The sequence below is a fragment of the Micromesistius poutassou genome, assembly GCF_964030765.1.
Source record: "Micromesistius poutassou genome assembly, chromosome: 17".
NCBI classification, from domain to species: Eukaryota; Metazoa; Chordata; class Actinopteri; order Gadiformes; family Gadidae; genus Micromesistius; species Micromesistius poutassou.
In genome coordinates, this window is record NC_140287.1 from 7,825,262 (window position 1) to 7,896,876 (window position 71,615).

At 45.0% G+C, this 71,615-nt stretch overlaps 5 protein-coding genes across 5 annotated transcripts in view; 1 reads left to right on the forward strand and 4 right to left on the reverse strand.

The window, feature by feature from the left end:
* Positions 1 to 2,610, forward strand: part of marcksl1a (MARCKS-like 1a) — a 2,721-nt gene extending 111 nt beyond the window's left edge. The window contains exons 2-3 of the mRNA XM_084482486.1: positions 58 to 155; positions 1,214 to 2,610. Of these exons, the coding sequence (XP_084338612.1) occupies positions 72 to 155; positions 1,214 to 1,756 (627 nt within the window). The 5' untranslated portion in view covers positions 58 to 71 and the 3' untranslated portion in view covers positions 1,757 to 2,610. The remainder of the gene's footprint in view (positions 1 to 57; positions 156 to 1,213) is intronic.
* A 12,596-nt stretch (positions 2,611 to 15,206) lies between these two features.
* Positions 15,207 to 28,534, reverse strand: LOC311362608 (cytosolic 5'-nucleotidase 1A-like). The gene is made up of 7 exons (XM_084482484.1): positions 28,343 to 28,534; positions 20,441 to 20,601; positions 19,580 to 19,744; positions 18,803 to 18,926; positions 17,214 to 17,336; positions 16,665 to 16,849; positions 15,207 to 15,855 (listed from the first exon to the last, which is right to left on the reverse strand). The coding sequence occupies exons 2-7, from the start codon at positions 20,558 to 20,560 to the stop codon at positions 15,475 to 15,477; spliced, it is 1,098 nt and encodes a 365-aa protein (XP_084338610.1). The 5' UTR covers positions 20,561 to 20,601; positions 28,343 to 28,534; the 3' UTR covers positions 15,207 to 15,474.
* A 6,581-nt stretch (positions 28,535 to 35,115) lies between these two features.
* LOC311362611 (interferon alpha-inducible protein 27-like protein 1) lies at positions 35,116 to 36,724 on the reverse strand. The gene is made up of 4 exons (XM_084482487.1): positions 36,603 to 36,724; positions 36,438 to 36,470; positions 36,143 to 36,304; positions 35,116 to 35,451 (listed from the first exon to the last, which is right to left on the reverse strand). Exons 1-4 carry the CDS (start codon positions 36,610 to 36,612, stop codon positions 35,366 to 35,368), a joined length of 291 nt encoding a protein of 96 aa, XP_084338613.1. The 5' UTR covers positions 36,613 to 36,724; the 3' UTR covers positions 35,116 to 35,365.
* Positions 36,725 to 41,318: 4,594 nt separating this feature from the next.
* Positions 41,319 to 52,392, reverse strand: LOC311361911 (cytosolic 5'-nucleotidase 1A-like; the record flags this gene model as incomplete). Its single annotated transcript, XM_084481708.1, has 6 exons — positions 41,319 to 41,693; positions 42,365 to 42,549; positions 42,935 to 43,057; positions 50,584 to 50,713; positions 51,124 to 51,291; positions 52,273 to 52,392. 6 exons carry the CDS (start codon positions 52,390 to 52,392, stop codon positions 41,319 to 41,321), a joined length of 1,101 nt encoding a protein of 366 aa, XP_084337834.1.
* An 11,826-nt stretch (positions 52,393 to 64,218) lies between these two features.
* LOC311362606 (protein L-Myc-1b-like) lies at positions 64,219 to 66,920 on the reverse strand. The gene is made up of 3 exons (XM_084482483.1): positions 66,748 to 66,920; positions 65,458 to 66,115; positions 64,219 to 64,870 (listed from the first exon to the last, which is right to left on the reverse strand). Exons 2-3 carry the CDS (start codon positions 66,002 to 66,004, stop codon positions 64,233 to 64,235), a joined length of 1,185 nt encoding a protein of 394 aa, XP_084338609.1. The 5' UTR covers positions 66,005 to 66,115; positions 66,748 to 66,920; the 3' UTR covers positions 64,219 to 64,232.
* Between the last annotated feature and the right edge of the window lie 4,695 nt (positions 66,921 to 71,615).

Below are 71,615 nucleotides of genomic sequence, written 5' to 3' on the forward strand. Positions count from 1 at the left end.
AAATTGAACCGCCATTGTGGTTTTTCATTTTCGATTTTCTTTTTGTTAAAAAAAAAGAACCTTAAAGGAAAATGGGAGGCCAGTTGTCCAAGGGTGGAGTAGCTGTGGAGGGTAAAGTCGTCGCGGACCCCGCTGCGGCCAAGACTAATGGCCAGGTGAGTAATCTATGGTTAATGTTTGCTCCATTCACATGGAGCCCCACGCCCACATACCGGGTCCGCTGTTCATCTCTCGCCGAAATGGGTCAGGCGATAAACATCAAGTGGTTTATTTCAACATGTGTGCAAACCCACCAAAAACACCTGTTTGTTGGAAAATGTGGTTAGGCTAATTGTTTCCGACAATTAGGCTAGAATCCGCAAAACCTCCAATGTCTCAACAATGGCACGTATTCACCAGTAACGGGGTCGATTATTTGTATACTTATACTATACATTTATGTTACATGACTGGAGAATCGTAATGCGAGGCAATTCATGCATATTCTTCCATGCATCGCGCAGTCGTAGCTCTCTTTCGTTGAACAAAGGTGGTGCAAATGCGGTGCATGCTTTGGAAGCATTTTGCTGAGCTGCAAACAAAGCGCGCACGAACCACTGCTCTGTGAAATCCTCTTTCTTTAAACTTCTAAGAGATCCATTACGTTTCACAGTGTAGGAGCCTACGATCTCCTTATAATTGGACAAATTAGTCTCGTTTCTATCAAAATCCTTAGACGATAGCCCACGGTCTTAATTTATGTTCGACCATAAACTTTGTATCGTCGTCTGATTTGCAGATATATTTAAGTAATAGGCCTAACGCTTGAACCCGTAAGTGCAGTTTCCACATTCAAGTCGTTTAATCTGTTAACTGTAGTTGTTGGGTACGACAGTGTAAAAATGAAGCCCAGTAGACTACTGCTGTAGCCCAGAGAATAACATGCAGGTTTTAGGGCATCTCTTTGTTTTAAAACTGCCTGCTGTGGTGTCGCTTTCACGCGCCATGACTGCCCCCATGTGTTAGAAAACAGTATTGCAATCAGCTGTTGAACTCTGCTGTCGAAACTGTTGCATTCTTGGCTTAACTAACGCCGACCACAACCGCTCAGCAGATAATGACACAAAGGCGTCATTAGAAAATAAAGTAACTACACCACACACCACCATTTCACACTTGACCAGTAATTATATTGTTATATGTTCATATATTAAACATCTCTTTATATTCCCAGGAGAACGGCCACGTGAAGACCAATGGCGAGGTCTCAGCCAAGCCCGGCGAAGCGGCGGCGGACGGCAACGGGACGGCCGAGCCGGCGGCGGATGGCGAGGCGGTGAGTGCCGGCGACGCCATCGAGCCGGCTCCGGCGGCGGAGGAGGGCGAGGCGGCCAAGACGGAGGGAGAGGCGGCCAAGGAGGGCAAGAAGAAGAAGAAGTTCTCCCTGAAGAACTCCTTCAAGTTCAAGGGCATCTCACTGAAGAAGACCAAGAAGAGCAGCGAGGAGGCCAAGGAGGAGGCCGCTGCCCCCGCCGCGGAGGACAAGCCGGAGGAGAACGGCCACGCGGCCAAGGAGACCAAAGAAGAGACGCCGGCAGCCGAGGCCAAGGGCGAAGAGGCGGCGTCACCCGAGGCAGAGGCCAAGGCCGGGGATGAGGCCCCGCCCACGGAGGCGGCACCAGCCGCCGCCGTCGTGGAGGAGGAGGCGGCCGCCGCCGTCGCCGCCCCCCCTGCCGCCGAGGTCACGACACCTGAGGGAGAGGCCAAGGCTGAGTGACCGCGCCCGTCCACGGCACCACCACTGACTTTCCAAGATAAAAAATATATAAATATATATATGAGAGACTCGTGCCACGTTCTTAACAAGTTATAAACAAAACTACAGAAGAAGACGACAAAGGATATAACACGTTTGCTGATTCAACCACCAGTTCACTGCCTTTTATTAGTTCTTCGACAAACGGGATCTCACGGGCCCTCTCATGACGAAAGTGATGGCTTGTGTCGCCCCCTACTGGTACACACATGAACTGGCGTATGGGGAAGGTAATGGATTGGATGTGTGATCAGGATTACTGACTTATTTTCCCCAATTCATGGAGAAGCATCCTTCTTAAAGCGTGGCAGCCCTATAGCATTTTTCTTTTTGAGATAAACCTTTTTGACAACGGTTATGGAGTAGGGCAGACCATCTCCTTTACTCGAAATGACTGTCACACGGACACATAAACCTTTCAAATGATCTTATTAATTTTTAGAATTCAACATTCCTATGTTTTACCCCAAATTTTGCAAGTATTTTGTGCTGTATAGAAAAGTGAAAACAAGGAGGGGGAGTTGGATACAGCTATGTCTCGTTCGTGCATTTTACATTTTTAAATTTTGGTTCTTTTCAGGCTAAAAAGCATTGGAGCTTCAGGCCTGGAACACATTCTAGCTTCCTGCAGTGTTCACATTTCAGAGTTTATGATGACGGGGCAAGGGTTGTATACAAGATGGGAGCTTTTTATCTGCAATTTGTCTCTGTAAATATGTTTTGGCCAATATTTTTGGTTTTCTTTCATTTAGCTATTGTTGAAGATGTCAATGGTTTTATTGTAACTTTTAATAAGGGTAAATAAATGCTTGATCCCCTCAGTCTGTGTTATGCCTCATGATTTCCACTTTCAGAAACAATATTATATAATAGTATGCATTGACTTAACAGTTTTAGTTTACGTGCAAGTCTGTCTATAATTGGCTTTGATAGGGCTGAGCAATATTTAAATATCACTGTTTATCTTTCGGTATCTTAGTCATGCCAAGGATATTGAACTATTGCAGGTAGGCATTAAACTTGCTACAAGAGTAGGACAAATAAGATCAAGAAGAGGATGGGTCCAAATTTTTCTAACCAAGTTTCAGCGGTAGACCTAACTCCAAAGCCAAATAATCCAGTTGTTTCAACCGGGGTCTATAGAGAATAGCCACTAGACTTTGAGAGGCCTGTGGGAATATTTATACAAAAATATCTAATATTAGCTATAAATAATGTTGAAGATGTCTGGCTCTCTTCTGATCGATCCCAAACAGCCGCATAAGCATCCTTGAGCAGTTGCCTAACCTTTAACTGTATTTCTTGCAAGTAGCTTTCGATAAAGCACCCATCTAAAAATATCAAATGTTTGGTTTAAAGAAAAACACTTATCCAGAGACTTTCTGGATATATAGACTATATGTAACTATATATAAGTTACATATGTAACTATATGTGACTATATATAAGGACATATAGACTATATGTCCTATCTAAGATGAGAGAAATTGTATTACTTAATTTGGGTTGCACGGCAGGATGGGTAAAGGAAACAAAAATATAAATAAAAGATACAAAATTAATTAAGGACAGGCAAATAACTACAATAAATATTAAAGTGATACATATCTATGTGGCGGTAGAATTAAAATGTACTTACAGAATGCCTTAAGGGGGTTGGCCGTCGACAACTATTGATCTATCAATTATCTGTACAATTCTTCAAAAGCCAATGACTTCACTGTGATGTATTAACTGACTCAAATTGGGATTGGTACCTTTCAGCATAGCAACAGAAAATGCAGTCTCTGGTACCGCCAAGCGTTGGAAAGAGTGCCTTTGTTTTTGAACCCATGTTTTGTTTCTTTTGGCCTTTTGTGGTATGAAGAAAACCCATACAAGGAACAGGGTTTCTTTATTTCTATAGACATACTATAAGACAAAATTACAGAGATATTCAATTCTCATTGACATTTGGATCTTTCTGAGATATTGTGTATAATGCACTCTTTGTTTTGAGGTGATGAACATGAAATACAAATGCTTCACATCTCGACAACAAAATATGTCATTAGAGAACATCTGCAAATTAAAAAAAAAAAACTTGAATTAAAGAATACATAGAATACAAGAATACATGTGCAATTATAGGTAATTGCTGGTGCATTTGCATATTTTACTTGTTTTAAAGGAATTCTCTGCTTGTAAGCAAGGCAAAAAAAGTTTAAAACCAATTTACTTGGTCATTTTACAAGTTTATTGTACACTGACCTTTCAAAGTTTTCCATTTTAATAGTAGGTCATATGAAGTTCTATTAGTTTTTGGGGCTATTTATGAATTGTCCTGCAATGCCCTCTGGTGTTAATCTGCAATGGCAGATCCTGATTAGTAAAGAAACCTGAGTGTATGGTTTCATTACCAAATACTCTCCAATCCTTCAGAATGAGTTCACACCTATTTGATAGCCGACTGCAGATAAAAACAAGCAAAGTGTTTTGTGTCTGCCATTTAACCAAATGCCCCCATTCCTATATGACATGAACAACCATGGACAACTGCTGTGTGGTTGTCGAGTTTGTGTCCAAAATTGATGGGAACGCTTGTAAGTAAGCTATACTTTATGTGACAACCCAGACGGCCATTAAAGGACAACGAAAAATTAGGTGTCCACAATAAAACTGTATGGCGTGACAGCCATATTGCAAAGCCTCTTCTCTGACATCCAATTGGAAGAGGGTGGATGCTTGGAGAAGATGTTACGGTACAATGGTGCCTTTCAGTGGGCTTGACCTGCACTGAATTTTGTGCTCACCAAATGTGTTACATTTAGAAATTAAGGATAATGTGGAGTGAGTGAGTGAGCAAATCTGCTCCCAAAAGTCCATATATACAACTTTCAAGCCTGTCAAGTCTCAAGTCACTGTGTGTGTGACATAAGTATGACTCGAATCCAGTCCAAGACGCAAACTCGAGTCTGCATCTCTGGTGAAGATTCTAGAGTAGACGGTTACTTTCCATAGCTTGAAGGCACTGACAGTAAACCTTCAAGAGAGCCTAGTTTTAACAGATCAGAGTGAAGCAAAGTAAACACAAAAACATTCTTCATAATTACCAGACATGTGAGTGATGTGACGTCCATGCACAGTGTTTTGTACAGAAGTAGAGAATGCCGTAACAAGGACCTTGATGACTTACATGAGGGGACATGGCAACTCCCAACAGAGCCCATCATCCGCCTGATTTTATTTACTATCTACTAATAAATTTACATTCTATGTCATGCCCTTGCGATTGATTTAAACAGATTAGTCATTCCAGACTGCTCCTCCATGGGACCAGGTTGCTTTGCATTGGTTATATATAGAAAATAGGTACAGTTCATTCCAATTATTCATCTTTCCACTGTCTGCACAAGCACACAATGTTGTGCTTATAGTCCCTGTATTATTTGAAACTCTACCATGTAAGAATCTACTTGAAACTGATTTTTATTATAGCCGTATAAAGACTATTGATCAGACCTTAAGAAATATACTAAATACATCAACATTCCCAGCAACCTGTATGCATTCTTTACCTTCATGTCTAAGCATAGACAGGTTTAAGGTTGTGTAATGAAGTAAAAAAGGACACACAAGTGTCACTGTTCTATTTCCTCGTCGCACCTTTAAATGGGAGAAACGAGAGCTGCATATCCAATGACCACCCGATGGCGCCAGAGTAGAGCGCTTTGCTGTCCTGTGCTCCTACATCGCAAACAGGCGCTTAATGCATGTACAAATACATATATTTCGTGTCTTAGAAATAAATAAATATATATATATATATATATATATATATATATATTCGATTTTCTAGCTAAATGCGTTTGATTATTCGAATGCATGTTTTTTTGTGGTTTTCAGTCACTGCATTCCAATACAAGGCATGAGTGATAGCCATTAGCCCTCTCCTGTGACATGGTGCCATCACAAGTGGGAGTGTCCACCTAGATGCATGATGGGCATGGCTAGGTAATCTTACCAGTTGGTACAGTCCACTGGGTAGGCTGGTAGACTGATCTACCCAGCATACATCTGGGTGGACACTTCCACTTGTGATGTCACAGACTCACAGGTAAGGGCAGACCAGCAGACTTTAATTAGCCTTTGGTGCACTATTTCACCTGACAATCCTGCCTCTCTCTCTCTCTGGCCATTGGCCAACCCATTAGGTCAGGAAGACCACAGGCATAGAGGGAGAGATTGTCACAAAGTTCAGACCAAACTAGCCGCAGTGCATTTTACCATTGCGTGATCTTTTTGATAATACGTAACACATAAATGAGCCGACAATGCAAACAAGTTGTTTTGTGGTGTATTTTTATAATTATTGTCATGTCTTGCTTTGTTGTAGGCGGGGTCGATAATGCAACTGGCTGAGAAACGGGACTTTACACAATTAAAACCTAATGTAATTTATGTACCCATTATTTAACTTTGTACAGTATATGAATTGATGTATCAATGTAAACTAAAGATGGGCTGGTAATTGATTTAATAATGACTTAACTTTAATAATAACTAGATTCAACCACATAAACCTCAATCATTCTGTGGAAAATATTGCACAATCCTTAACAATGTCCGAATCCTCTTCTGTGAAAGAGTGACACAAACAGAGTTCACACAAACAGCTGTTCAAGGGATATTTATTTCCTTCTTATCTTCTGAAGAAACCAAAAAACAACCACTATCATTAAAGAATGAACATGGATCATCAGTAGTGAAGCAATGTGTGTTGAGTATATGGTTCATGTATGTTGAGGTGAGGTCAAGCTAATCACAGCTCTGACTGAAGGTAGGGTCCCAGTAGACACCAAATTTCTCTTTTGGGTATTGAGGTGAAAAGGTTTGGGAGCCCCTGGACTAGAGTTACTTTCCACAGCTTGAGAACGTCCACTGAGAGAAAACCTTCAAGACATTTCAGGGTAAACAAATCAGAGCAAAGCCAAATAAACACAAGTAAACAGCAGAGTGGAAATTTACCTTGCATGCACACGGTTAAAAAAAACAATGCATAGTTAACACTTAACTAAACTCCCATGAAAGACAAAAACATTTTTGATCATAACAATCACGCATAGCAATGCATGTTACTCCCACAATAAGAATGTGAGTGACAACGTTGATAAGTTACAACTCCCAACAGAACCCAGCATCCGCCTGATTATATTTACTTTATACTAAGAAAGTCTCAACATTGCATGTGTTAATATATAGTATTTATATTTTGTCATTATTTTATTTCATGCCCTTGCGATTGATTTAAACAGATTATAGTTATTCCAGGCGAGTTTAGACTGTTCCTCCATGGGACCATGCTGTGCATTGGTTCTATATAAAAAAGATAGTGACGGTTCACTCCAATTATTCATCTTTCCTGTCTGCACAAGCACACAGTGATGTGCTTATAGTCCCTGTATTATTTGAAATGCTACCATGTAAGAATCTACTTGAAACCGATTTTTATTTTTGATATATTAATGCAATTGATCAGACAAGTTATTATCTAATCACACCAACATTCTCAGCCACCTGTAAGCATTCTTTAGCTTTATGTCTCTGTAGTCATGTTATGTGGTTTTAGGCATAGACAGGGTTTAAGGTTGTGCAGTCACACAAGACAAACACACAAGTGGTTCTGCTCTATTTCCTCATGGTACCTTTAAATGGCAAGAGATTCGTTTCTCGAGAAACGAAAGCTATATAATGAACGACCGCCAGGCAGCAGTCCCTTTTTCATTTCACTGTATACGTGTGACAAATAAAACTCCTGAATCTTCCAAGTACTAACGGCTGCGGCCTGCGGGAAGGCGGAGTCAGGGCAGTTGCTAGGAATTCTGGGCCCCCTGAAAGAATATCGGTGTGGGCCCCTCTCCCCCATTCATTGCCACCTTAAATGTTCTTGTTTTTCAGTGTTCTTGACGGTGCCTGGTGTAATACACCCAATTTGTTTCCCTTTTTACATTTAACGACTTAACAAGTCAGAGTATTATTATGTAAATTATGTAATATTAATTGTCTTATTCTGATTTCCCTGATTTGCAACACGTTATTACACCTCTGATTGCAAATACATTTTCAATTAATCACTCAACAAATAGGTGTGGGTATTTTATTGTATTTAACAATCAGGCACTGATATGCAAAAAACAAAGTGTCCTGGCTCAAGATAGTCCACAGGTAAATATGTAGCATTTAACTTAAATGTGCAAGTGAAACAAAGAGCACATGGAATACGTTGTTGTAAAACAAATATCAAAAACAACAACAAGCCTAATCTAATCTCAACTAAAGTTTAAATTGGCTTGTTTGTTCACTGTAAGTCTCATCGCTCACTCACTTCCGATGAGGAAGAACCATGGGAAGAACCAGGCACGTGCACATTTTTGCCTCGTATTAAAAGAGTGTTCTTCAACAATCGCGCCCGCAATAGCGCTCGTCCGCGATCCAACCCCCCGTTAACAATAGCGCTCGTCCGCGATCCAACCCCCTCCCCCCGTCAACAATCGCGCCCGCAATAGCGCTCGTCCGCGATCCAACCCCCCGTTAACAATAGCGCTCGTCCGCGATCCACCCTCAACAATCGCGCCCGCAATAGCGCTCGTCCGCGATCCAACCCCCTCCCCCCCCCCCCCCCCCCCCCACGTCAACAATTCGGCACCTGCCCCTCAAAACTCCTGAGTGTGCACGTCCCTGGGAAGAACGAACCGCGGTGTGGACCAAACCATTTTTTAAGAAGGGGCCAAGGGGATTATTGAAATTATTAAAATTTGAATATTGTATGATTTGTGGCTTTGTTTTAATTCGGATTCATTCGTATGAATATATATTAGTTCAGTGTATACATAATCATTTTGTCATAGAGGCTACTGGGGGCTGTGTGTGGGCCCTAGCGGGCTGTGGGCCCTTATAATTGTCATAACCTTTCCCCCCTATACGACGGCGCTGGGCGGAGTTGGTCGTCCAACCCCGTCCACATCCGTATTGGACGGTTCAGCCCCGCCCACATCCAGTACCTTTATTGTGCTTCATTTTTATTAACTCTGCCTTTCTAAAATGTTTTTTTTTAACTTTGCCTTTATTTTCTATCTATTTGACTTTTTACTTATCTATTATTTTATTTTATTGTATGACAATGTTTATATGTGAAGCACTTTGAGTCTGCCTTGTGTATGAAAAGTGCTATATAAATAAAGTTGCCTTGCCTTGCCTTGCCTTCATTCAGGACGAAACTTGCTGCATTTACGAGATCTGCGAACTGTAGGATCATAATTTTCTTTTCAACGTACATAAATGTTGTCATAAAACGAACTGGAAAATCTATATAGAAGTCGCGGTTCAATCTGGACTTCAGAGAGTCAAAGCCAAAGTTTCTTCCCCCAATTCCTTCTCCACCAATACACGGGTCTTATTTTACAAACCCGCACCCGTCCGTACCTGCAATACTTAAAACGCATTCCGACCCACCCGCTATAAATTGATACCGACGCCCAACCCTCACCAGAAGGAAAATTAGACACATTAGATGGAACGCCGGGGAATTACACTATCTGGTGTTTGGCGTGGTGCTTTAGATTGCTGTGCAAAAAAAGCACATCATCCACTGTGGACGGTTTTAGTTGACTCCTCCGCTCCTGAATAACATGTCCAGCACCGGAGAAGTCTCGCTCGCAAACGTGAAACCTGCGACCAACCCGCTCTGTTCAGGCGTCCGACCGAATCCGCACCCGTGTCCGACACAGTACCTACATTATTTTTCACACGTTTCATCCAAATTGTCTGGGTCACCCGTCGGGTACCCGAACCCGTGCAGGACTCTGGCCGAGATAACCCCCACTACGAGTCTTTACTTGTGGAAGTAACAGAGACGTCCGAGAACCCGACGCATTCTTTAATTCATAATATCATCCGGAGGCGCACACAGCTTTTGGCCGTGATATTATATTATTATATTATATAGATACCTATATATTATATTATATTATATTATTTAGATATAGAGCTCCGGGAGTCCGCAAACTCATTTTCCTCCTGCTGCGATTCTCTCTGGACTGCAGGGAGTGAACACTGATTGGCTGTTATGTTACGTCCCTCAGGGAGTGAATGCTGATTGGCATTGGAGTTGTCGTCTTCAATCCACAAGCGCCAAAAAGTCACTGTCTGCCTTTTCTCGTCAAGAAGGCACCAAATTAGAAATTGATGTTACTATTCGACTACATATATGACCCACTTTCAATACAGATTCATGTCTCCACCGTTGAAATGCTCCTTTAAAGAATGAACGTTGGTCATCAGAAGTGAAGCAATGGGTGTGTAGAGTATATGGTGCATGCGTGTCCAGGTGAGGTCAAACTACCAACAGCTTTGACTGAAGGTAACCTGGAACGGAGGGTAGCTTAAACCAACAGGAGAGTATTGCCGTTTCTCAATTTGCGTTCTTTTCTGTACTTGTATACTTGCATTCTTGTGAAACGTCATCAGTCGTCGTAGCCCAAGTACTGTTCCAATTCAAAGTTTGCATCAAGTCAAGTACAGTCGAACGACCCGGAAGTGTTCTGGATATGTTCTGATGCTGCTATCCATTTGGCCTTTTGTGCTGGTACTGCTGACGTAATGACCTTAAAAGTGTTCCAATAGTCTTTTGTGTGCGACGAGTGGGAGAATGATGGACGCCTGGAGGTAGCAGCAGTAGTAGCAGGCTAGTCATTGTTGTTAGCAACATTAGGCTCTTTAGCAAACCAGCTCAAAAACAAAACTTTACATTGTATTGCACACACAGCAAGACCGTGCAATGCATACATTGGTGACCGGATTAAAGCAGCAATGTGTGTAAGAGCAGTGTACATCGACATTAAAGACACCAACGTGGAACAAAGAGAAAGAAAATACATCTCAATTTTATTAACTACGGGCGCAGCCATCTTCGTTCGTCACAGGGATCTTTCGCGACTCTGTGTACTCATCAGAAGCCCCAGTGGGAGCTTGATATCCCTAAAGAAAAGGAGGCATGCCCTGAATGCCGCAATGCATCAATGCCGCAAGAAAGCTGGGAGATCCGACTGGGATGGTGGGCGTACCAAACAAATGGATTGCACCATTAAACTGGCCATTCCATCGAGGATGCATCGGAGGTGACTTGTGTGGAATATCCTAGAATGCATTCCTCAGCATAGTATCAGAGTGTACTATGGTGGAGGCGGACAAGATTCACTCGTTCGTAATTCTTATAGCAATACTCTCCAACAATAACGCCTACAATCTTTTTTTCTTTTTTTCACTGACTTTTTATATGTAGGGTACAGATGTGCGTTCCATGTGTATAGCTCATACACACGACACGCACGACATCTGTCAAAAACATACCTAGTATACCGTATACATATGGAGGCCTATTTTTTAAAATATATTAAGTAAGCTATAATAATAAGCTATATAGGAACATTTTAAAAATATAACAAAAATGTAGGCCTATTAATTAAAAATATTTGCATACTATTTTAAAATGAAAGAGGCTGGGGTTTTGTTTTATAGAATTTGTTTATATCGTTCAGTAGTATATGCCCCATGAGGCCATAGCACAGATAACAGACGAGTTGAGGTGGTGACGTCATCGAGTTCGCTGCTGTTCCAATTGCAGGTGAGCCCTCCCGTCGTCTGAAGTTTGTACTTGGAAGTTCGAACTTGCCAAGTTTAAACTTCCAAGTCTGCAAGTCTGAACTCTGCGTACTTGGTATTGAGAAACGGCCCATGAGTGACAAACCAGCAGACTTTAAAGGTGCCATGACATGCCACCAGGTGTGGTGTGATTAGCTGATCTGGGAGCAGCTGCTACTGCTGCAACTGCTAGTGTGGTGGGGCCAGCTGCACTGGCTCTGAAAGCAGCTGTACGGGTCATAAAATCAGCTGCAACTTAATTGATATGCTCTCACCTTGTCAAACAGATTTGTTGGGGAGCGTACCTATGTTCCCCGGGTCCTATGTTCCCCGGTCGCGACTGTTTTTCGTAGGCGGAATCCGGAAAAAGTTCTGCCTCAAGTGCTAGGATTGGACAGGCAGCCTGTCAGGCAAACTCACACGCTGACTCCTAACCCTAAACCTAACCCTAATCATAACCCTCACCCTGATGTCTCGTGCACACTACCTCCGTCAACCTCCGTATCTCATTAGCTGTTTCTCAATTCGCGTTCTCGTCTGTACTCGTTCTCGTGAAACGTCATGGTAGCCCAAGTACTGTTCCAATTCCAAGTACGCGAGTACTGTCTGTTATGATATTTTAGTCCAGGAAAGGCCGCCGAGACAGAATCGCTTTTAACTCACTTTATTTGGTTAAGGTTTTGGTCTATTGTCTATCGTCTATGAAACAAAAGGAGAGGAATGGTATATAACACGCGCGGAGCGTCTCTAAGCTTGGCATCTAGGATACGCCACCGAGAGATTCTGATTCTAAGATGGCGGAGTCCGAGTTAAATAGGCAGGTAGAGGTGGGCGTGTTCTGTGGCTTTAAAAGCCCGCCCCCTTCATCTATGTATGATCAGCTGCCGCCCCCTTGTGGCTATGCGCAAGTGTTACAGCTTATTAGTTATAGTACTCGGTACTGTGGCTATGGGAGAATATTATGGCTGAAATGTGTTACATGTCGTAAAACCCGGAAGTGTTCTCGATGCGTTCTCAATGAGGCCGTTCTACCGAGGATGCATCGGAGGTGACTCGTGTAGACTTGGGACCGTTAAATATCCCAGGATGCATTTCGCTTTCCCATGTTTTAAAATATTAGTATGTAAGCTATAATAATAGGCTATATATAGGAACATTTTACATATATAATGCAAATGTAAGGCCTATTCATTCAAAATATTGACATACTATTTTAAAATGAAAGAGGCTGGGGTTTTGTTTTATATAATTTGTTTATATTGTATACGTTGCTGAAACCCATCGCAACGGCAAAGAAAATCCCGGTCGGATCCATCCGATCGTGTGTGTGTGTTTTTCTATTCTAATCTGTGTAATTTCTCGCTCATTCGTTGTTATTATTATTATTTGTTATAATAGCCTACTTTCCAACTACATAGGCAGTTAGGCACGCGCATCTGTACCCTACATATAAAAAGTTGTGTGTATATAAATACACATGACAAGCATATCTTTTCATTTATATTAATTCAAAATATTAACATACTATTTTAAAATGAAAGAGGCTTGGGTTTAGTTTTATATAATTTGTTTATATTGTTCAGTATGCCTACATGAGGCCGTAAAGCAGTTAACAGAGCTGAGGTGGTGACGTCATCGAGTCCGCTGGTGCGTACTCGCGTTCTCGGAAGTCTGTACTTCGAAGTCCGGACTTGCCAAGTACGTACTTCCAAGTCCGCGTACTTGGTATTGAGAAACGACGTGGGTCCGTCCGTCAAGTCGGCTCCATGGCCTGCGTCAAAAACTTTCCGGGAAGCGACGGGTCTGTCAGCCAATCAGATCGCGGTTATGCAAATACATTAGTGTGCCGCTACTTGGACTCTGTCCAATGAAATGGTCTTTGTGATACAACCCGCCGTGGAAATGTCAAAAAGCCGGCCGGCAGCGGGGGATTTAAGAATGGATTTAATGGATTTAAGAATTGGACGACTGCTGTACACGTACAGGGGCAACACTGTCCTTGCGACTACAGGATCCATTTAGCAATAACAACAACAAGCAGGAAAAAGCCGGCTTTATAACGCCTGGTGCAAGGAGAGTGCAAGGAGCGTGTTGCCCCTGTTGCAGGCTGCGTCCACAAAGACTACTCCCCCATATGTCAGACCCGGGGAACATAGGGATGACCCCCTTTTTTGCATTAGGCTAAACAGAATTTACATTTTTTGGTGAATTGTGAATTGTGAAAGTAATTTATCAGTTTATCAGTTTCCCCATGTGCATTTACAATCCTTGATAACATAATGGGGCTAGTGACTATCATTGTAAGTGTCAGTTGACCTTGTTAAACAAGATTGCTTTATGCTAACAATGTAGCCATCTAAACTAAATCCCATTAAAAAAATGCATATACTGTACATCATCTTGGCTCATTTATTCAGTATTTAAGAAGAGCAACAATGCTTTAAAACTAGTGCTGTCACGTGTTATTGACGGCGTTAACGCAAACCCATTTTAACGGCGTCAAATTTTTTTTTGCGCGAGATTAACGTTCTTTTTGGCCTAGCAAACTTTGTAGTTTTTTCACATGCTGTTGCAACAACTAGTAACACACGCCGCACACACTTGTTTGGGCTTGCGGGCCGGCCAAAGAGTAGGCTAACGTTACATTTTGAGTGGATGGCGAGCGCAAGACGCCGAAATGGATGCCAATAAGATTCTGGGCTCATTCTGGGCATGCTGGCTCCCTCTGATTTTAATTCAACCATCGTGGTTAAAATGTCCTCATAGTGATCAATGACAGAAGACATATGCCGCTTTTCCACCGACAGTATCAGCTCGACTCGACTCAACTCGCCTCGACTCGACTCGGTTCCAGGCACGTTTCCATCTAAAAAAGTACCTCTTCAATGTGGGCGGGTCGTAGAAAAGAACCTCTCTACCATGGTCGGGTCGTCATTTGGTTTTAATCACAGGAGACGCGATTCCCAGGAAATCTGAATCTGATCAAGACTATTTCCTGATTCCTGGGAAAGGTTATGATGGGAAATAAAATAAAATAAAAAGCGGAAAGGAGCGACACACACACGGCGAAACGCTGATCAGTGTCCCGCTCGGGAGCGGGTTCGTGGACTCCAACCACGCCGGACACAACTTAACTTTGAGTGATTATTCCCATTTACAGCCCAGTACTGGGTACCAGGTACTTTTTTTGCCAATGGAAACGCAAAAAAGGCGTGGCGAGTCGAGTCGAGCTGGTACTGGCGGTGGAAAAGCGGCAATACTGTAGCACATGAATCATGCTGAGACCAGTGGGTGTCGGCAAATTTCTGCAGGCGTTTTTGTTGTGATTGTTTGCCATAAAGCACTGTAGGCACTTTGGTGAGGCTGTGATGAAGTTCACTATTTATTGGACTGTTTAGACAGTTACGAACATCCCTGACCTTAGTGGAGTGCACAAACGCGTGGTTTCTGCAGTGAACATAGACTGCTGCAGGAAACTGTGCTGCAATGCATGCCTTTTACATTGCCCGCACCATCATACCCCTGCCCAACAATATGGGCAGGATCTAGACCAGCAACAGCCATGTCAATGCCTCTGCGTTTGAATGATAATGAATGAATGGAACATTGCATTTTTTATGTTTATACCAAAGATTATAGACTAGAGAGTGCAATGAAACCCTATGCGGAATCAGAGAATGTCTGCTCTCTTTGCTGCGCAAAGCATGTTTCAGAAATCAGCACACAGTTGTCACACAGACACAAGCAATTTTTTATTTTTGTAATATGGAATTATTTCAGGGGGGAAAATGCTGTGAAAAAATGTACGCACGGTGCATTCAGGATTAGGACTGATACAGCATATGTCGGCCTAGGCTTAATCAATTGTGTTTTAATATTTGTAGCATTCATATTAGTCTATTCTTTTCGTAGGCTACTCTGCTGTTGGCCTTGACGGGGAGATATTTTTTTGCTGCCACAAAATATAGTTTAATCTAACAACATTCTTGTGTCTCCCACTCCTACAGGTTAGAGGAAGCCACTCGCTTTCTGCCACCCGGAAGATTTTGTTTGTCTACAAAAATTTGGAAATGATTATATGGCACGTGACATGCAACTGTCCCCAGCTGCACTGCTCCCTCCACGTGGAACATCTGATCATCAAAAAAGATGTGGGGCCGAATTTTCTCCAGCACCGGCCCTTTTGGGGCCCCGTCCAGGAAATAAGCCTCGTTGGTCTCCAGGCCCCACGATCGAAGAGTGTTTAGAGCCCGGGTCCCTGAACTGTCTCCACCACGAGCAGTCACCAAGTAAGTGCGAATAGGACACTTCATCCGCTGGCCTTTGGCATAGAACTTCTTCTGCAGCTTCCCCAAAGCCTCCAGGAATCCCTTCAACGGCCCCTGGGAAAAGCAGAGAAAAAGTTCGCTTCTGAAACCATAATTCTGGGATCAATGTATATTTGTTGTACATATATATTTAATATGCTAAAATATTTTATTCAAAATTAGCCTTTAACTGAACCACCTCTAACGTTATACTTTTACTAAACCATCTCCAACTTACTACCTAAACTTAACCATCTCTAACCTAAAAGATACACTTAACCATTTTTAAATGTAGACCTTAACCTAAATATTGTTTGTAACAAACTGCAGTGGAAAAAGTGGTGGGAATCTAACCAAAATCGTACGCGCTATAGAGTGCTCCATTTAAGTGGTTATCAACAGCAGTGTCAACATTTTCATTAACTTGGATTAAACCAGTGAGGGTTCGTGTCGAATGTTTTCAAGAATGATTCATGAGATGCACTACCGTCCGAGGGAAACTTTGCTCAAGCGACAATATGCGCACTAAAGACATTTTATTATGTACACTAACTTCAAGGCTCTAGGAGACTAGGTTCATTGTTCGAGGTTCAACAGCGTTGAGGAATCTCATGTTAATTCTTAAATTTGATTTAATTTGGGTGAGTGGGTGAGGCTCAGAGAGAGTATGAGCCAGCTTGAAACCGCAAATCTGGGAAACTTTACCTTTTTTCAAAGTTACATGATTAGACTATTAATATTTCAGTGTTCATATCGAATAATACTGACGATAATCATTAAAAAAAAAATCTAATCAATTCTGCTTTGTGATTATTTGTGCCCATGACATGCAGCACATGTTCAGGATTAATAAAATAGGTACTGAATATATCTCTCGGCCATACATGTCCCATTAACTCTGTTTCATGGGCCTTCTCGTGCTCCAAAAACTTGTCGAGTCCCTGGGCCGTGTAGACCTTGTGGGACTCGTCGGAGAAGAGGACTGCGTCGCCGTCAAAGGCCACGCGCAGCTGGGCCTCCGACACCTCCGTCATGTTGTCCGGCGCCAACATGGTGGCCGCAGCGATCCCTGGTGGAGAGGCGCGGAACAATCACACATAGATTTGTCTAATTGATCAAATCAACTCTTTGCTAAAAAGCCAATTGCGACCAAAAACTGCACAGGGGAATGAAAATGTATGAATGAAAATCTGAAACATTGATTAGATCATTGTACTAAATTACTTTTAAGTCCACGTGTTGTGTAATGAAAATGGGCGTTGTAGCTTATGCATACAAATATTTGGAAGGTACCACTTGGGGCCATCTGCTGGCGATATTATGCATTACAATTAAAAGTCCAGCTAAGAGAACTACATATCAACAACACTAACTTGAATTGTCAATAACTGTCCATGTTGAACACCCCACACAGTTCATTCATAGCAACGTACCTTCTTCCAGTGCCTCTCCAACTTTGGTTGAGTCGGCAGACAGGTAAAGGTTGGTGTGATCGGCCTTTAGGTAGTCAATAGGACTTTTTCCTCCAGTCATGAACAAGGGCTCAATGACCAACTCTAAAAAAAGAAGAAGAAACCAAAGTGAACAACTACAATGTCGAAATATATTACATAAACGGCCGGACTCGGAGAGAAACTCATTCAAGTGTAACAAGATTGAGGTTTCAGAAGATGATTTTAACAAATGTATTCATACAGTGGCCAGTCTACTACCCAGGTTTGATTTGAAACTTTGACAGACACTTTGTTCAAGCACGCTGGTGTCCGGACAGGACGTTTTAGCGCGTCTACCCACCGGCTACAGGAATAATTTTGTTTGCGTGTACGTTGGGATGTTTTATCAGACCTCCGATTCAATTGGCTGGGGCAGCACCAAGACGACAGCATTTTAGACGAGTCTGGCCATGAGTACAAACCGCCTTGGTACAGTCACTTATGCCCACAGGTCCCCCAACACGAGAGTAGTCTGGTTTTGCGTCCGTGTGAATGCCTAGTATTTTTGTCTAGTTTTCATTTTTGTCCCTACCAATCGATGGTCAGCCATATTACGTTTGCAGTTGTTCTGCCTCTCAGGTCGTTTCCAATACAGACAGATTGCACCCTCAGATCCTCGACCCAAGCAACAAGATTGGGTCTAAACACATAGTGAAACAACCGGTCACACAGATCTAGATCTAGAGCTCACATGCCATCAGATTGATTCATCAATTGATTTAACATACTACTTAGTAACTTATTAACCAATACCAACACTGAAAGTGCATGAGGAGTGGTTGTCAACTATCCTTTCACTCTTATTTCTATGGTCTATAGCGCCCCTGGTGTTCGCTTCACTTCAATGCAGAAGTGGCTTGACTCATTACATCTTTGCCGAGTGTGTGCGTGTTAGGCAGTGGGTCATGGGGTCAGCCCCACTGTTGGAATGGGGGACTCCAGCTGTACCAGAGAGTACAGAGTCACCTCCCCAGCCAGCCTTATGTGTGCCTGCGTAACATCGATAATATTTGATCTAATAATAAATATTGTCTGATATTTCGACGGCAGTTACCAGAACCATGCTTCTGCCTTAATGCCTTGTTGCACCTCACACAAAACAATATCAACTTGAATTTGTCCACCCACATGTTCGATAGAGATTATTCCATTTTTTCAAGGACCCTACTTAACGGTGCCATGACATGCCACCAGGTGTGGTGTGATTAGCCGTTACAACCCGTTTTGGAAATCTGAAAGTGGGCATGTCCACCTAGATGTGTGCTGGATAGATCAGTCTATCAGCCTACCCAGTGGACTGTAGCGAACGTTGCTCATCTATCCGTCACACATCTAGGTGGACACACACACCTGTGATGTCTCAAGGGGCTGATTTCCAAAATGGCTTGTAACGGCTAATCACACCACACCTGGTTGCTGGATGTCATGGCACCCTTAAAGTGCAACAACATGTCAACATCTCTTCATAATGGAAAGAGTAACAGATACATATATTTTGTATATAGTGTATTTCTCCATCGGTCACTCACGGTGATGGTTGATGGTGTTGATGAGTCTCTCTTGGGCGTGGTTGCTGGTCATAAGCACCACGTTGAAGAGCTCCTCACTGTCGGGGTACAGCTCCCTCAGGCGAACGTTCACTGCCTCCAGAGCCTGCCGACGACACCCAGAAACAAAACACAAATCCGTTCAAACCCTGGGGGGCGTTAGGTGCATAGCTCAGTCTCAGTCTGTGTAGGGGTTTGGTGGTGTGGGTGTGTCAGTCAATAGGCGTTTTTACACTGCCAAGACGGTTCGGTCGCGGCTTGGCACGCCCGGCAATTTCACCGTCTTATCTCAAGTTGCCTGTGTAAAACCGAGGGGGTAAATTCCCCCGTCTTCACAGAGCGGGCTTTCTTGGTTTCCCCGGGCAGTGTAAATGCGTGGACCGTGTTGCGAAAAAGGTGTGCATAAGACAGCATATTTGGCAGTGTAAAAACGTTGAATGTGGACTATATTTATGTAGCCTTATGGTTTTTATTCTGTCATTTATTCCCAGTTGAAGGCTGCAAGATCTTCATGGGTCTATATGAGTCACTTGAAGTCCCACTACCTAGTACCACTAAACCTCAGCCCACAAACAGGGTTTGTGGTCTTGCATGAGAGGGGGGGGGGTCCACAATGGCCTGGGCAGACCTAACAGGAAGAGCTTGTTGCCACATGTTATTGCGTGATGGAAAACGGTAGACGACACAGTATACATTTGAACCGCCCCCGGGGTGGCGCAGGGGTGTGCAGCACACATGCAGTGGGCTACTTTAACGGACCTTGACGAATGGGAAGGCGGGTCCGGGGCGCAAGGGCTCCGTCTCCGTCTCGTGCTCCACCTGGAACTCCTCCAAGCCCTGCGTCTCGTGGATCTGCTGCTCCTTTTCCATGTGGAAGAGCACCCTGGGGGACACGGCGATGGTGACCGCGTTCTCCGGCTTGGGCTTGGGAGGTTGGATAGAGAGAGGCAGGTAAGAGAGGCTTTTGAAGCTGCTGGACCCAGCGCCACCGGCATGAAGTGCTACTGCTTGTAGTGCACCCTTTATATGTGTGGAACAATGTCAATGCTACACAATACCCAGGTGACTTTTTTTGGGCCCCTTCATAACATGGACACAGGGTGGTTTTGTCAAAGTTTGTAGACAATGATACATGAGCTGGTGCTCCATGTTGCCAAACTCCTTGAGTGTGTGATGATGTCTGGGGCCTCTACGAATAGTCTTTTTTGCATAGGAAATTTCCTTTCCTAAGGAGATGACCCGGAAGTACTTGGAGGAAAGGTGGTTAGAATTCTAAAAATGCTTAGGAAAGGAGCCTTGATGCATCCTTTAAGCCTCCTTTAGCATAGGTTACTCCTGACCAACCTTCATGAAAGGAAAGGAGATATTGGTATTTTTACGGCGTTAATATTAAAAAACAGGCCACCGACAAAGTTTATCGACTACGCAGTAAAGCAGCTCGCTCAGGGACACCTCGACACTCGAAGAGTAGCGATCGAACTAGCAACCTTCCGGTTACCAGTCAACCGGTCTCCTGAGCCTCCTGAGCCACAATTCTTAAATAGCCTATGTTATATAGATATATTCGGTCCTACAGTCCTCACAGCCTATCTAAAAGAAGCAAATGATAGGCCTACTTACTGATTTGGGTTTCCGAATGGGAATTTGGGGTTTGGATGCATTCTCCTCCATGGTACTGTTCTCGTTTCTCACCAACTCCTGTTCTGCGACCGTCTGCTTGGGACCAGTGTTGCGGCTCATCCTTAATCTCCTGCGTTCGCCTCACCTTCTCCTCATACAAACTATATATAGGAGGTAGGCGGAATGGTAAATGAGCCACGCCTACAGGTTCAAATTTACCCAGGTAAACCTTTGGGGCCCATATTTTTTATTTGCTTTCACAAATAGGTTATTGGCTGTGTCATTACCAAATCTGTCCGTGCGCATCTCTTGGAGCCACCAGACAAAAAAAAAAGTGTCATGTTGATTACAAAAGTAACTTAATTACAACAAAACTGTGTTAACTGTGGTGGCCTTCAAAAGGCACCTTAGTTTATGTGTATATTTCCTAGCCAGCCGAACTTCCAGATACCGAAATAAACCAATATCTAATCAATGTAGGGATCTAGGTTAATTGTTCAGATTCTGCAGCAGTGTTGAACACATAAACACCTGAACAGCAGAGTGGAAATTTACCAGCACATGCATGCGGTTAAAACAAACAATACATAATGAACACTGGAAACGCCCATCAGAGACAAAAACATTCTTGATAATTAAAAGACATGCGAGTGACATCCATGCACAGTGTCTTGTAATAAAGTTTTGACAAGGACCTTGATAAGTTACATGAGGGTGCCATGCTTAGCTATGCTTAGTAAGAATGAAACTACATTCAATATAACAAGTCTGTCAACATTTTGAGGCTTCCCTGGCGAGGGAAGGGTAACTTGTAGCAGGAATGCAGAGGTGTTTCCTTGTGTGGCATTTTCCAACACACCTTGCAATGCTGGTATGATGGGTTCACGAAAACTAAAAGATGTTTGCACAGACAGTTCCACTCTTTATGAAACAGATACAACCAGTGGTGTAGTGGGGATTTTAAAGACAACATAAAAAAATAATAACACGCGCACACACGAACGCACGCACACACACACAAACTTTTTTGTTACTGTATTACAAAAAATCGAATTCAACCTTCCTAATACATAACACACACAAATCATTCCAATAACAATAGCAGAAACACAGGATTTGTGAACTAATTCACACGAAACGCATAAAGTCAACTATGTATAGCTAATGGTGTGTTTGAGATGCCTCGTACACAGTGGTGTAGTCTAGTTTTTTGTAGTGGGTATACTGTGATTCCCTCCTAGCCTCTTCCACACCCGTCCTACCACCACCACACTCACTCACACTCACTGTCGCAACTATTGTCATCAGTTTCTAGGACATTAAACAGTCAAATTAAAATTACCATTAGGCACTAGCATCAAATAAACTATAAAGAATCAATAAATAAATACTTGTTGGCTATATAAACACTGTATTACTGTATATGTCACCAGCCTGGCGCGATACTAATGTGCGAAGGAGACGGCGACGGGATGCTTGAGTCTGTCCTGTGCAATAAAATTTTAGAGTTTTAGAGACAAGAAAAAGAGTTGGTAATTTGTCAAACAATTACAACTCAATAAAATAAAATACCCTATATAAGAAACAATAAATGCGAAAATACTAGCACTACTCTCCTGGAACCGTCACCTCTCGTGGTGGAGAGGTTTGCGTGTCCCTGTGAACCTGAGGGCTGTGTTGTCTGGAGCCATGTGCTCCTGGTAGGGTCTCCCATGGCAGAGTGGTCTCAGGTGAGGGGCCAGACTAAGAATGGTTCACAAGACCCCAATGAATATGCAAGAAAGAGAAGGAGAGACCCTGCCCGGAGGAAGCCCGGGCCCCCGTCTGGAGCCAGGCCCAGACGGAGGGCTCGCTGGCGAGCGCCTGGTGGCACCTGGTGGCGCTATGTGGCACCACCCCCTCTTCACCCTGTGGGCCCACCACCTGCAGGGAGACCCGCTGGGGTCGGGTGCGTTGCCACATGGGTGGCAGTGAAAGTCAGGGGTCCCGACGGACCAGACCCGAGTGGCAGAAGCTGGCTCTGGGGACGTGGAACGTCACCTCACTGTGGGCAAAGGAACCGGAGCTTGTGAGGGAGGTGGAGCGCTACCAGTTAGATCTGGTGGGGCTTACCTCTACGCACAGTCTCAGCTCTGGAACCGTACTCCTGGATAGGGGTTGGACTCTATTCTTCTCTGGAGTTGCCCAGGGCGTGAGGCGCCGGGCGGGTGTGGGGATACTCATAAATCCCCGGCTGAGCGCCGCGGTGTTGGAGTTTACCCCGGTGGACGAGAGGGTCGCCTCCCTACGCCTAAGGGTGGTGGGGGGGAAAACTCTGACTGTTGTTTGTGCGTATGCACCGAACAGCAGTTCAGAGTACTCGGCCTTCTTGGAGACCCTGAATGGAGTCCTGTATGGGGCTCCGGTAGGGGATTCCGTAGTTTTCCTGGGAGACTTCAACGCCCACGTGGGCAACGATGGAGACACCTGGAGAGGCGTGGTGGGGAGGAACGGCCTCCCTGATCTAAACCCGAGTGGTCGTTTGTTACTGGACTTCTGTGCTAGTCATGGATTGTCCATAACGAACACCATGTTTGAACATAAGGGTGCTCATAAGTGTACCTGGTACCAGAGTACCCTAGGCCGAAGATCGATGATCGATTTCGTGATCGTGTCAGCTGATCTGAGGCCTTATGTTTTGGACACTCGGGTGAAGAGAGGGGCGGAACTGTCAACCGACCACCATCTGGTGGTGAGTTGGATCAGGGAATGGGGGAAGAGTCTGCACAGACCTGGTAAGCCCAAACGGGTAGTGCGGGTGAATTGGGAACGTTCGGTAGCCGCTGCCGTGTCAGAGGCTAAGCAGCGGGTGTGGGAGAAGTTCGGAGAGGACATGGAGAAGGACTTTCGGTCGGCACCAAAGTGTTTCTGGAAGACCATCCGACACCTCAGAAGGGGGAAACGGGGAAACATCCAAGCTGTGTACAGTAAGGGTGGGACTCTGTTGACCTCGACTGAGGAGGTAGTCGAACGTTGGAAGGAACACTTTGAGGAACTCCTGAATCCAACTAACACGCCCTCTATGATGGAGGCAGAGCTCAAGGTTGATGGTGGTTCGTCGTCAATTTCCCTGGTGGAAGTCACTGAGGTAGTTAAACATCTCCGCAGTGGCAAAGCCCCAGGGATTGATGAGATCCAGCCAGAAATGCTAAAAGCTCTGGGTGTTGAGGGGCTGTCATGGTTGACACGCCTATTCAACATTGCGTGGGAGTCTGGTACAGTGCCAAAGGAGTGGCAAACCGGGGTGGTGGTTCCCCTGTTCAAAAAGGGGGACCAGAGAGTGTGTGCCAATTACCGGGGTATCACACTTCTCAGCCTCCCTGGGAAAGTCTACTCTAAGGTGCTGGAAAGGAGGGTTCGGCCGATTGTCGAACCTCAGATTGAAGAGGAACAATGCGGTTTCCGCCCTGGACGTGGAACTACGGACCAGCTCTTCACTCTCGCAAGGATCCTGGAGGGGGCTTGGGAGTATGCCCATCCGGCATACTCCCGGATGGGCATACACACGCTGTTCCGTTCCCGGTGGGTGTTGGCCTCCACCAGGGCTGCGCCTTGTCACCAATCCTGTTTGTGATATTCATGGACAGGATATCGAGGCGTAGTCGTGGTGGGGAGGGGTTGCAGTTCGGTGATCTGAGGATCTCATCACTGCTCTTTGCAGATGATGTGGTCCTGATGGCATCATCGGCCTGTGACCTTCAGCACTCACTGGATCGGCTGGCGGCCGAGTGTGAAGCGGCTGGGATGAGGATCAGCACCACTAAATCTGAGGCCATGACTCTTAGCAGGAAACCGGTGGATTGCCTTCTCCGGGTAGGAAATGAGTCCTTGGCCCAAGTGAAGGAGTTCAAGTATCTCTGGGTCTTGTTCACGAGTGAGGGTATGATGGAGCGTGAGATTGGCCGGAGAATCGGAGCAGCGGGGGCGGTATTGCGTTCGCTTTACCGCACTGTTGTGACGAAAAGAGAGCTGAGCCGCAAGGCAAAGCTCGCGATCTACCGGTTGATCTTCGTTCCTACCCTCACCTATGGTCATGAGGGATGGGTGATGACCGAAAGGACGAGATTGCGGATACAAGCAGCCGAGATTAGTTTTCTCAGGAGGGTGGCTGGCTTCTCCCTTAGGGATAGGGTGAGAAGTTCAGTCATCCAGGAGGAACTCGGATTAGAGCCGCTGCTCCTTTGCTTAGAAAGGAGTCAGTTGAGGTGGTTCGGGCATCTGGTAAGGATGCCCACTGGACGCCTCCCTTGGGAGGTGTTCCAGGCACGACCAGTGGGGAGGAGACCCCGGGGAAGACCCAGGACTAGGTGGAGAGATTATATCTCAACACTGGCCTGGGAACGCCTCGGGATCCCCCCGTCAGAGCTGGTCAATGTGGCCCAGGAAAGGGAAGTCTGGGGCCCCCTGCTTGAGCTGCTGCCCCCGCGACCCGAACCCGGATAAGCGGATGACGATGAGAATGATGAGGATACTAAATAAAAACATGTAGGCTATGTTTCCCATACAAAAATACTTAAATAATAAATTAAGATAAATAAAACATATCAGCAACTGTTCTAAGACATATTATTGTTATTGTTATTATCAATGACACTCTATGACACCGCCACAAGCGTGGCTATCACAAAGCTAACCATTGCGGACGTTGCAGAGCACAATGTCAATATTTAAACTAGAAACACAATGTCAAGCTTAAACGTTTATTTCTTGTACCACGTGCGCTAAAATGATTGATTGGAAATATGATTGTTCTATATATTGGGCGTTTGTCTGTGGGGACCACCGTTTATATGCCTAGAAGCTAGGTGCTTGCTAATGCTACATATCCGGGTGTACTCCCGGTAGAAGCTAAATGCTAAAAACAATAGTATATAGTAAAAACAATAGCCTGTCCAATAGTAATTAGGGGCGAGGGAGGGCCATCAGACTTGTCACTCAAACCTGCACGCCAGTAGTAAGGAGAGTTGATTCATGATATATTAGTCGAGCTGAGGTTGACAGAGCACAGGTTGAATTTATGAATGAAAGTATGTACGTTCTGTGACAGAACTGTCATACTTTCATTCATAAAATTAACAGAATTTCCGCCACTATCGAAATTGATACGTGTCAATGCGTATTTCTAAGTTGGCATACGGAAATGCTGGAGCTTTCTTAATGGGTATACGGCGTATACCTGCGTATCACGTAGACTACACCACTGCTCGTACACCACCCGCACAAGTTGCAAAGTGGGAAATCTCCCAGCTTTTCACCGAGGCACGCCCCCTTTTCGTCGGTCCCACTCATGATTCTGAGAGTCCACCAAGTTCAGTGAGGTTGACCATATGATTCGTCAAACAAAGATGGCTGTGCCCATAATGAGATGTATTTTCTTTGTATTTGTGCCACTTTGGTCGTTTTAATGTCGATGACATTGCTGCTTTAATCCGGTCACCGGTTTATCCATTGCACGGTCTTGCTGTGCAATACAATGTAAAGTTGTTTTGTTTGTTTTCGAGCTGGTTTGCTAAAGAGGCTAATGTAGCTAACAATAACCCAGATCCAAAGACAAACGAGAACACTGTAAGTGCTACAACCCAGGGAATTAAGTCACAAGAGCAACTTGTGCGGTTGGTGTACGAGGCCTCTTGAACACACCATAATTACAGGCCGGGGTAGCTTCAGGTTGGAGTGGGCCGGGCGTCATGTCATTGACATAGACCTCCTGAATAAGAATAAGTTTTTATTTGTATATATTTTTTAATATACATAACAAACTCTGCAGGTGGCAAAGAAGTAAAAGCTGCGTCACATTTTGAACTACACACTTTTTCCATCTAGTTTCGACTGGGTTTTTGGATTGTCGGTGCCGTTAAAGTAGTAAACTATTATTAATGCTAATTTAACGGCACCAAAAATCCAAAAGCCCAGTCGAAACTAGATGGAAAAAGTGTGTAGGTGTCTTCACCACCTGCAGAGTTTGTTATGTACGATCATTCAAAAACCCCATGTTATTTCCCATTGAGAATGAGGAGTCACGTGATTTTTGGGGAGGGGTTTGAGCCCGTCCGCCATGATGGCATCCACGGCTATCGGTTGCCAGGGGCAACGTTGTCAGAGCGGCATAGAGACAGATGAGGAAATACGCAACATTGAGACGCAGGAGACATTACGAGATAGAAATAAATAAATAAATAAATGGAGAAGAATAAGGCAAAGGAAAAGGGTCCAAGTGAAAATGCAGAGAACACACTCTCATCGACTCATCTCATCGACAAAAATCGGCCAAGATGATCCTGTCTGCCGTAGTGTTCTAAGAACCTCATCAACGAGCACCCAATCGCAAAATCTGGGTTATCCGACATGATAGATATTTTCGGAATGTTGAGTGAAGGGCAATTTCCACCAGAACCGTCACGGAAGCAGCATGGCAATAAAAACGTTCGCCAAAGACATTAGAAGCCATTATAGTCAATGTAGGCTATTCCACTGGATACGGCAGCGGCACGGCACGGAACGGAACCAAACCGGCACTACTTTTTTGAAAGTTGCCGGTTCGCAGCCGTGTCTCAGAACACTTGTACAGCCATTCAGTTTATGACGTTTATGATCTTTATTCATTAATTGCGCCGCGGCCGAACTGACGCGGATATTCTCTGATATTATGTAAGCATAAGCACCGCGGAAACCACTGCTGTCAAAAGACGCTGATCCATTTTCACTGTTGACGCGAGTTGCTCTAGTTCTACCTCCACGGCCCTGCAGCGTGCAATTATAGCACTTTGACTGACTGCACTCTGAGGGGCGTACCTTCCAACATGGCAGGAAGGGGGGGTGGCTCTGTGCCGTGACGACAACTCCTCATTCTCAATAGACATTTGACAGAGGGAATCTGGAGCCTCGGAGGCGGGACTTATTCTTCAGAGGTCTATTGCTTATAATTCAACATCACTTACATTGGTTTACTGTATCGATGAGCAAGGGCAAGCTGCTGTTCGTTTTTGAATTTATTTTACACAGAAATTTGTGATCTCATTTTGGCAGGACAACCAGAATTTGTCAAATTAAATAAATACGTTTCATCTATATTTTAAATCATAGTTCTTTGTTCTTTGTAGTCTTTATCAGTACCTGAACGTAGATGTTATGGAAATTCATGATGCATTTATGTACGTTTGGGTCCCGGTAGACACCAAATTTCTCTTTTGGGTATTGAGGTGAAAAGGTTTGGGAGCCCCTGGACTAGAGTTACTTTCCGCAGCTTGAGAACGTCCACTGAGAGAAAACCTTCAAGACATTTCAGGGTAAACAGATCAGAGTGAAGCCAAATAAACACGTAAACAGCAGAGTGGAAATTTACCAGCACATGCACACGGTTAAAACAAACAATGCATAGTTAACACTTAACCTAACTCCCATCAAAGACAAAAACATTTTTGATCATAACAACCACGCATAGCAATGCATGTTACTCCCACAATAAGAATGTGAGTGACATCCATGCACAGTGTCTTGTACAGAAGTAGAGAATGTTGTGACAAGGACCTTGATAAGTTACATGAGGGTACATGGCAACAGAACCCATCATTCGCCTGATTATATTTACTTTAAACTAAGAAAGTCTCAACATTGCATGTGATGTCAACAGATTATAGTAATTCAGGTGAGTTTAGACTGTTCTTCTAAAGACCAGTTTGCTTTGCATTGGTTCTATATAAAAGAGACAGTTCATTCCAATTATTCATATTTTCACTGTCTGCACAAGCATACAATGCTGTGCTTATAGTCCCTGTATTATTTGAAATGCTACCATGCAAGAACCTACTTGAAACCGATTTTTATTTTAGATACATAAACGCAATTGATCAGACAAGTTCTTACCTAATCACAGAAACATTCTCAGCAACCTATGTGCATTCTTTATCTTTGTGTCTCTGAAGTCATTTTATGTTGTTTTAAGATTGTGTAGTCAAGGGAAGAACGGACACACAAGTGGATCTGCTCTATTTCCTCATGGTACCTTTAAATGGCAAGAGTTTTGTTTCTCGAGAAACGAAAGCTATATAATTAATGACCGCCAGGTGGCACCAGAGTAGAGCGCTTCGCTGGTTTGTTCTCGTCTCATGCAACCAGGCGCTTATTGGGTTAAGCTTTTGTTTCCCGCTTCTCCCTCCCTCAGGCCACCCAAATAAAAAGCAAGCGTTGATTGTCCAGACGGTGATCGTCCAAACGGTGATCGTGATCGGTAGTTGGTAGTTCGGTAGTCTTCTTTCTGGAGATGGGATTGCGTAAGCTCGTCTTTAAAAAAAAAAAAAAAAAAAAAGTAGAAGTATTTATTCAGTGTTTTGAATTGAATATGTTTGGTACCATACCTGTAGGCCTACTTAAAGGTAATACAAATTCAAAGATTTGTCTTTTCATTTTCTTTTTTTTAGTCACCGCAGTAGTCTTTGGTACACTTGGTGCTGGTAAGCCATCTCTCGAAGTCGTTGCATTGTCCTAAAATAACGTGTTCAAATCCTTAGCCATATAATTATCATGTTGCTAAGTGTGTTTGTCTGCTGATCTGTTACGAGGTGGTGCCGTGGTCGCTGCCCCTTTGGTTCTGGGGGCAGTTGGATTCGGTGCGGCAGGAATCACCGCTGGCTCATGGGCCGCAGGCTGGATGCCCGCAGCTGCCATAGCGAACGGAGGCGGGGTGGCAGCGGGCTCGTGGGTGGCTCTCGGGACGGCATTAGGTAAGCCTATAATGTGCAGCTGCTCAAAACAAACACACCTAAAAATATTATTAGCCTATGGTGTTTATAAAAGTGACCCTGATTCGAGTTTGGTGTGGCTTGGCTTTCACTCACTGCATTCCAATACACGGCATGAGTGATTAGCCATGTCCTGACCTGTGACATGGTGACATCACAAGTTGACCAGCAGGATCTAGGCTCCGTCCACATGACGCAGCAGGTTTTTAAAAACAAGAAAGGTTTTGCTGCGGTTTTGCCTTGCGCCCACATGACAGAGGTTTTAGCGCCAGAAAAGAGACTTTTGAAACAGTCTTCCAGAGTGGAGGTTTTTTTTAACGTAGCCCTTACGGCTCCGTCTGGACAGGCGAAACCGTAGCCTTGGGAAAACCATGACGACACGCTAGAGAAGAAGGCAGCCTCGTGGTTTTCTTCAGTGTTCTTTGCATATTTGAGCAGGAAGTTTATCACACCACCTGCTTGCCTCGCATACTTCACAATCTTAACTTAATGCATAAAGTTCTAAAAACGTTGTGTGGATGGGAAAACGTTTTTTAAAAACCTCCAGTGTCGTGTGGACAGGGCCTTAATGTTACCTAAAACAATGGGACAAAGAGTAGCACAAACCAACAGAAGAGCATGAGAATGAGAAACCAGCAAACTTTAAATACTTAAGCACAGGTGCACCATATCACCTGACTATCCTGCCTCTCTGCCATTGGCCAAACCAGCCAGACCATGGACAGAGATGTACAGATCATCACAGCTTCACACCATTGAACACAATGCACAATCATTTTGATAATAGTAGCTCAGTTATGTTATTTATTTTTTTCATTTTTGGCGGGACAACAATTAAATTTCTCATTGTCTAGAATATAATGAACAAAGCAAAAAAGTTGTTTTGTTGTGTATTTTCATAATTGTTATGTCTTGCTTGGTTGTAGGTATGGCTGGTCTGGGCACAGCTGGTACTGCTGTAACTGCTGCTGCAGGAGGAGCAACTGCAGCTGGCCTGGCTCTTCTCATCTAGACTCAGCCGGAACTTAATCAATATGCTCTCATCTTGTCAAACTGATTTGTTAATTTTTTTTTTTGCATTAGGCTACACAATGGCATATTTTTCAAAATAATTCCTCAAGTTTTCCCCATTTCCCTTAGCAATCCTTGCTAACACTGGAATGGGGCTAGTGACCGTATCATTTTAAGAATGTCAGTTGACCTTGAACAAAATTCTGAAGCCAAATTTGTTTCTCGTTGATTATGCCTATACACAATGTCATCTAAACAAGATTCTATAAAAACATTACAGCATATTCATTGTCTTGGATAATTTATTTCATATTTAAGGGAGGCAGCAATGCTTTAAAATGTTAAATTCCAGGCCAGCGGGAGAGTTCAGCATATTGTGGCTGGATTTCAGAGCTGTCCTGAACACAGCAAGAATAGAGCTGGGTAGTTGGAACACCTTGGCTATAACAATAAACACCTGGACTGGTTACCTTTAATTTCCCAATGCAGAGCTCTGGACATTTTTTATTCTGTTATGGACATTCATTTGATGTGGGTCAGATGAGGCTTCTGAAAGAAATGGGAGGGGATGTTTTAGTGTGCTGTCTCATCAAATGATAACACTTTTAAGTTGAAGAACCCCACACTGGCAATATGTTTGGTTTGACATCAAAAAGGTTAGTTGAATGAAAGTTAATTTGGTCACATTAAAACACCCAGCTCTGCTAGCCGCCCAGAGCCGTCACCAACTAAAGGCTGCCCCACACTACACGATTTTTTTATCTTATGCGATTTTTGAGTCGGAGTACACCCCACACTTAACGAGAATCGCAGCCGATTTTTGCTCTCCGATCCGACATAAGATTAGAACACAAGACGGAACACCCCACACTACAGGATAATCTTGGCCGATTTTCGTCCCGATTCGGCTGCCATGGGAACGCCACCCCGATTCTCGTAAGGGGCAAATCGGCCCCGATATCGGGACATTTATCTTGTAGTGTGGGGTCAGCTTAAGTGCTGCTTCTCCAAAGCCTCCAGGAATCCCTTCAACGGCCCCTGGGAAAAGCAGGGAAAGAGTTGGCGCCTGACCTGAAACATTAATACTGGGATCAATGTATTTATTGTACAGAGATATATTTTGTGAATGCTAAATGTTTTATTTAAAACTAGCCCTCTAAGTGAACCATCTCTAGCGTTATACCTTTACTAAACCATCTCCAACCTACTACCTAAATTGAACCATCTCTAACCTACTGCCTAGACTACCTTAACCATCAACTTCACCATCTCTAACCTAATACCTAAACTTATCTCTAACCTAATACCTAAATTAACCAATCTTAAACCAAATAAATGACCTTAAATTACCCAATCTCTAGTCAATATAGAGATCTAGGTTAATTGTTCAGATTCTGCATGCAGTGTTGAGCACGTAAACACCTTAACAGCAGAGTGGAAATTTACCAGCACATGCACGCGGTTAAAACAAACAATATATAATGAATACTTAACTAAATGCCCATCAGAGACAAAACCATTCTTGATAATAACAAGACAAGTGAGTGACGTCCATGCAGTGTCTTGTACAGAAATAGAGAATGTTTTGAGGACCACCTTGATAAGTTACATGAGGATATATGGCTCCCAAACTCCCAACAGAACTCATCATCCACCTGATGATATTTACTATATAATAATAAAGCTTTCCAAGTCAACATTGCGTGTGATGATGATATATAAATATTTTCTCATTCTATGTCATGCCCTTGCGATTGATTTCAACAGATTATAGTCATTCCAGGCGAGTTTAGACTGCTCCTCCATGGGACCAGGTTGCTGTGCATTGGTTCTATATAGAAAATAGGTACAGTTCAGTGAGATTATTCATCTTTCCAATGTCAACACAATGCTGTGCTTATAGTCCCTGTATTATTTTAAATGAAAACATGCAAGAAACTACTTTTTTATTTAAGATATGTAAACGCAATTGATCAGACGCTATGTTTCTCGAGAAACGAAAGCTATATAATGAATGATGGGATCAGAGTAGAGCGCTTTGCTGTGCTGTCTAGTAAAACCAGGCGCTCCACACACAGCAATGTGTGTGGAGTATATGGTTCATGCATGTTGAGGTGAGGTCAAGCTAATCACAGCTCTGACTGAAGGTAACCTGGCACAAAGAGTAGCACAAACCAACCAAGTGGAGAGAGAATGACAAACCAGCAGACTTAAATACTTCGCCACATGCACCTGTGTTTTTGCACCTGTGCCAAAGTATTTAAAGTCTGTTTGTCATTCCCACCATCCTGACTATCTCACCTGACTATCACCTGACATATCACCTGGATACCCCACCTCTCTCTGCCCATTGGCCAAATGATTAGGTCAGGTTACAGAGAGATCATCAGAGAGTTACAGAGAGATCATCAAAAGTTAAAATGTTCAAAATGTTGATTACATTTTTGGCGTCAAGTCATTTTGTGGTGTATTTTTTCATTCATAATATTTATGTCTTTCTTGGTTGTAGGTGCAGCTGGTCTGGGCACAGCTTCTACTGCTGCAACTGCTGGTGCAGGAGGAGCAATGGCAACTCCACTGGCTCTTCTCATCTAAAATCAGCCAATCGATATGCTCTCATCTTGTCCAACCGATTTATTCATTCGTTTTTTGCATACACAATGGCATTTAAAAAAAACAATTCCCATTTCCCTTAGCAACCCTTGCTAACAGTGGAATGGGGCTAGTGTATCATTTATGTCAGTTGACTTTGTTAAACTAAATTCTGAAGCCAAATTTGTTTCTCGTTGCTTATGCTTACGCAGTGTAGATATCTAAAACTTTCAATAAAAAAAATTACAGCATATTTATTGTCTTATTCAATATTTAAGAAGGGCAAGGATGCTTTACAATGTTAAATACCAGGCCAGAGGGAGAGTTCAGCATATCGTGGCTCAATTTCAGAGCTGTCATGAACACAGCTAGAGCTGGGTCACTATCAACTTTACAACCTAACCCAATTTCTAAACTTACCATCTCTAGCCTTTCACCAAAACTTCACCATCTATGACCTAATACCTAACATTACCATCTCTAGCCTTTTATCTAAACGTCACCATCTCTAACCTAACACCTAAACGTACCATAACCCTAAACTTTAGTTAGTTAGTTAGGCCTTTAAGTTCCCTAGGGAACATAGGCCATCGATGAAACCCCTCCATCCTCTTCGGTCTTGTGCCTTCCAATCCAGTTGTTGTCATGTCAGCCCTTCCGTCTTCATCTCCTGTTCTGTGGTTCATCTCCAGGTGCCTCTAGGTCTTCCCCTCTTTCTCTTGCCTCGTGGTTTCCATGTTAGGGCCTGCTTTGTAATTTATTTGTTTTTTCTTCTGAGTGTGTGCCTATCCATTTCCATTTTCTCCTCCTGATTTGGGTCTCTATTGGTTCTTAAAGATTCCTAAACTTTACCATAACCCTAAACTTTACCATCTCTAACCTAATACCTAAACTGAAATGAATCTATTCTATCATGTCCCAGAGCACGATTCTCTGACCTTTTTCATGCTACACAGAACGACATTTAAACCCATGCTTTTTGTATAGGAGCGTTTCTCTGACTTTTTCGTGCTACGCAGAAGGACATTTAAATCCATGGATTTCAATTGGGAGATTTTCTTCGACTTCAGAAGGTGGGGGCGGGGGGGGGGACACAGATAGTACAGTGCATCCTATAGTTATGTTTACGTCAAAACAAAGAGTTCAAGGGTAAATGCTGTGTATTATGGATACTCAGATTTTTCAGATTTCTGCAGCAGACCTTGGGTCCCGGTAGCCTGGCACCGCCCGCCTACGTACTTCCGCTTAATTTTAATTTCTTCAGTACTCTGTGCAAATGAAATGAAGTACGAGAGTCTAGTAGGACCAGGCTAGGGTCCCGGTAGACACCAAATTTCTCTTTTAGGTATTGAGGTGAAAAGGTTTGGTAGCCCCTTGACTAGAGTTACTTTCCACAGCTTGAGAACGGGCACTGAGAGAAAACCTTCAAGACATCTCAGGGTGAACAGATCAGAGTGAAGGCAAATAAACACGTAAACAGCAGAGTGGAAATTTACCAGCACATGAGCATGGTTGAAACAAAGCAATGCATAGTTAACACTTAACTTAACTCCCATCAAAGACAAAAACATTTTTGATCATAACAATCAGGCATAGCAATGCATGTTACTCCCACAATAAGAATGTGAGTGATGTCCATGCACAGTGTCATGTGCAGAAGTAGAGAATGTCATGACGTGAATTTACATGAGGATACATGGCAACTCCCAACAGAACCCATCATCCTCCTGATTATACTAACTTTATACTATATTTTATACTACTTTATACTAAGAAAGTCTCAACATTGCGTGTGATATATAACATAGGCCTATTGTGTAATTATTTTATTTGGTGCCATTGCAATTCAATTCAACAGATTATAGTAATTCCAGGTGAGTTTAGACTGTTCTTTTATGTTGTTTTAAGATTGTGTAGTCCAGGGAAGAACGGCTAGCGGAGCTGGGTGTTTTAATGTAACCAAATTAACTTTCATTCAACTAACCTTTTTGATGTCAAACCAAACATATTGCTAGTGTGGGGTTTTTCAACTTAAAAGTATTATCATTTGATAGACAGCACACTAAAACATCCCCTTCTATTTTTTCTTTTGAGCTCTGCATTGGGAAATCAAAGGTAACCAGTCCAGGTGTTTATAAAGCAAAGGTGTTCCAACAACTACCCAGCTCTATTCTTGCTGTGTTCAGGACAGCTTTGAAATTCAGCCACAATATGCTGAACTCTCCCTCTGGCCTGGAATTTAACATTTTTTTGCTGCCTTCCTTAAATATTAAACAAATGATCCAAGACAATAAATATGCTGTAATGTTTTTATTGACCTTTGTTTAGATGGCTACATTGCGTAAGCATAATCAACGAGAAACTAATTTGGCTTCAGAATTTTTCATTTTGTCAACTGACATACTTAAAATGACATACTAACTGAGATACTTAAAATGATACACTGGCCCCATTCCAATGTTAGCAAGGATTGTTTTTAAAGGCCTTTGTATAGCCTAATGCAAAAAACTAATGAACAAATCGGTTGGACAAGTTGCGGCTGATTTTAGATGAGAAGAGCCAGTAGAGCTGCCGTTGCTCCTCCAGCACTAGCAGTTGCAGCAGTAGCAGCTGTGCCCAGACCAGCCGCTCCTACAACCAAGAGAGATATCAATTATGAAAATACTCCATACAACAACTATTATTTGTACATTCTATACAATGATAAATTGAATTATTGCCCCACCAAAAATGTAATTAACCTACAAAATCTGAGCTAGCATTATCAAAAAGATCCTGCTATGGTTCGAACCTTTGATGATCTATCTGTACCTCTCTGCCTGGGGTCTACCTGACCTAATGATTTGGCCATGATCTGGCAACACATGCTATCTGCAAAATCAATACGCCATATCAAATCTGAGACTCAAAGGAGTCCAAAGGTATAAGCCTAATCATTTTGTGAGCCTATTTCGATTAACTAGATGTGAAGGAAAAAGGTCAACAACATACCTTTCCAAGTTACCAACACACACACACACACACACACACACACACACACACACACACACACACACAGAACAGCTCAGCTTTTCTATATTTGATCTCAAATGTATTCAAACCTGATCACATTATTGTCTTATAACTCTTCACTTTATTTGTTTCCAACCATTTTACCATTATCAACCATTTTTTAATGGTGTGCATGTACATTGTTTACTCCAAGTTAAGAAGGAAATAAATATCCTTTGAAAAGTTGTGTGAACTCCCTTTCATAGACTCCATAGGCTAATGATCATCAACAGATTAGGTGGGTTTATTTTGAGCCGCCGCATATTCTTACCTACTGACTGCAACACGGCCACTGTAGTGCCCGCTGCCACCGCACCTCCGTTCGCTACGGCAGCTGCGGACATCATGCCAGCAGCCCATGACCCAGCGGTGATTCCTGCCGCGGTGAATCCAACTGCCCCCAGAACGAAAGGGGCAGCGACCACGGCACCACCTCGTAACAGATCAGCAGACAAACACACTTAGCATCATGATCATTATATGGCTAAGGATTTGAACACGTTGGATATTATTTATTTTACAGGTTTTATTTTTAGACAACGCAACGACTTCGAGAGATGGCTTACCAGCACCAATTGTACCAACGACAGCTGCGATTACTAGACAAAAGAAGACAAAAACTATCTTTAGATTTGCATTACTTTTAAGTAGGCTATAGGGCTATAAAACATAATTCATTCGAAACCCTCAATAAACATTTCTACCAAAAATGTTAAAGACAAGCTACTTACGAATACCCATCTTGCAGAGAGATGACAAGTAGGACCAAGGCACTACCCGTTTTCCCTTTATTTGGGCCGAGACCGAGAGGGAGGGAGGGTGTGAGAAGGGAGAAAGAGGAAACGAAAGCTATATACCCAATGAGCGCATGGTTTTACTGGATATGCAAAACACAGCAGAGCGCTCTACTCTGGTGCCACAAAGCGGTCATTCATTATATTGCTTTCAAGGTATGCCTACAATAAGGACATGGAGCAGAGCCACTTGTGTGTCCGTTTCCCCGCACAACTCCCAACAGAACCCATCATCTGCCTGATGACTTTTTACTATACACTAATAAAGCTTTCCAAGTCAACACTGTGTGATGATTGATAATATATAAATATTTTGTCATTTTATTTCATGCCCTTGCGATTGAATTAAACAGATTCTAGTCATTCCAGGCAAGTTTAAACCCCCATGGGACTAGGTTGCTGTGCATTGGTTATAGGCTACATATAAAGGGTACAGTTCATTCAGATTCTTCATCTTTCCACTGTCCACACAATGCTGTGCTTATAGTCCCTGTATTATTTGAAACTTGACCATGGGAAAATCTACTTGAAACCGATTTTATAAACGCAACTGATCAGAAGTTATTTACTTATCACACCAACATGCCCAGCAACCTGTATGCATTCTTTATCTTTCCGTCTCTGTCGTCATTCTATGTTGTTTTAAGCATGAACAGGACTTAAGGTTGTGTATTCAAGGGAAAACGGACACACACAAGTGGCTCTGCTCTATTTCCTCGTGGTACCTTTAAATGGCAAGAGTTTCGCTTCTCGAGAAACGAAAGCTATATAATGAACGACCGCCAGGTGGCATCAGTCCCTTTTCATTTCACTGTATGTGACAAATAAAACTCCTGAATCTTCAGAATCGAGGGCTTTGCTGTGTTGCGCTTATGTATTTCCGTTTTCTATTTCTCTCTTCCCCCAGTCCTCCTTATAGACGTAATACGAGTAGACGCCGCATCGACCGCTAGGCTACTGGCGCTGACGAGCCGTGGGGCCGCCATCTTGGACCGGTCGACCGCTCCACTCAGTGTAATCGTTTGACATGGTGCAATGAACTGTCAGCGCATTTAATTAATGAAACCTCACCGAATACCAAACTGATTTTCACGCAGTTTTTTTGCTGCAAAGGTCATACATGTAGCTATGATACAGGACATCGGCGTGTTTTAATATTCATAGTGGACTTGACAGTAATAGTAATTCTGATATATGATAAGTGACCAGACGTCCGAGATCAAAACTGGGAACGTAATCCCCGAAAAGGGGGAAAACTGAGACATTTCCAGTTTGACTAGCAATCTGATTGAAAAACCTAATGTGTCTTCAAAAACAAAACGTTTTTCTGTATTTAGCCAGGGACCGGCAAGCCCAAACGGGGACGTCTGGTCACCCTATATGTGATATAGGCTATGATAGGTATTTTGCAAATCACACACTATAAATATGATAGGAGCAGAAACAGATAGGGGCAGTAAAGTCAGCTATTTTAATAAGTCGAAGAAACAATATATGATTAGGCTATATATAAATATATACATAGCATACATAAACAATATATTAATACATTAGATATCTATATATAAACACATGAACGTTTTTGTATGAGCTAAAAAACCCTGAAAGAGGACTGTTTTGCAGAGCTTCTTTCTCGTGCTCCCTTTCTGCAGTTCAAGAGAGGCGAGTTTGGCAATGTGGTGCAGCCTTTATCTTGTGAAACACAGACACAACCAATGACAGCAAGTCAGGATGATGGTTGTCGATGCCAAACTGTGTCTCCTCCTGAAGTAATCCCCAGAGCCCTGTTTGCGATTGTCCGCCGATTTGAGCAGGAATTTGCTGCTCAGTGCTCTGGTATCTTGTTTCTTCTGCTGCTACGCGAGTATGTCCGGTCTAAGATGGCGGCCGCATTTCTTGCGCCCAGCAGCCAATGCGGCGTCTACTCCCCCCCCCCCCCCCCCCCCCCCCCCCCCCCCCCACACACACACACACACACACACACACACACACACACACACAATAAACAAAACGTCGTCGACATGGGTCTTTGTGAGTAGCTTGTCTTTAACATTTTTGGTAGAAAGGTTTATTCAGCGTTTAGAACGGCATGTTTGATACTAGACCTATAGGCCTACTAAAAAGAAATACAACTATAAAAAGATTGTTTTTGTCTCTTTTTTTTAGTAACTACCGCAGTCGTTGGTACACTTGGTGCTGGTAAGCAATCTCTGGAAGTCATTGCGTTGCTTAAAATGAAGCCTGTCAAACAATTTGCTTGTAAATCGTAGTAATAGTTTTAATAATAGTTTTGATATCATATGCTATGTGTTAAAATCCTTCCATGTAATTATCATGTTTCTAACAGTTTGTCTGTTTTTCTGTTACGAGGTGCTGCCCTGCTCGCTGCCCCGGTACTTCTGGGGGCCGTTGGATTCACCGCGGCCGGAGTCACCGCTGGGTCATGGGCCGCCGGCATGATGTCGGCAGCTGCCGTAGCGAACGGAGGAGCGGTGGCAGCGGGCACTACAGTGGCCGTGTTGCAGTCAGTAGGTAAGCCTATAATGTGTGGCGACTCAAGACAAAGGCACTTGCTAACTGATCATCATTAGCCTATTGGGGCCTATAAAAGGGAGTTCACACAAACAACTTAACAAAGGATATGTCCTTCTTAAGTAATCAAAAAAACACCAATAACATTAAAGAATGAACGTTGGTCATCAGAAGTGAAGCAATGTGTGGGTGTGTGGAGCATATGGCGCATGCGTGTCCAGGTGAGGTCAAACTACCAACAACTTTGACTGAAGGTAACCTGGAACGAAGGGTAGCTCAAACCAACAGGAGAACATGAGTGACAAACCAGCAGACTATCCTGCCTCTCTCTGCCCATTGTCCAAACCATTAGGTCATGTTGAACCCATTGCAGTATCCGTTTGATCAAGTTCATATTTTCAGTTTTTTACTTCATTTTTGGTGGGACGATAATGGAATAAGGTAAAGCAAACAAGTTGTTTGGTGGTGTCTCTACAAAATTATGTTTCTCTTGGTTGTAGGTGCGGCTGGTCTGGGAACAGCTGCTACTGCTGCAACTGCTAGTGTAGGGGGAGCAGCTGCACTGGCTCTGAAAGCAGCTGTACGGTTATAAAATCAGCTGCAACTTAATTGATACGCTCCCATCTTGTCAAACAGATGTTAATGCTTTACTTTTTTGCTAAATTAGGCTAAACAGCATTTAAATTTTTTGGGTGAATTGTGTACTAGTAATTCATCAAGTTTCCCAATGTGCCCTAACGATCCTAGACATCAGAATGGGGCTATAGTGACTCATTTTAAGTGTCAGTTGACGTTGTTAAACAACATTGTAACATGTTAAAAATGTAGCCAATTAAACTAAATCACATTAAAAAATAAGTGTGCATATACATCATCTTGGCTCATTTATTCAGTATTTAAGAAGAGCAACAATATTTTAAAAGGTTAAACACCAGGCCCTAAGGAAGTTAGGCGTATAGTGGTTTAATTTTCCAGTTGCCTTGAACACAGCAAGAGTAGAGCTAGGTAGTTAAAACCCCTTTGCTATATTAACATAACAAAGACAATGCTACACACCACCTAGGTGGCCTTTACTCGACTCCTCCAGATAGGGGCACAGGATGATGGCAAACCGGTTTAGTGTAACAGTTTGCAGACCATGATACTGGACCCAGTGCTCCCTGTCGCGATGCAGGAGATCTTCCTTAGTGTGTGTGGTGATGGCTGGTTTAACATGTGCACACTGATTGCTCAATGTGCAACGGGTGTGCAGCCTCACCCGGTCCCAGAGTCTAATCACTGACTCCGGACACGTGAGGTTGCTTAAACCAGCCATCATCCACACGCATTACATATGCATTTTAGAATATGAAAATAATTATTTGGTGCAGAAACTAACGCTCTCCTACTCCTACATCATAATGTGCCGTTGCGATCAAGGGGGTAATTGAAATTAATCAGATTTACCCTCCCAAACAGTCCCGTGGCTGAAGTCTCCATACAAAAAATAAATGTTTGCAGCCCAGTGTAACAACACTCCCCTTATGCTTATCCAGGACGACAAACGTATGTACTAAAAGATCTACAACGCTTGTTCTCAGGTGTTGGTAAACGTTGCCATGACGAGATGTTTTGTCTAACAGTCGGCTAAAGGTTTTTCCCCTTGGTAACGTTGTCAGTTGAACCGACACATTGATATAAAATTAGCAAGTACAATTTATGGCTGTAAAAATAATGTTTGTTACTGACCCATTTTTTTTACCTTACTATGTGTTATGCTGTGCTTGAGTTTAGGTTCAGGATGTAAATTGTCACAGGGGTTACATGAATGGACTAGACCATTAATATTCATATTCCCGTGTTCATATTGCATATAATATTTTCCATGTAGTTGTTGCTGCCATGTCCTGAGAATTGAATATCACACTATGTTAAAAGGTCATTTTCATTTAATCAAAATGGACGGATGCAGAAAGTATACTGTAACTATATTAGCATGTTGAGTATGGTTCAAATAGCTTGTCAAAGGACATCATTACTGCCTTATCCAGTCCATGTACGAGTAATCATTCATGTTTTAAATAAATAAGAGCACAAGAAAACTACTTCCTCTTAATTTCCCAATGCTACTCAGATTCCACACTAAATGGCTGCCATGGGGGTCTCTGTGTCCTTAACCTGCTTTTTGGGGCCCACTCTCTGAGCGATGCCATAGGGCACGTGGCATGCAACTGTTCCCAGCTCCGCTGCTCCCTCCACGTGGAACATCTGATCATCAAAAAAGATGTGGGGCCGAATTTTCTCCAGCATCGGCCCTTTTGGGGCCCCGGCCAGGAAAAGAGCCTCGTCGATCTCCAGGCCCCACGATCGAAGAGTGTTTAGAGCCCGGGTCCCTGAACTGGCTGCACTGCGAGCAGTCACTAAGTAAGTGCGAATAGGACAGTCCATCCGCTGGCCTTTGGCATAGAACTTCTTCTGCAGCTTCCCCAAAGCCTCCAGGAATCCCTTCAACGGCCCCTGGGAAAAGCAGAGAAAGAGTTGGCGCCTGAAACCACAATTCTAGGATCAATGTTGTACAGATATTTTTAATATATGCTAAAATGATTATATCTAACTGAACCACCTCTAACGTTATACATTTACTAAAACATCTCCAACTTTCTACCTAACCATAACCATCTCTAACCTAATACCTACACTTAACTAATCTCTAGTCCATACCTTATCCAACCATTTCAAATTTTTTAATGTAGACCTTAACCTAAATGTTGCTTGTAACCAATTGCATTGGCTATCCAGTGCTCATCAACAGCAGTGTTAACATTTTCATTAACTTGGATAAACCAGCGAGGTGTCATGTCGATGTTCTCAGGATGCACTGCCGTCCTAGGCCAACTTTGCTTCTTTCTTTGTGCACTTATGACATTTTGTTATGTGCACTAACTTCAAGGCTCTAGGTTCATTGTGATTCAACAGTGTTGAGCAATCTCATGTTAAATCTAAAATGTTGATTTAATTTGAGTGGGTGGGGCTCGGAGAGAATAGCCAGCTTGAAACCGCAAAACTGGGAACCTTTTTTCAAATCGTGTATCAATTCTGCTTTGTGATTATTTGTGCGCATGACATGCAGTACATTTTCAGGATTAATAATTTAAAAAAAAGGTACTGAATATATCTCTCGGCCATACATGGTCCAGTGGCTTGTTTTCATGGGCCTTCTCGTGTTCAAAGAACTTATCGAGTCCGTGGGCCTTGAAGATCCGCTCAGACTCGTCGGAGAAGAGGACCGCGTCGCCGTCGAAGGCCACGCGCAGCTGGGCCTCCGACACCTCCGTCATCTTGTCCGGCGCGAACATGGTGGCCGCAGCGATCCCTGGTGGAGAGGCGCGAAACATGCACGCAGATTTGTCCAGATCAATTTTTGCTAAGACTTAAGCCAACTGCTAAAACTGCCCAGGGGAATGAAAATGTTGATTGAAAAGTAGGATAATACATCAATACACATTACAACGTCTTTCGATCATTAGAGCATACTGAATTACTTTTATATCGACGTGTTGTGCAATGAAAATAGGCTTTGTAGCTTATGCATAAAAATATTTGGAAGGTACGAATCGTTTGGGGCCATCTGCTGGCGATAGTATGCATTACAATTAAAAGTCCCGCTATGCGAACTACATATCAACAACACTAACTTGAATTGTCAATAACTGTCCATGTTGACACACAGCCCACACAGTTCATTCGAAGCAACGTACCTTCTTCCAGTGCCTCTCTAACTTTGGTTGAGTCGGCAGACAGGTAAAGGTTGGTGTGATAGGCCTTTAGGTAGCCAATAGGACTTTTTCCTCCAGTCATGCAGAAGCGCTCAATGAACAACTCTAAAAAAAAACATGAAGAAACCAAAGTAAAATGCATTGGTCGGGTTTAAAGGTGACATATTATACCACCAGGTGTGAGATCATCACAACTGGGCGTGTCCACCTAGATGTGTGCTGGACAGATCAGTCTACCAGCCTACCCAATGGACTGTAGCAAACGTTGCTCATAAATATACTTTTCGATCGCGGCCCAAGTGGTGGAGTTACGCATGGTTTCCTGATATTCTATGGCGATTCTTGTCCGGACTCGGAGAGAAACTCATTTAACTGTGACATGATGAAGGTTTCAGAAGATGATTTTAACAAATGTATTTCTACAGTGGCCAGTCTTCTACCCAGGTTTGATTTCAACCTTTGACAGAAACTTTGTCCAAGCACGCTGTTGCAAGTGTATGTGCATGGAAGAATACACAGAGTCAAGCTGAGTCTCTTAAGCATGTATTGAACGCGTTGTCACATAACAAGACTGGCACGTGTTGACTGCCCGAGTCCATACACACACAAGCCCACTAGGGGGAGCTGTCGGCTTGCATAACATTAGCCTACAACATCTCCCTTTCTTTAGTATAACAAAATACAAAACAATAACCTGGATAGAATCAGTCATTAGAACATTAGTGCTCATATCCACATGTCAAAATAGTGCAATAGAAATAGTGTATAAAGACGAGACAGTAAATCAATATGAACCAGGACCTTTGCAGAACTATAACCACAAAATAGCAGTATCAAAGCATGCACAAAACAACCGAATAAGAACATTCGAAGTAACCATCTTTTTTTTTTTTTTTTTTTTAACAATTTTTTAACAATAACAATAAACCACTGTCCCGCATATGTGTGTGTGTGTCAGTCTCAGCTCAGTGTATGACCTAAAGGTCAAGTCTGTCCGGAGGCTTAATATGCCTCCCGCTCCGGGAGCAGGCCCGGCCCTGTAACGCACGGCATGGTGTGGACACAGCCCGTGAGGGAGATGGCGGTGACCTCAGGGCTGATAACCTTGGAGACGTCGCAGGGCTGCTGACGACTTCCTCTGCATTGGCCCCGCCTGCATGGCCCCCGTCAGCTGCACCCGCGTCCACAGGCTGCTCAGGTGGCCGTCCTTCGTGAGCTGCTGGCTGTGGGGGGTCAACCTCTGCTGGTCGGAGATCGATCCTGTTGCGACGATACGCGGTTCCCTCTACGTTGACGAGATAGGACCGCGGTCCCACCTGCTGTAAGCATACACCTCTCCTCCATCGGCCCGTCCTGTCACCCGGGAGTGGTTTCATCCTGATGGGCTGGCCGACGTTCAACTCCGGCAGATCCCTCGCAGATCTGTCGTAAGTCAGCTTCGTTGCTTGACGCTTCACTCTCAGCCTGTCTGTGACCCCAGTGGTGACCTGAGGCTCTAGCAGCTGGTCGGCCACAGGGAGAAGAGTTCTCAGCCTCCGTGACATCAGTCGCTGTGCTGGGCTGCTGTGCATGCCCTCAGTGGGCGTGTTCCTCCAGTGCAGAAAGGCCTTCCAGGGGTCCTCGTCGGCACGGTCTGCTTTTCTGCATAGGCTCTTCGCAATCTTCACTGCAGACTCTGCCTTGCCATTAGCCTTTGGGTGTCTCGGGGAGGACATGACATGTTCGAAGCCCCACTCCCTCGCAAACACCCGAAACTCTCCACAGTCAAATTGACCTCCACAGTCTGAAATGACCCGGTCAGGGATGCCGTACCTTGCAAACTGCGCTTTGCACCTTCTGATGGCCGTACCAGCAGACAGGTCTGGAAGTAGATCGATCTCCCAGAAGTCAGAATAGTGATCGACCATGAGCAGGAAATCCTGCCTTGCGTAGCTGAAAAGGTCCATGCTCACCAGCTGCCAGGGACGTGTGGGGAGCGGGTGTGACATCATAGTCTCCTTCTGTTGCTCGTGTGCATACTCGTTACACACAGAACACTGTTGTACATAGTCTTTGATTTCTCCCTGCATGTTTGGCCAGTAGAGAGTATCGCGGGCCTGTCTGAAACAAGCCTCACCCCCCACGTGGTTGTAGTGGATCCGTCTCAGCATCTCTGGGCGCATAGATTTCGGAATGATGACTCGCTGGCTCCTAAAAAGCACACCGTCCTGTGCGCTTATCTCATCTCTGATGGCCCAGTAATCTCTGATGGCCATGGGGCTCTCCTCTTTGTGTTCTGGCCATCCGCCCAGCACGACTGACTTCAGTGTTTGAAGGCACACATCCTCCTCTGTGTGTTTCCGTATCTGTGCAAGGCGTTGGCAAGTGACGTTGAGGTAGTCTGCTTGCTGAATGGCTGCTGTGTCACACTGCTCCTGCTGCATACTGCAGACCATTTCACGTCTGTACTGAATGTCCATTCTCTGTGGTGGGGTGGGAGCCCTGCTGAGCGTGTCACTTATGTACATTTCAGGGCCTGGCTTGTACACCACTGTGAGGCAGTAGTTCTGAAGTGTAAGGAGCATGCTCTGCAGGCGCTTTGGTGCACTGAGAAGGGGCTTAGAGAAGATTGACACTAGCGGGCGGTGGTCGGTCTCTGCAGTCACATCACCCCTCCCATATAGGTAGTAGTGGAAGCGTTGACAAGCGAATACGATGCTCAAGCACTCCTTCTCAATCTGTGCATAGTTTTGCTCCGTCTGGTTTAGCGCTCGGGAGGCGAACGCGACCGGCTGCCCCCCTTGAAGCAGGCAGCAGCCCAACCCGGTCTGACTGGAGTCACTCTGTATGGTGACTGGCTTGCTGACATCGTAATAACGTAGTACTGGCACCGCCGTGACCAGCGTCTTGATCTCCGTCATAGCAGCATCATGTTTGGGCAACCAGTGCCACGGCACCTCTTTGTCCAGCAACCTTCTCAGCGGTTCACACACCTCTGATAAGCGGGGCATGAACCTCGATAAGTAGTTGACGAAGCCGACACACCGCTGAACGCCCTTTGCATCCGTGGGGTTTGGCATGTCGAGGACCGCCCTGACCTTCTCGGGGTCAGCTTTGAGGCCCTCCGCCGACAGTACGTGGCCGTGGAAGCGGACCTCCCTCACACGAAACTGCAGCTTTTTGATGCTCAGCCTCAGCTTCACTTCCCTGCATCTTTCCATGAGAGCAATGAGGTTTGCGTCGTGGTCTTGTACAGCCTCCTCCTCTGTGTCCCCACAGCCGACCACAAGGATGTCATCCGCTATAGGCTCAATCCCTTTCAAACCGGCCAGCAGCTCATGTTGTTTCCTCTGATATAGCTCCGGTGCGACTGACACACCGAAAGGGAGCTTCAGCCAACGCTTTCTACCCCACGGCGTCCAGAACGTTGTCATCAGGCTGCTCTCCTCATCCAAGCGACACTGCAGGAATGCGTCGCGCGCATCCACCAGGGTGAAGACGCGCGCCTTTGGCAGCTTGTACAGCACGTCATCTAAAGTGGGCATGAGGTAATGGGACCTCTTCAGGGCTCGGTTAAGGGGCTTAGGGTCGATGCAAAGCCTCAATTTGTCTGGCTTCTTCACTATGACTAGATTGCTTATCCAGTCTGTGGGCTCAGTGACTGTGGTTAAGTGTCCATCCTTTTCGTACTGGTCCAGCTGCGCCTTAACAGCCGCCTTGAGGGCCACCGGGACATTCCTTGGTGCGCACTGTACGGGCACAACAGTGCTGTCCAACACGAAGTGAATATCACCCGGCAGTGACTCGACTGGGCTGGTGAACACGTCATTGTAAGTGTTGATAAGACAGTCTCTAGTCAGCTCACCTGCCTTGCAGTGCTCCACTTTGTTCAGCTCTTCGGGAATGGTGAAACGCATCAGGCCCAGTCTTTCACACGTCTCCCCTGAAAGCAAAGGCTTCTGGCTGGTACACACAACCTCAAAATCCAGTCTGTGTGTCTTGCCCCTGATGACACACTGTGTGCTGTACACGCCAATTGAGCTCATCCACTCACTGTTGTAAAGCCTCAGTCTGGCAAGACTTTTCTGAAGAGGAGCTTTAGGTGCCAGTCTCATCTTGTCTTCCATGCTCATCACGTTGCAGGTGGCTCCAGAGTCAAGCTGGCACCTCTGGACCCCTCTGTGGAGTGGCAGGTTTACAAACCACTTTTTCCTCTGAGTGTTCACAGCCCCCAAGCTCTCCGCCGTGTACACATCTCTCTCATCGCGGCCGTAGTCCTCCGGGTCCCCCAGCGACGGGTCATCCACAGCGTTCAACTGACGTGCTTGCTGGCCTCCTTTCATGCAAACTTTGGCAAAGTGATTAGCAGTGCCGCACAAGCGACATGTCTTTCCAAATGCGGGGCACAGGTCTCGCCCCCGTCTGTGTGGTGTGCCACAGTACTTGCATCCACCTGTGCCTCTCTGTGGCTGTGCTGATGTGCTGGCGGACTCGGATGGCCTGCCGGTAGGTCTCCGTCCTGGTCGCTGTCCATATGCTACATTGATGCTCTCCCCAGGCACAGAGCTGCTAAGTGACATGGATTTTAACTTATTGTCCAACACCTCCACTGCACGGACAATGTCAATAGCCCCCTCCAACTTAAGGTCCTTTTCTCTTAGCATGCGTCGTCTGGCGCCCTCATCAGTTATTCCCAGAACAAGCCTGTCCCTTATGAGCTCATCTCTTAAAGCTCCATATTCACATGTGGCAGCTTTCTCTCTCAGTCTTGTGACAAAAGCATCCACTGACTCCCCATCCTCTTGTTTAAGGTTTCCAAAAACATACCTCTCAAAGATCACATTTTTGCTGGGTGTGAAGTATTGCCCCAGTTTGTCGAGTATCGCACCTGCGTCTTTCTGCTCTTCCTCCGTGAGTCCCAGATTGTGCTTGTAAACATGGTGGCAATCCTTCCCCATCAGCCTCCTGAGCGTTGCTGCCTGCACCGGCTTCTCTGCCTTGTCGATCCCGGTTGCAAGCAGATAATCCTCAAACTCTGAACGAAAGCTAGCCCAGTGGCAGTGAAGATCCCCAGTCATCTTCATGGGCTCCGGTGGCGGAATGTTTGAAGCCATCTTCCCCACGCGGCGCTAACGCTAACAGGCTAACTGAAACTTCTAACTACGTCTAGCAAACCCAATAAACGCACTCTGTAACATTTACAGGCAACTTAGGATGTTCTCTGGGTTCCAAAACCACTTCTGACACCATGTTGCAAGTGTATGTGCATGGAAGAATACACAGAGTCAAGCTGAGTCTCTTAAGCATGTATTGAACGCGTTGTCACATAACAAGACTGGCACGTGTTGACTGCCCGAGTCCATACACACACAAGCCCACTAGGGGGAGCTGTCGGCTTGCATAACATTAGCCTACAACACACGCTGGTGTCCGGACAGGACGTTTTAGCGTGTCTACCCACCGGCTACGGGAATGGTTTAGTTTGTGTGTGAGTTGCCATGTTTTATCAGACCTCCAATACGATCGGCTGGGGCAGCATCGAACTGACATCGCTTAACACGAGTCTGGCCATGAGTGCAAACCTCCTTGGCACAGTCGCTTATGCCCAAAGGTCCCAACGAGAGAGAAGTCTGGTTTCGCGTCCGTGTGAATGGCAAGTAGGCCTTTTCAGTGGCGGACGCAGGGGGGGCAACCGCGAAAACGAGAGGAAGTGCCTTATTGGCTGCCCTTTACACGTGCAAAATATTATTGGGTGCCCTCTAGGTTTCCCCTTTGCATAACAAATTATAATTATGTGCCCTTTAGAAGAAGAAAATTCGATAACGTGCCTTAATGAGTGCCCGTCTGGTGCCTCCATGGTTGAAAAAGTGTTGCTTAAGTGCCTTCTAGAGTGGTGAACACGAGAGGAAGTGCCTTATTGGCTGCCCTTAACACGTGCAAAAAATTATTGAGTAGCCTACCCTTTAGGGTGCCCCTCCATACAATCAATTATGATGATGTACCCTCTAGAGCAAGAGTTTAAAGTCACAATTCTGACTTTAATCTCAGAATTCTGAGAAAAAGTCTGAATTCAGAGATTCAAGTCTGAATTCTGACTTTGAGAATAAAGGCAGAACTCAATTTTTTTCTTATGTGTGGCCCTAATCCTCTTCCGTATAATCTTAATGAGGATGAGGACTATTTCATCATACATGATGCATCATAGCTTTTTGCACGCTGGTGGGGCCCCATGTTGTGCAGAATGTGCCCTTTTTATTTTTTCAGTTTGAGTCCGCCACTGGTCCTTTGTTTATTTTCCCTTTTGGAAGATCGAAGCCATGACAGCATAATTGACAGACTTAACCCTTTGACCACGTTGTGTTCTTTGTCCCTGCCAATCATTGGTCAGCCATATTATGTTTGTAGATGTTCTGCCTCAGGTCGTTACCATTACAGACATGTGCACCTACAGATCCTCGCCCCAAGCAAAATGATTGGGTTTACTTTAAACACATTTGAAGCCTAAGGAAGTGAAACACCCAGTCACGCAGATAAGAGCTTGCATGCAATCAGAATTGATTGAACTTACTACTTAGTAACTTTCCAACACTGAATGTGTTGTCAACTTTACTTTCACTCTTCTTTCTATGCTCTATAGCAGCGGTTCTCAAACTATGGTACGCGTACCACTGGTGGTACATGATGCGCTATTAAGTGGTACGCAAAAGAGTTTCCAAAAAATCATTCATTACTACATACACACATACATACATGTTTCCCATACATAGACCAATGTGTGGCACAGCGCCAACAACGAGTGCCACAAATTGATTGTGCTTTTTTTTTTACGCAATTTTTAAGTATAAATATCTCACGCACACGCAACAAATGTCACGCCAAAAAAAGAAAAATACCTGTTAGATCTCTTGTTGCTTCGGACGAGCGCTAAATTGCTAAATTGAGTCTCACTCCAGCAAAAAACCAAAAGTTGCCAACCCTGCAGGGGGCACCACACATTGCTACCTGGTCTGTGGGAAACACTGTCAACAACAACAACAAATATATATTATATATATATAGCCTTACATTTCAAACAGGCTGACCACAGTTGACAATAAATAATATATTTTTTAAGACTAAATGTGCCTCCGGTGTGAACTGTGTGTAGCAGAATAGGGCCGCAGGCCTACACTACTGTAGTTTGTTATATTTTATAACATTGTTCCTAATGATGGTACTTGGGGAGACAAATATTTTCTGAGGTGGTACACGGTATAAAAAGTTTGAGAACCACTGCTCTATAGCACCCCTGGTGTTCGCTTCACTTAAATGCAGAAGTGGCTTGACTCATTACATCTTTGCCAAGTGTGTGCGTGTTAGGCAGTGGGTCATGGGGTCAGCCCCACTGTGGGAATGGAGGACTCCAGCTTTACCAAGCACCAAGAACACCATGCTTCTGCCTTAATGCTCCTCACACAAAACAATATCAACTTGAATTTGTCACCCACGTGTTCAATAGAGATTATTCACTCATTTCAGGGACCCTACTTAAAGTGCAACAACAATGTCCATATCTCTTCATAGTGGAAAGAGTAACAGGTCTGTTACTGCACAGGCGTCCATTCCGTGCATGCACGATGTGTTTATAGTGCAGTTCCCCATCGGCCACTCACGGTGATGGTTGATGGTGTTGATGAGTCTCAAGCCGACGTGGGCGTGGTTGCTGGTCATAAGCACCACGTCGAAGAGCTCCTCGCTGTCGGGGTACAGCTCCCTCAGGCGAACGTTCACCGCCTCCAGAGCCTGCCGACGACACCCAGAAACAAAACCCGAATCCGTTCAAACCCTCCATATGGGGGGTGTTGGGTGCATAGCTCGGCCTTAGTATCTGTGTGGAGGTTTGGTTGTGTGGGTGTGTCAGAGTCAATGTGGGTTACATATATGTAGCTTCATGGGTCTAAATGTCACTTGAAGTCCCACTACCAGTAACTTTCAGCCGGCAAAAACCGGGTTTGTGATTTTGCAAGGGGGGGGGGGGGGTGGTGACATGTGGCAACCTGTGGCAGCGAGCTCTTTCTTAGCTTTCTTAGAGCTTGCTGCCACACGTTATGGCATGATGAAAAATGGTAAAGACGACACATGTCTACATTTGAACCGCCCCCGGGGTGGCGCAGGGGTGTGCAGCACACATGCAGTGGGCTACTTTAACGGACCTTGACGAATGAGAAGGCGGGTCCGGGGCGCAAGGGCTCCGTCTCGTGCTCCACCTGGAACCTGATGTAGTCCTCCATGCCCTGCGTCTCATAGATTTGCTGCTCCTTCTCCATGTGGAAGAGCACCCTGGGGGACACGGCGATGGTGACCGCGTTCTCCGGCTTGGGCTTGGGAGGTTGGATAGAGAGAGGCAGGTAAGAGAGGCTTTTGAAGCTGCTGGACCCAGCGCCAACGGCATGAAGTGCTACTGCTTGTAGCGTACCCTATATATGTGTGGAACAATGTCAATGCTACACAACACCCAGGTGACTTTTTTGGGGCTCCTCCATTACATGGACACAGGGTGGTGGTGGTGTTGGAAGACCGGTTTAGTGTCAAAGTTTGTAGACCATGATACGTGAACTGGTGCTCCATGTTGCCACGCAGGATAACTCCTTGAGTTCAACCCTCATCCTCACACACTCCCACACAGGGGATGTTTGTTATTTTAGGAGTCTGTTGTTGTTCACACATGCAGGCTGTTATCTGGCGCTGCATATGAAAACAATTGTTATTGTGGTCGGTGTCCGCGGGGATGGTATGAATGTATTGATCCCAAAAATAGAATGAAAAAGTTTTGAAGCATCCTCTCGGTAGAACTTGTAAAGTTGCTGTACCAGGGCAACTGAATGTTGCAGACTGCTGAAATACTTGCCTCTGTTTTCCAGGTTTGCAATGCTGAAAGGCTGCCTGCTGGTCTGTTATTTCAATACTAGTGCGTCACTCAGCAACCATGATAAAAAATATGAGCTGGCCTTTTAGAAATGGTAGCGGTGTCTGTTTTCTGCAAAGATTAATCAAATGAATCCAGAACCTGTGTACTGCTAAGACACTTGACTAAATGTGTTGATGACAATCTCCTGACTGGGGAAATACACCTACCTATAGGCCTATGATTTTACATGAATCATCATTTCATTGAACAGTTAACATGAAACATATACATATCTGTAGAATTAGTACACTAGCGTTGTTTTCTAAATATGCTCTGTATATGTTACAGTATGTACTAGGATGGGAAAACAAACAACAATTCTTAAGTGTGTTCTTTAGATATATTCAGTCCTACAGTCCTCACAGCCTATCTAAAAGAAGCAAATGATACTTACTGATTTGGGTTTCCGAATGGGAGTTGAAGGCTTGGATGCATTCTCGTCTGTGGTACTGTTCCCATTTCTCACCAACCCCCGTTCTGTGACCGTCTGCTTGGAACCAGTGTTGAGACTCATCCTCCTCACTACCCAGTAATAGTGTTCTGCTGGCTCATATAACACACTGACAACACGTTCTCTCTCTCTCTCTCTCTCTCTCTCTCTCTCTCTCTCTCTCTCTCTCTCTCTCTCTCTCTCTCTCTCTCTCTCTCTCTCTCTCTCTCTCTCTCTCTCTCTCTACCGGTTCATATCAGCTCATCGATAGGTTCCCCAGTGGTGCACTGAGATGAGAACCAGGAAACCGCTCAAGCAGAACCATCCAGCTATTTGCCCGGAGCAGGGGGGTTGGGAGCGGGAGAGATGATGTTATTAAGAAAGGGAGCTTCGGAGAGGGAGATACGAGAGGGAGGTGACTCCTGGCTCGGCTCCGCTCATATCTGGTGTTTCTGTGTGTGTGTTTCTTCTCACTCCAATGCGCTCTGTGTCTCCCACACTCTCATCCTTTTTTAATGACTTCTATGCATTCTGTGGCTCCTCCCCCCTTTTTTTAACCCTGCCCAGTTCCTGCATGCGGACACATTGTCACACTCGTGACGTGTGAGACAGGTTTGCCGCTGTGGGGAAATGGACTCCTTTCCCGGTCATTGACTACCCACTTTGGTCATCATGATGATGTCGTATTATGTCTCTTCATCCATGCCCTTGCAGCCTCCACTCCACAGATTGAATTTCGGATCAGCCACCTCTGTTGCCAAGCAACAGGGGGAGGCGGGGGTTACTCGGGTTACTTCTGGTCTGATTGGTTGAGTGTTCCAAGAGTCCTCCCCCTCCCTATCAATCAGACTGGTGAGGCACGTAGGGACGAGATCAAGTTTAGCTTTGACTTTGAGCAACAGGACTGACTAATGACATGATGTATGCTCTTCATCACAACAAACAGTTATTAGCCATCTGGGTGATGTATATCCTTCAGCTACGTCTGGGATATTGATAGCTAAGCTAAACCACTAATAGTCTTTCTCCTCTTCTATAGCCACTATAACGAACATTCATGCAGACACCCAGCACCCCCACCTCATATTATCATAATCAGTAGGGTGAAGGTAAGCATATTGAAAGCTAGCAGTATTAAATAGTATTACATTTTGGGTAATGAAATTAAAAAGTTTTGATTTAACATGATGTGTACACGTTAATTAACCTTTTGTTTATCATATCTCCTGAAAGCACAATCGCCAATATTATTAGAATTGACATTGCAATAATGACCAAAATCTGAAAATATAATTCTGATATACTGGTATCAAAATGTGTATTTAGGTGGAGTGATGGGAGAGGATCATAAAGGGACCACGGCTCCTTTAGAGGGCGCCATTGCATCTGACAAAGATCTGTCATATCAGCCATAAAATAACAAAGTGTTCAAATTACACATCTGAATATCATCACTTCCAAACTAGGAAAATACTGGAAAAAACTGTTAGATCTCCATCTGAAGCAGGGGGCATGGTCACCATCAATCTCCTTGCGACCAGAATTTCCTGTAGACTCCCTGGAGAATCTTGTGCAGTGATCTTTTATTGATTGGCTAGGGCCTGCTAAAAGCTTGTTTGTGGTAGTAGCTTGGTTGTATTATATATACTCTATAAGACTTCCACTATAGAGTGAATATATGCTTTGCTTTCAAGTATGGATTCAGTGGTTGGTGTTTTTTTGCTTGGAAACAAAATGTAAATATATCCGCATAATTTGTTTAAACGCATTTCCTGGCATTCACATCCATCCATGGCCGCTAGAGGTCACTAGATGATAGGTAAGCCTTGACGTTCGAGTATATCAGAAGGGATCCTTAGACAAAACATTGAGGATGTGAAACAAATTGAGACAGTTTTTAAAAGGAAGTTATTTTGAAACTCTGCATTTTGAAGCAATTGTGTCATTAAGAAAAAAGGGTTTTGAAGGAGGCTACAGCAAAACGCACTTGTGTCACAGAACATTGATGTATGTTATTAAACTGAACAGTGGTTGTTAGAATCCCAAACAAATCTATTATTGAGTCATAGGACTCGTATTTATACTCATAATAGTTTGCCTAGTGCCTTTTGGTTATTGTCGGCCCTTATCTGGCAAAAGGCCTCAACCGTACGTTTCCTTTGTGTGCGTTCCAAACAGCCCCGGGCACTGAATGGGTTAATAGGAGGAACACAGAGGCAGTTGGGCCGCACCCACTGAGCTGATTTGAATAACGCCGGCATTTGGCGCGAGACTCTAAGCCTGCCTTTCTTTATGCAGCCGATGGCTCCTCCCCTATGCACCCAGAGTGGCGGGAAATAGCCAGAGAGCCATGGTTAGAGAGAGAAGAGAGAGAGAGAGAGCGCGGGAGACTGCAGTGGCTAGACTCAGACTCAAAGAGGCTTTCTACAAATACCGCTTGCCTGCTGTCATTGGACTGCTTTTAGAAGCGTGCGGGACGGCGCTGAAATGAGGAAGGGAAGGAATAGAAGAAGAAGGGGAAAGATTATAGAACAGCCGCCCCACCCACACCAAACACACACACACACACACACACACACACACGCCCCATTTTGGCGCGAGACAGCGAGAGAGATAAAGCTCTCTGCTAGACAGTGGGTGGGGACAAAGGCAGTCATGAGTGCTGAGGGACGGAACAAAGAAGGACCCCCCCCCCCTACACACACACACACACACACACACACACACACACACACACACACACACAGATGCCGGCTGGAGGGTAGAGGCAATGCAGATGACTATTACAACCTCAGTCAGACCTTCAGAGAGGAAAGGCTGGCCTCACGGTTGCCGGCCTCTTTGTTCTTCCCCCCCACTTCACTTGCAGTGGATTTTTGGACCAACTTTTTCAGCTGTTTATTATTGCTATATAAGAGCAAATTTATCTCTACAGTAAAATACCTGTACAGAACCATTTGAAATATGGTTATTTTACAGAGTGACCACACAGGTTTTCCTGACAATAAAGTACTATGATATCGAATTAATTAAATGAATGAATTTTATATACCAAAATTGACTGATACACAGGTGATTCCGGATTGAAGGCACACTGCATGAATTACTTTGTCAGATGAATAGGAGAGGCCGTGCTAGAACGAGGAAAGCTTCTTCTAAGGTGCATTGAACCCAATCAGAAGCCCGGTAAGGTAATAAACACACCCTCTGATCAGTGAACCCGAGCGGTGCCATTCTCAACTGCGAAAACAAACAACACCCATGCTGTGGATTTGAGTATTCCTTCCCATCTATCACAGAACACATTAACAGGGGTGGTGTTTGCCCATGACTAGAATGATCCTAATAGACTTAAGGCCATGAACATATTATACATGGTGAGAGTTGTACCGGGTTCCCCTACACTTGATGTTATGGTAATAGCATGTGTAACCTCTATAGTGTGGTTTGTTGTTTAGTGAGTAGGTAGTTGCTGGGATCCTTTTCTCCGGGAGAATGTTACCTCGACACAGAACAAAGCAGTGCTTCCTTTCATTTCCTGCTGCCAATGAGTCCAATGTAAAAACAGGAAGTCTATGCCGCCCGTGCCTCCCTCTCCCTCTCTCTCTCCCTCTGCTCTCTCGTTGTCTGTCTCTTGCTCACGCGCACATACACACACACACAGGAACACACATAGCGAGAAAGAGGGAGAGACAAGGGCATCGATTATTGCATAAGCTCCATAGCAGCCACAGTGGTGGTGCTGACCGTTCTGCAGAGCTGAGGCCCTGATCTGAAACAGCAGCCACATTCAGATGTGGGCTGAAAAGAGAGACTTGTGACCGGAGAGGGGGGGGGGGGCAAACACTCACACACACACACACACACACACACACACACACACAGTACAAAGACAATGGCATCTGCATACTATACATTCAAGAGCTGATGTGATGTGTGTGGGGGCTATGTGCGATTCACAGAGAGCGTGCAGAAGCACTTGATGTGTATTGACAGGCAAACATTTGCATGCTTATTCCGATTCGCACACACACTGGTAATTAGTCAAAGGACATAGCCATTGAGTTTGTGTGTGTGGGGGAGTCAGGGGGGGGGTTGTACTGCTAAAGATTTGGAAGTTTACTTAGCAGAGGAGTTTTAGGTGTCTCCGGAGCGACCGATGACTCTCAGTGAGACGGACAGCTGCTGTTCCCTCTCCTCCACCGTTACATCATCATATCTCCATCATGGAGGATGCAGCCTTCCCCCTCGTCATGTGAAATACATTAGCCATCACAAAGAGACGCTTGATTAATGTACTTCCGCCACGGAGCCGGGCCGAGGAAAGGGAATGCAGCAAGCGGCTTTTCCAAAACACAAGCAGCGATCTGTGTTTGGATAATGGGAGGCTTGTGCGGGACACAGATATGCGGCGTGTTGCTCCAGCCCGGTTACGTCATATGGGAAAGTTGTGTGGGAATGGTGGTCCGGCATTGCTGTAAAACAGTTGGGTCTGCGGGGGGTGGGCGTCAACATTGTTGTCCCGCTCAGCTGTGAGGCGGGGGGGGGGGGATCTCTTCAGGAGTGGATGTAGGGGGAGGGGAGGAGGAGGGCAACTATTGAAGGGGGAGGGGTAATGCCCCTCTGGGCAGCTCGAGGGGTGTGTGGAGAGTGCGGGGGGTGCAGGGTTTCAGCCACTGGGGTGATGGGGGATGGTCGTGTTCAGGGAGGAGGTGGGGGTGGGGGGAGGGGGGGGGGGGTGGAGAGGGCCTCAATGGGAGCAAATTCAAAAGATGCAGCAAGTGTCTCAACTTCAACTGGTGCAACCTTATACTGTGGAGCATGAGCAAAACAATGGAACATCTGCTGGCTGACAAAGCATGGGTTTACTCAGGCAGAGCGCTGTGCGCTGCTCTGGGCAACAGGTTTGGACAGATTCACAGATCAAACGACGCTTGGGGCTTTTCAGCGAATACGTGCCCTTTACTCCCTTTATTTTCACATGGGGTTTGATGTGCTAAAACACTATGAATTAAGGGCAGCGGTACAGTCACTCTCATGAATCTTGTATTCACACAAACCGTCTTAACCTTCCTCACCCGTGTGTGTGTGTGTGTGTGTGTGTGCGTGCGTGCATGCGTGCGTGCGTGTGCATGTCGGGTTGCCAGGGTGAGGGTAACACAGCAGCTGTAGTGTGGAGGCCCTGTTACCCCCACTCAGTTGTCCAGTATCGCTGCACTTAATGGACCATTACCATGGCTACCATACCCTTTTGGAAATATAAAGTGTAAAAGCGTATTAAAATGAATTCGTTATAGTCTATAAATACAAGCACACCCTTCAGTGTAGCCCTATAGTACCTATACCTAAAATATTGGTCTTTTTACGTCAATGTATGTCATGTGTATTACTATTCTGTCCTTTTGTGTTGCTTTTATTGGGCACAGCTTACAAGGAAAAATCGAAAGTTCATCATGGAATTCAAGTAAAGAGCCTGACACACCAGACCAAGGTCAAAGAACTAGCCGCGATGAAGGCCGACCGTTGCATTGCCTCGCAAAGACCTCACTAACACCGCAAAGACTACAGCAAACGGCCAACTAGCACGTACGCTCCGCAGCTGCGCAAGGGTTATATCTCTCCCTACCAGCAGGTGGCGATAGTCTCAGTATTCATCTTCCAAAAAGGGACACCGGAAGACCTAGGACTGCGGTTGTATACAATCATTGAACAAAGCATCGCTGGCCAACCACTTCCCACCACTCTCGCTCAGACGGTTTTGTAATAAAACTGCTTCTCATCGAGAATAAGGTTGCCTGTCTTGACTAAGTTGTTTACTGCTTTGCTCACTTCGGTTTTTCTTCTCGTGCATTGATTCGCTTACATTGCACAGCCAATCCGAATGATTTCTCACCAACGTCCCCGATTCAACATGCTGAATCGGCCCGTAAAAAAAAAGTGCAGACAAGTGCCAACGGTGCGAGACACACCACAGAAACAAGGGCCACAGACGCTCGCCACAGACGCTCGCCACAGACGCTGCCTCAAGACAGACCCTTGGACACGGAGTACCTCCAGGCTGGGAGTCAAACCCTCTAGCCGTGCACTAAGCATGACTCGCGCATTGGTGGTACCTGGGGTCGGCCCCAGCGCCAGCACTTCTAACAGTGCACTTCTAACACTGCTAGGAGCGGGGGTTTGATGGGTTCATTCATTGTAATCACCGTCGTGGTGTGTGTGTGTGTGTGTGTGTGTGTGTGCCGGGCACAGATGGCAGCAGTGTTTACGCTAACGGGATTAGGATTAGCTGCCAGATTAGTCAGGCGAGTCGAAGGGGCCTCCCTCAAGGCGCGACGTCGGCCGCGTCCTGACACGGAGCGACGCTAACTCCTAACCGCCCCCGTCGACGACGACGACGGCGAGGAGTGCGTCTCCGCTGATCCTACTGACCGACTGCTGCGGGGGTGACTGAGGGCGTTCAGCCAACCGCGGCAAACGTCATGAAACGCTGACCTTCTCTGTCCTCCTCGAGGGCCGACGTGTGGCTGTGCCGCGATGCCCGGTGCATCCTTTCCTCTGTCGGGCTGCGGAGGGCCAGTAGTCTGCTGTAGCCATATGCAGACAGAGAGTACAGTGCGTTCCGACTGAATCGTGGATGTTATGTAACACCGGCCTGAGAACAGGGGGGGTGGGGGGGGGGGGTTGCAGGCGGGAGCGGGAATGATCTAAGCGGAGTGACCTACATCAGGGAATGGCAGAGATAAGCACCTGAGGGAAGGGCAAAAGACAGGGGAGCATTTATAAGGTGTCGGAGGAGGAGGGGCGGGTTGGTGATTGTAAAAGACGGGAATCGATGATAGAGATTATTATAGAGAGATAATAGGAAGGAGAGCGAGAGAGCGAGAGGTCAACCAGCAGAATAAGTCGTCTGGTCAGATAGACACTAGCTGAGTCCACACCTCAGCCGAAACGTAGGCCGATGGTCAGCGAGATGGAGCGCTGCAATCAGGCAATGTTTCCATACGTTTGTAGGACTGTGTTTTAGTGTGTGTGTGTGTGTGTGTGTGTGTGCGTATGTGTGTATTAGTGAGTGTGTAAGTGTGTTAGGTGTGTGTGAATGCTTGCTGGTTTTCACTCCTTTTGCTGACTGTCAGACACTTGGCAGTTGCATTATGGGACGGAGGGGTGTTAAAAATAAGTGAGAGTCAGATAACGATGAGAGGCGGCCACCCTGCATTCCTGCCGCAGCTCCAACAGTTACATAACACGCCGAAACCTATACGGTATCAGGCGATGTAGTGGTGCAGGTTTCAGTCAGGAATTGCTGGTTCATTGTGTAAAAACAGAATTAAATTATTGATTATTTTTAGGTTTTGCATCAGTGCACTTCCTAGTATCAAGACTGATTTAATCCGGACGGGACAGTAACAAACAGAAGAGACGGGCCCTTGGTTGGGCCCTTGGTGGGGCCCTTCTTTAGTGCTTATCTCGCACAACAGACGCTAACTGTGTAAAAGAGGGAAGACGGGAGTGGGACTCCAGCGTGGAGGAACGGCGCCTATAGGAGCACTAGAAGTGTAGCTTTGCACTTTGGAACAGTGTGTACTTTTAACACCACTGTGGCACTAACTACCAGCTCATATGGCTTCAGAGAAATTGCTCAACATCTCTCGAGCCAATGTGTGTTCAGCATTAGGATAGGACAATGATGATCGCAGTGACAGCCAGGAATTGTCCAATTGCGAAATGGTGCTCAATTTTTGCTCGTACAAGAACAAGGATGCACTTGTTTGTGCATACACTAGGTTGCTCAAGAGGTATGAGTTATGGGGCAATTACAATATTGCAGTTCATAGCACTGAGGCTGAAGTATTTTGAACTGAACACGCACACATGCACACACACACACACCGATCTTATAGGTTGAAAGATGAAGAAGAATAAGAGTAATGGCTTTGTCAGGTGAGGCTTTTGGTTGGTAAATATTTGTACATCATGCATCTCTGTCATTGAGAAAAATGTAGCTCCTGTGCTGCTCAAGGGCAATTGACTTTGTTTAACGAGTCACATACATGCACACTCTGTACAAACTAATCATCTAGCGAACCAATTTGAACGTTTCCTATTGGTGATTCATTTGGATTGTTATGTTGTAAACAGCGTCTCATGAAAAATACACAGACAGACAAAGGCAGAAGGTTGCCCATCATCTTGTCGATTCATTGAGCTCTGATCTACCATCCAACTCATTCCACACAATAACACTCATCACTCGTGTCACAGTGAATGGATCAAACCGTTGGCTCAGCCCATTTGGTCCACCGCGCTGCACTTATTGTCTGTCGTCTCATAAAGAGGTAATAAGGAAGACAAATAATCGCTGGCGGGCGATCAATGCTGCAACTGCTGACAAAAAACTAGCGTGTGAACAAGTGTGAAGAAAATGAATGAATCAAAGAGAGGGAGAGAGCAGGAGAGAGGGAGGGAGGGAGGGAGCGAGAGCGAGAAGGAGCGAGAGTGAGAGTGATAAAGGAAGGGAGAGGAGAGATATGTAGGGAGAGAGGGAGAAAAGAGACAGAGAGACAGCTCGCTGGTACAGCACAAGCCAGCCGAGTAATCGATTCGCCACAGTCCCACCCTGATCACACACTTAGGCTTTAGCGTGGCCGTAAAGCCATCATACACTCTCTCAGACATGGGAACATACAGCGGAGGCCCCTTTGATGAGGTAGCACACACCACGCCCCCAGTCACACATGCTCTGGGGCCGTGACAAAGAAAAAAACATGGAAAATGAACGGAGCCCGCAGATGTGAGTGAATGAAACACTTTTTTCTTTTGTAGTGTTGCACGGAGCAGACAGCAGCCACCCACAGGCTGCACATGTGTGTAAAATTGATCACACATGTGTTGCAGAGCGGGGCGCTGCGTAGGCGTTGCGTGGGCCCCGGGAGCAGAAATCTGGTCAGACGAGTCGGAGGAGTTTAACCGTCAGCCTGCCGTAAAACACACCGGCACACCTCACGAAGACAAAGAGATCCTCTTACATCACGCTTCCTTGAGGAAGAGATCCCATGTTTTTTTTTTTCTCTTTTTCAGGTGGTGTTAGGGGAAACTTGAGAAAACCAGTTGTTAACCCTTAGTGCGCTTAATGCTCCCTGTTGGCATGGATGAGTCAGAGAAACAAGAAACAAGTCGATCCACACACATTGTTGAATTCCAAAATGACCTTCATAGGATTGTTAATCCTTATGAGATTATATGTGGAAACACATATAATTACAATAAACACAAGACATCTTGAGACCTTTTCAGAAAGCATTGCATTCCTACAAGGCACCTAGAACTTTCTCTCCACCATTCTTGGAGAGAGTGCACGGAAGTAGAAAATGTCTGGTCGGGGTTAAAGCAAAAGGAAACCGAGCAGGCTTTTGCTATCTGATCCGTGGGGGAGGACTAATATCTGATAAGCAGCACCGCTCTCTCACTTCCTGGATCTGTATAGGAGCAGCAGGATAAAGCCAAGCACCTGCAGCTGATCACAATGTCATTGCTCTTATCTCCTCCTTTTACTGTCACCTCAACTGCCACACACGAACAAACTTTGTAGTCGGTCTTGTACTATCTAGGTCAGGCCTGTAATACCTGATGTGGAGCATAAACTGCCGTTACAGAATGTTCTCCTTGGCCTTGAGACATAGACACGGAGGGGATGCTTTGGTTAACAGAAACAGTGCAGGTGTCCCCTTGCACACGACAAGAGGCATTGTGCGGCTGCTATGTTGAACGAGGGGGGGGGGGCGACACGTGTTAAATGCGGGTGTCTGGTGCGATCTGTGCGCCACGTATCCTCCTGAGATCAAAAAGCACATTTCCAAAGGGAATTTCACAGGTGGGAAGGATGTCCTGAAGGGTGGAATTGTCCCCAGTCGACGCGGAAAATAGAAGTAAGACACCACGGCCATGCCAGTCACAACAAAGGGTGGTCAGGTGTGAGACAGTTTGTGGTTCAGGGTGTGTCTGGCAATTCTATCTGGCTGTTTTTGAATAAAATAGGGCTTTGTGTTTATTGTTCCAACAGCCACGGATCGAGTCGGATGAGGCCGGGATTTCAGAGACATATGCGAGGGGTCGCCACAACAGGTAATCAAGCGGTCATGTTCGATATCCGTCAAAGCACTCCAGTAACACAACAGTACCAGCTCCACACCAACAAGAGGAGCTTTCTAGACCACTTTTGTATTGTAGTTCCTCAGTGAAACTTAAATGCAGAACAGATAATCGAGTTACCTGCATCCAGTTGTGCAGTCTGACTTTACCCTAACAGTGCTATATCTCACCGTTTTACATTCACAGATGTCAGGTCATTAGGTTTGGTGTTTTTTTAGAGATGTTTAATATTATCGAATGTATATCAAATGTTTAACATTTTTCATTTCGATCTTGAATATATATATATACACACTATGTATATTATATATAACAAAGTGAGTAGCTCTGATACCTTCACAACTTAGTGCTTCTATTTTAAAACCACTTTGGCAGAGTTAAACCATATAACTCACGAAGGTAGACGCATCCAATTGCACTCAAGTGAACGCACTAAAAGCAGAGCACCCGGCCAGTCCTTCCCCTTACCAAGGGACTGTTCTAAAGATGCCTCGCCTGTGTGCGTGTCAGTGTAACCTAGTTCAAGGAACATCAGGTACCCAAGCATGCCGCTGCTGCAGCAGCGGCAGCAGCTGCTGCAGAGGGGAGGATCCTCTTGAGGTAACGCGCGTACACTTCAAGGGCAGAACTCAAGGTCAGGCTCACCCTTATCCTGGGCTCATTTTACATACGGCCTGCTAGAGCGAGACAAGTTCACGTTCACCCAAGAGTTGTTGTGTTCTTGTGGGGGAATAGAGTGCTCTAATAGATGATGTATTAAATACAACTTGCCTTGTGAATTTGAAAGCCTTGTATGGCTCACACATACAGAGACCTGAAAAGTGCAATACTCAACACACGATAGAAAGATAAAAATATTATAGAAGACACAAAATATTATATGCAAATGTATCAAAATTTAATGCAACATGAGCTGGCGATATGAGCATGCGTCGAAATCAAACAGGAGAAAAAGCATTCTGAGTTTCACAAAGTGACTTGTGAGTAAAGTACAGTAGTGCCACTTAATTCTTTTTGCCCGTTTTTTTCCATTTTCTTAACAAAATAGAAGCTCTACGATGCCAGTCGGCATGGTATATAGGGAACAAAGTTCATTGACAATTTTTGATTTTGCCTCCTTCCCCGGGAGTGATGAACTATTTACAGACAAAAAAAATTAACAATTAAGTAACTCAGAGGACAACCCGTTCATTCTTATGTACATGACGATGGCTTTTACACTTAACCCCCAAGTGTGCAATACGAAATGCAGACACATTTCATCAAGGAAAATTAAGTCTGGACACACACAGACACCGTAGGCGACATAGATAGTCACACTAGCGCACAGGTCAATTATGAAGATATTTTTTTCAAATGAAGATATATTTTTTCAAAATAGGCTCTTTGAGAAACTATACAGAGCATACCGGGAACAAACATTGGTCATAGCTATATATGCAACACACACACACACACACACACACACACACACACACACACACACACACACACACACACACACACACACACACACACACACACACACACACACACACACACACACACACACTTTAAGAGGCCCACAGAGATTCGTAGAGGCAATTCGTCAAACTAAAGTCCAACACTTTGTACACAAGGCAAGTAGTCATAGGACCCCCCCCCCCCCCCCCACCGCCCAAAGTAACAAACAAACACTAAAGTCCTTGGCTGTGAGCGGGGGGGGGGGGGGGGGGGGGGGGGGGGGGGGGGGGGGGGGGGGCGGCGGCGGCACTCCTCTCACTCCTCTTTGGGTCTCACGTGCGCCTCAGGTCCACCAGCCGACGGAGCAGCTGCTGCTGCCGCCCCTTCAGACGCTTCTTCTCCTGGGCCTGCTGCTTCTCGCGCTGGTGCAGCTGGTCCAGGTACTCCGTGGCCTGGGTCAGGATGGCCACCTTGGGGGTCTTGGCGGACTCCACCAGGCCCGGCACCTGGTCGCGCAGCGCCATGAAGCGCGACCGCAGGTCGTTGCGCCGCTTGCGCTCCAGGAAGTTGTGGTTCCGCCGGCGGTCCACGTCCTCGTTGTCCGAGCTGCCGGGCGTGTCTGAGGAGGAGCCGCCGGCCTGGGACGCCGACGAGGACTCCATGCAGCTGCGCTTCCTCTGGGGCTCGTCGTCGTCCCCTTCCTCGGCGTGCCGCTCGTCGTCCTCGTCCTCGTCCTCCTCGTCGTCATCATCATCGTCGTCGTCGTCGTCCTCCTCCTCGTCCAGCTCCGGGTCGCTGTCCGGGGAGGGCGCGGCGTAGTTGTGTTGCTGCTGGTGGACAGACAAGTGGAAGCGGGCGGGACAGGGGTCGGCGCGGACCGTGAGGGTCTCGGGTTTTTGCGTCCTCGCCACACGCCCGCGGTTCTGCTTGCTCTCCACTGTAACAACGTCGATCTCCTCCTCGTCATCGTCTGTGCGGCCATCAGAGGAAAATGGTTAAGCTTCATATTCACAACATTAAACATTTCGCCGGCAAACGGTGAGTAAAGTGGTGTTGAGGCGTCAGTCTGCTACTTGGAAAAGAATCCTAAGATTGCAAGCAGCAACCCCTGACAATCTTCCCTAAAGGAAAAATGCTCTAAGACTAGTTAGCTCTTTCAACTGCTTCTAAGTGGAAGAACAAGCAAGATATGACACATTGACACCCAGTCTCATTCAGAAATAAAGACTAGATATGTGGTCAGGTAGAATTGCGAATCATCAACAATTAACATAAGATTAACCTATCTTATGTAAATTGGCAGGCGCTAATTTGGTATTCAAGAGTTTCTCCCGGAGAGCAATAAATCACCCCGCCCTTCTTTTACCGCACTATCATTCTAATAATAACACACATCAAGCATAACTGCACACGGGCGCAATGTTTAACACCGGCGTGTATATATACTGGTGTGTGCAGTGTCAAAATCTATTTTACTTTAGCTATAGTCTGTGTCCTCCAATACAGATGGAGATTGGTACATTCAATAGTCAAGAATTCGTGGTGGGGGTTTCTTACCCGAGGAATCCGTCCGAGACTCGGAGCCCGACGAGGCCGGTTTCCTAAAGCTGTTTATTGGGATTGTGAGAACCGCCGCGGGGTCAACAAAGTCTGTCGCCAAGGCAGTGGCCAGTGACGCATCAGGTGAGGCGCACTGCGCTTTAGTGGCCCTCCCCGTGATCTGGGGCGCGGGGAGTAGTCCTCGATTCTGGATGGCCAGACGGTCGTTATTGACCTTCTCCAGCTGCCCCCTGGCAGAGAAGCTACTCCACATGCAGTCCTGGATAATGATGGAGCTGAGGTTGCCAAACAGCTCCTCCGTGTCTGGTATGAACTGTCCCTCGTACTCGTCGTCCTGGCCCAGGAACTTGGAAAGCCAGCTGAGTTTGTCGCCCGGGGAAACGAGCATGGCCGCACCGCCGAGCGTCCGGGTGGGCGACATGGGAGGGGTGGGCAGCAGCGCGAACTTTTTCCATATGTCCTCGCTGGGCGCGGTGGACTTGTTAAAGTCTTCCTTGGTGTCGAAATCTTCGAAAAAATACGGTTGATAACAGTCGAACTCCATCTTTTCCCAAAAGTATTTTCAGAGTTTGCAAAGGCTACCACCTGGCGTCAACTCCTGTATCCCGATGAGCGACGATACTACAAGTAGTTTGCATTCAAGACCGCACACCACCTGCATGACAAAACACCCGCAATCAGCGTCAACAAACCTGCACAGTCACTTTTAGGGGAAGACGTGGGTTCCGATGTAAAAAAAAAAAAAAAAAAAGCGCAATGCAACCCCTCCAGAAACCTACATCCTCCCAGCCCACGTTCTCCAAATAGGACGGTATTAATAATTGATTGCATGATGCGGATGACCGCTCTCTGCAGCGATGGACCCACCATCAAGGCAGATGGCGAGCAGCACTGCAACACAATAGTACTAATGGCAGAGAATTCGGAGCGTTTCTCTACCACCACTACTATTATTGTTGTTTATCGCTTATAGTACTATGTGCCCTGGTTATCATCTACCTTGATGGTTTAAATGCGCTTAGTGATGTTTAAATGCCCGTTGTAATGTTTAAATGCCCTTTGTATAGGCGGCTCCGCGCTGACATGGGAACCGGGGATATAGGGTCTCGCTTTGTTAGACACGCGTTCCCAAAAAGCTGATTTCCGACGCGTTTTGAGCTCCAAAAGACGACTTTTTAAACCAGGAGTATTTCCCAGCTGCCCGGAGTGTACGTCTACACTTCCTCGGTGGAAACTTTGCAGCGCTGTAATTAGTTAAAACCGTTAAAAACAGGAAGCGCTACTCACCCTGGTAGGTTATCCACAAACCACAATGCGTAATTGAGGAGATGGAAAATTCCTCCGGGAAAGGCAAAACTCCAGTTAGGGATGAGGAAAACACCCGGTGCCGAACGGCGACTTAGCTCTGGATGTGAGGGCGGAACAATTTAAAACCACTTATTTATTCACACGCTTTCCAGCCTGCAACTCTCTAACTCTGTCGGTCATGTGGAGCCACACAGTGCGTTTTTCGCGCCAGTGATATATCCTGTTATATGATGATAAAACGGAGGGAGGAGCCTCGAAAATATCTGCAGCGGTTGATCCGGGTAAGCCTGGTCATTTACGTAAAAGGCGGGGGTTGTGCACAGCCCTGCCCAGCCTTTTAAAGTCATTGACGGTTCTTTTCTCTACTGGAATGACTAGGGTTTGAACAGAAAATAAAACGCGACCAAAATAATCCGTGGTGACACTGACATTACACCTTGGTTTCCTCTAATCACCATGTCTGCAAGCCAGACTTTGGTTAAGAATTTATTTGACTGAATTATTGAATTCATACATGAATTCATAAAAACTGGATTGTTGCCTATATTTTTTTTTTTTAATATGCATAATTTAGAAATGACTGAACATTAACATAAACCACAGTGGTCTGTCTTGTAGTGAACCCTGATAGACCAATCAGTGTGAATTAGAGATAATAAGATCGCTCCGCAAGACACCCAGTGACTAGGAGTTCCGTTCTCCATATCAGCTGGTGTGTATGTACAAGTAAGACGGTGTGTAGTCCATTCTTCTTTGTCTCCTTAACGTGACAAGGCCTCATTGTGCTGCAGGAAGTGTGTACCAAGCAGGGATCCCCCTAACGAAATTATCAAATTTTACGGGTCCAAGTCCTTCAGGATATAAAACAGCTTGAGGTAAAGGCATCCTTGACCTTTGTAAAGGTCCACCTCCAGGCAGACATAGTTTAAACATACACAGGCTCTGGCCATATTGCACCAGGCAATGATTAAGTGGAGGTGTAAACTAATTTGATACCGCATTGTCTGGTGTGGGCAGGCGGTCGGGCCAGGATGCGGGTCAGAGGTCAAAGTTCGCCAACGACTCCTGGAAGAGGCAAGGGCAGACTAAGACGGAGAGCAACCCCCCCCCCCCCCAAGCACATCGATCAGTGTGGCCCTTCTGTAAGCTTCTGAGGGACGCAGAGAGAGAGCTACCATACTGATTATTGATGGACAGCTGTTGTTGCTGATGGCGGCTGAGGCTGAACACACCTTTTGCCTGGGGCATCACAGCTGTCTGACTGTGGCGGATCATACTGTAGAGAGTTCATTGTTCTAGTTTGGCTTTTGTTCTTGTAGTCTGGCTTAAATCGGTTTATTTTGGCCTGTGTTTTTGTAGTTTGGACAAAATTGTTTTATTTTGGACTGTTCTTTGTAGTTGGTCGTATATCGGTTTATTTCAGCCTGTGTTTTTTGTAGTTGGGCATATATTTTTTCTTACCTTGAGTCAGGTGTAAGCCCTGAATCAAAAGTGCACTGTATAACTTCATGCATTACTGATAGAAATTTTAATTTGGTAGTTTTTAGATGGTCTAATTTTTAGATGGATATTCACGAATTATAGTTCATGGAGCAGGAGTAAGAAGGTCTATACAAACACTGATGTTGGCTGTCTTCGATGACAGTGTTGAACTGAAAATGATTCATCTGTTTAATGGGAGGTTGTTTAATGGGACAAAGCAATGCCTACATCGGCCACCTTGCACGGTTTACCAACCACAACAGGCCACCCTTCAATCTGCCACGTTCACAAATGCCTCCATCCTGACCAGTAGGAACAAAAATAAAAACCTTTGGCCCCATAAAATGTAGATGAGGGCCTTCAGGAGGAATGAAAACCCTGATCCTCTCCCATCGGGAGTATCATTGTTGTGGTAACAATGCTTTACACCAACAATAGCCTGCTCCCCAAGTCATCTCCATCTTAAATTCAAGTTCCCTTCTTTGTCTGCCATTGTCAGAGTAGCATCTGAGTGAGGTGGGAGAAAGACATCGGTAAAAAGGGGGATGGGGGGGCAGGAGGTGTTAATGGGGGGGCACTCATGCAGTGGACATTAACATCCCACTCAGTCACCCTGGGGAATCTGTGACTGGAGGAATTTATGTAAGGGGGGGCAATACTTTGACTTGGAGGTACTTTGAGTGGAATCATCCTCACGGTTGATTGCAGTGGTCAGCCAGCACTCCTATCCCACACGGACTCTGTGACACAGGGGTCATCAATCCCCTGACCTCTGCCCTTTTCTCCAGCCAGTCTGAACATTTTGTTTTTCTTTACGAGGCAAATTTCAAAAGGCATGGTGCTCATATGCTACGATGAGGGCAGTGCAGAGGACAGAGAAAGGGAAGGGAATACAACGCATTGAAACACTTAATGGCTCCCCAGGGAAGGTCAACAGCATATTGTGACACGCCCTCAGAGGGCCTGACCATTGTAAGCAGCAGGTTGCAAACATTTCGTTGCGACAAACAGCGTTTGTGTTTATCGTTGTTGCACATTTACGTTTTTAGGATGTCGATTTCTATGGTAACTGTTGATTTTAGTTTTCCATTTTTTATTACATTCTGTACACAAAGCTTTTACTTTTATTTTGACCAATTTTATTTCTGCTGTGTGTGTGTGTGTGTGTGTGTGTGTGTGTGTGTGTGTGTGTGTGTGTGTGTGTGTGTGTGTGTGTGTGTGTGTGTGTGTGTGTGTGTGTGTGTGTGATGAACATGTGATGAAAGAACAGTTTAGTTAAAACATTAAAAAGTAGTAAACTCGACGAAGTACATCTTCTTATCACACTGAAGCAGATATTGTTTCGGAACGAGGCTGCCACCTGGTGTCCGATTGGTGAAGTGCTGTGTGCGTATGACAGCGATGGAAAGAGGTAATAACTAATGCAGGAACAGTCCCAATCAAACTTTATTATGAAACTATCCACTACCTTAAATATTCTTTGGGACCAGGGATGAGAAAGCCATATCACCATGTTGATGATGTATTAAATAAGATAATGACCAGTGAGGGCAATTTTCTGATTCATATTGTATCTAGGCCTGTGCAAAAAAGGTTGTTTTAATTGTAATTTCATGGTTTTTTTAGTTAAATTTGTAACCAAAGGAAATAACTGGATGGTAACAGCCCTGGGTGGTAGCCCTGGATGGTAACAACATGGCTCCCACTGGTGATATGTAGTTGTAACAGGTCCTGGTGCGGGCAAAATGGATTTATTATATATCTTGTATACGCACACTCATACACATAAACACACCAGTATTTACAGATTGTATTACATTAAGCGTTGTATAACTAAACTATTGGAAAAGTAAAGTACAGCATTGATCAATTAGAGTGCTCTAACGTGTTCAAGAACGCAAACTATTGGGTCAAATAAGTCAACAAAGTAACAGAGCAAATATCATGTTTATTAATTCCACAACTGAAAGTGGGTCGGCCCTTTTGGAAAATGTAGGAAAGCACTTCCAGGCTGCCGCTCCTTAGTTACCCAATAATCTCTTGAACCTCATGTGCAAGCCTAAACCCACTCAGGAGATATTACCGTACAGGGCTCCTTCTTGATGGGCTCCTCCCAGCCCTTGGCCCGGGAGGCTGAACCATCTACACACCATCTACACACCATCTACACACCATCTACACCTATACACCATCTTTACACCATCAATACGTCATCTTGGACAGTGGCTTCAAACTATAAGTTTGGAAGCTCAAATCATGTGTCCAACATGTGGAAAACAAGAAAAAATATGTTTTCTTTAGATTGTTTAGCTCAATATTGAGTTGAATCATGACCGTTCAAAATGTTTTCATTTAACGGACGCTAGATTGATGTAAAGAGTTTGGGACAAAATGGCAAACATTTAGAGAACAACTCTAACCCATCTGTGTTTCTTGTTTGTTTGTCAGTGGTTCACTGTTTTATCCCCCCTTTAACACACAGGGACAGGTGTAGCAGCTTCCTGCACTGATAGAACGATGGAGGTGAGAGTGGCAAGCTTTGGGAGGAAGTAGATAAGAATAGATAACTGAGGCTATAGAGGCTATAAAGACCTACCAGGCAAGACAGACCGTACTGTCATCAGTTGCAGTCCCAGCTTCAACCGTTGACTTTTTAGAGTGACTATGTTCCTCACTTTGTTGTGTAGCTCCTCCCACAATGAGGGGCCTGGAAATTGGATGTCTTTCATGCCAAACTCTATCCTTATTCCTAGAGATATTTGAAACAAATGAACCATAGAATGTAGAAGTGCTATCTAAAAAGTAAAGAGGGAGCTGTTGTACAGCCTTGTAAAGTACAGTGAAGGCTGGGGCCTTAGAGTTAGAAGCTGAACTCTCTAGTGTTCACCACGAGAATGGACAGCACGGAGAGAGTTACAACTTTGATATTCTTGTACCTTGGTAGCAACTTGAGCTGGACCTACGTAATCCTGTAGCACCCCCTTCTGGACATCGGAAAAAATGCACACTACGTTCTGTAACCAAACCAATGAATAAACTATAGTAATCACTGACATGACACGACTCTTTTGTTGTGTTGGTAACGTAAAGGTTTAGGCCTATGTGCACTTCTCAAAGCTTTTTTAGTAAAATCGGAATGTTTATTCATCCATTGTTAGTTTTTTATTTGCCCAAAGTGGTTGTAGCCTTTGTCTCTTTAACTTCAGAAATTCTAAATGGTCAATTAAAATCCGAAGACCCAGGGGTAAGGTTTATCAACCACTCATATAACCATCTCAATGATAGCTGGTGTCCACCCAATAGTTAGGACCTCAACTGGGAAAGGCAGACCATTAGGGCCTATTGGGACAGCGGGCGCGGATGGA

What these genes read in the sequence shown, in the direction of transcription:
- LOC311362606 (XM_084482483.1), bottom strand. Translation starts at nt 66,004, where the DNA reads ATGGAGTTCGACTGTTATCAACCGTATTTTTTCGAAGATTTCGACACC. An exon ending in GTCTCGGACGGATTCCTCGG is followed by an intron (nt 64,871 to 65,457) that starts GTAAGAAACCCC and finishes ATGGCCGCACAG; the next exon opens with ACGATGACGAGGAGGAGATC.
- LOC311362611 (XM_084482487.1), bottom strand. An exon ending in CGTTGGTACAATTGGTGCTG is followed by an intron (nt 36,305 to 36,437) that starts GTAAGCCATCTC and finishes ATCTGTTACGAG; the next exon opens with GTGGTGCCGTGGTCGCTGCC. An exon ending in GGCCGTGTTGCAGTCAGTAG is followed by an intron (nt 35,452 to 36,142) that starts GTAAGAATATGC and finishes TCTTGGTTGTAG; the next exon opens with GAGCGGCTGGTCTGGGCACA.
- LOC311362608 (XM_084482484.1), bottom strand. Translation starts at nt 20,560, where the DNA reads ATGAGCCGCAACACTGGTCCCAAGCAGACGGTCGCAGAACAGGAGTTG. An exon ending in CCATTCGGAAACCCAAATCA is followed by an intron (nt 19,745 to 20,440) that starts GTAAGTAGGCCT and finishes CAACCTCCCAAG; the next exon opens with CCCAAGCCGGAGAACGCGGT. An exon ending in AAACAGAGTTAATGGGACAT is followed by an intron (nt 15,856 to 16,664) that starts GTATGGCCGAGA and finishes TGCTTTTCCCAG; the next exon opens with GGGCCGTTGAAGGGATTCCT.